Source organism: Helobdella robusta, assembly GCF_000326865.2.
Source record: "Helobdella robusta unplaced genomic scaffold HELROscaffold_34, whole genome shotgun sequence".
Taxonomy (NCBI): Eukaryota; Metazoa; Annelida; class Clitellata; order Rhynchobdellida; family Glossiphoniidae; genus Helobdella; species Helobdella robusta.
The window spans coordinates 1,888,439-1,960,527 of NW_008704659.1; the positions used below are offsets into that span (position 1 = coordinate 1,888,439).

General features: G+C 32.2%; 9 protein-coding genes across 9 annotated transcripts in view; 4 read left to right on the plus strand and 5 right to left on the minus strand.

The window, feature by feature from the left end:
• Positions 1 to 6,744: 6,744 nt before the first annotated feature.
• On the plus strand, positions 6,745 to 9,791 carry HELRODRAFT_192582 (hypothetical protein; the record flags this gene model as incomplete). The annotated part of the gene is made up of 6 exons (XM_009023101.1): positions 6,745 to 6,782; positions 7,037 to 7,257; positions 7,351 to 7,701; positions 7,805 to 8,023; positions 8,378 to 8,501; positions 8,612 to 9,791. The coding sequence occupies 6 exons, from the start codon at positions 6,745 to 6,747 to the stop codon at positions 9,165 to 9,167; spliced, it is 1,509 nt and encodes a 502-aa protein (XP_009021349.1). The 3' UTR covers positions 9,168 to 9,791.
• A 1,045-nt stretch (positions 9,792 to 10,836) lies between these two features.
• Positions 10,837 to 17,891, minus strand: HELRODRAFT_192583 (hypothetical protein). Its single transcript, XM_009023102.1, has 14 exons — positions 17,746 to 17,891; positions 17,255 to 17,391; positions 16,974 to 17,050; positions 16,503 to 16,625; positions 16,122 to 16,206; positions 15,516 to 15,601; positions 15,217 to 15,254; positions 14,844 to 14,993; positions 14,507 to 14,578; positions 14,039 to 14,158; positions 13,771 to 13,893; positions 13,126 to 13,303; positions 12,014 to 12,138; positions 10,837 to 11,946 (listed from the first exon to the last, which is right to left on the minus strand). The coding sequence occupies exons 1-14, from the start codon at positions 17,763 to 17,765 to the stop codon at positions 10,962 to 10,964; spliced, it is 2,319 nt and encodes a 772-aa protein (XP_009021350.1). The 5' UTR covers positions 17,766 to 17,891; the 3' UTR covers positions 10,837 to 10,961.
• A 777-nt stretch (positions 17,892 to 18,668) lies between these two features.
• Positions 18,669 to 19,707, minus strand: HELRODRAFT_175703 (hypothetical protein; the record flags this gene model as incomplete). Its single annotated transcript, XM_009023103.1, has 5 exons — positions 18,669 to 18,748; positions 18,843 to 18,918; positions 19,035 to 19,166; positions 19,237 to 19,373; positions 19,590 to 19,707. 5 exons carry the CDS (start codon positions 19,705 to 19,707, stop codon positions 18,669 to 18,671), a joined length of 543 nt encoding a protein of 180 aa, XP_009021351.1.
• A 581-nt stretch (positions 19,708 to 20,288) lies between these two features.
• On the minus strand, positions 20,289 to 21,029 carry HELRODRAFT_175704 (hypothetical protein; the record flags this gene model as incomplete). The annotated part of the gene is made up of 1 exon (XM_009023104.1): positions 20,289 to 21,029. One exon carries the CDS (start codon positions 21,027 to 21,029, stop codon positions 20,289 to 20,291), a length of 741 nt encoding a protein of 246 aa, XP_009021352.1.
• Positions 21,030 to 49,794: 28,765 nt separating this feature from the next.
• Positions 49,795 to 50,031, plus strand: HELRODRAFT_82807 (hypothetical protein; the record flags this gene model as incomplete). Its single annotated transcript, XM_009023105.1, has 1 exon — positions 49,795 to 50,031. A coding segment is annotated over one exon (237 nt), but the record flags the coding sequence as incomplete, so codon positions are not given.
• Positions 50,032 to 64,149: 14,118 nt separating this feature from the next.
• Positions 64,150 to 65,703, plus strand: HELRODRAFT_82735 (hypothetical protein; the record flags this gene model as incomplete). Its single annotated transcript, XM_009023106.1, has 6 exons — positions 64,150 to 64,200; positions 64,436 to 64,523; positions 64,759 to 64,858; positions 64,940 to 65,075; positions 65,228 to 65,357; positions 65,582 to 65,703. Coding segments are annotated over 6 exons (627 nt in total), but the record flags the coding sequence as incomplete, so codon positions are not given.
• A 2,787-nt stretch (positions 65,704 to 68,490) lies between these two features.
• Positions 68,491 to 69,548, minus strand: HELRODRAFT_175707 (hypothetical protein; the record flags this gene model as incomplete). The annotated part of the gene is made up of 3 exons (XM_009023107.1): positions 68,491 to 68,943; positions 69,030 to 69,101; positions 69,510 to 69,548. 3 exons carry the CDS (start codon positions 69,546 to 69,548, stop codon positions 68,491 to 68,493), a joined length of 564 nt encoding a protein of 187 aa, XP_009021355.1.
• A 301-nt stretch (positions 69,549 to 69,849) lies between these two features.
• On the plus strand, positions 69,850 to 71,345 carry HELRODRAFT_157357 (hypothetical protein; the record flags this gene model as incomplete). Its single annotated transcript, XM_009023108.1, has 5 exons — positions 69,850 to 69,852; positions 70,003 to 70,101; positions 70,555 to 70,641; positions 70,819 to 71,012; positions 71,267 to 71,345. The coding sequence occupies 5 exons, from the start codon at positions 69,850 to 69,852 to the stop codon at positions 71,343 to 71,345; spliced, it is 462 nt and encodes a 153-aa protein (XP_009021356.1).
• A 139-nt stretch (positions 71,346 to 71,484) lies between these two features.
• HELRODRAFT_175709 (hypothetical protein) overlaps positions 71,485 to 72,089 on the minus strand; it is a gene marked incomplete at both ends in the record, with an annotated part of 1,201 nt that continues 596 nt past the window's right edge. Inside the window, 2 exons of the mRNA XM_009023109.1 lie at positions 71,485 to 71,514; positions 71,600 to 72,089. The exon at positions 71,600 to 72,089 is cut by the window's right edge and continues 596 nt beyond it. Coding sequence (XP_009021357.1) covers positions 71,485 to 71,514; positions 71,600 to 72,089 — 520 coding nt within the window. The remainder of the gene's footprint in view (positions 71,515 to 71,599) is intronic.

Sequence of the window (72,089 nt, forward strand, 5' to 3'; positions counted from 1 at the left end):
CAATAATGTAATGATGATAGGAACAATGTAAGTGTATCGATAAGTAAGTTTTTAATCAACTTTTACATTGTTGTTATTAAGTAGTAGTAGTGGTAGCTGCACCTACTACTACTACTGCTGACAGCAACATCGACTTCTACTACAATTATTATTATAATAACTAGCCGTGGTACGATTAACTGTTACATTAAGCGATATGGAAATGAACATTAATAAAGTATAATAAACAACAACAGCAATAATAATAATAATAATAATAACAATGATAATAACAATAACAACAACAACACAAATAATGAAAATAATAGTAAAGATAATAAAAATAATAACAATAATGAACAGTTATAAGGGGCACAACATGTGAAATAGGAGACAGCCTTATAAAGCTACACCGCGTCAACCATAAACAACATTATCAGATATCATTAACCATAAATTCCCAACAAAACTTACACGCACGCACGCACGTACGCACGCACACACATACACACAGAAACAAACACTAACAAACACTTGTATTCTTGTTATTCTAACACACAACATATTTAATTGGTAAACTCGAACTAAATGAATGATAAATCACAAATAAACGCGCATACACATACACACACACACTACACATACACACACACACCACATACATACACCACACACACACACACCACACACACACACACCACACACAAATACACACACACCAACAGACAAACACACACACACATACGCACAAACACACACACACTAGACCTGTGTGTGAAAGTTTGTATCTAAATTAATCTGTTACAAACATTTAAATGTTATTTCAGGCATTTTGCGATAGATAAACTGTTTATAAAGACACGCACGCACACGCACACACACGCGCGCGCACACACACAGCAAGCTTACAATTCTTAAATTATTTATCTAAGAAATTTAATTGCGTATTTAATTTGACGAATGACAAAAGCCAATTTTGGCTTTACGAGACTTAATAATTACGATGATGATGTAATTAATAATGTTGATGATGATATAAAGATAGCGATGGCGCTGATGATGGTGATGGTGAAATAATAATAATAATAATAATAATGATAATAATAATAATAATAATAATAATAATAATGATAATAATAATAATAATGATGATGATAATAATAATGATGATGATAATAATGATAATGATGACGACAATGATGACGATGGGTTGTTGAAGTCGAATACAAATCCTTCCGAATCTGATTCCTTGATTAAAAATGGACCACCACCACCATCATCAGCAGCAGCAGCTATGAACTATAGCTGATGATGATGGTGGTGGTGGTGATGATGATGAGGATGGTGATGATGATGTCAGTTGAGGAGGAGAAGACAATGTTGTAAATATTTGAACGTGATAATTTGCTGAAATGTCGACAACTCATTCAAATGCATGTGTTTCGTTGTATGTCTGTAATGCGTTACATTTACATAATAGTACACTATATATTTATATACAAACTAATTCTATAATCTGTGTGTGTGTACGTGTGCGTGTGTACGTGTACGTGTGTGGTGTGTGCGTATGTGTGTCCGTGTATTCCAGATGATACTGATTTATTATTAATAAAGTAGCATTAGTGGATTACTTGCTATTCTCACACAAGCTGTCCACTTATACACAAATGCCATGTATCTCTCCATGTGTATGTGTGTATGTGTGTGTGTGTGTGTGAGAGAGAGAGAGAGAGAGTCTATGACATGTGTGTGTGTTTAGGTTTTTGTGTCTATATAAGTGGAATACTATTTAACCGTGTGCGTGCAAGTGCAAGTTTGTGCATGTGTTAATAGGTGTATTGTATGTGTGTGTGTGTATTGTATGTGTGTGTGTTTATATGCATGTTTTGTTACATTAAAATATATGTATATGTAGTTGTGTGTCTGTATATGTATATATATGAACACATGCAGAACACACAACTACTTATATTAAATATACAATATATATACATGAATATATGTGTGTGTGTTTATGTGTGTGTGTGTGCGTGTGTGTAAACATAACAAGCATTTCATATACTATGGTGTGTGTTTATACTAACTCGCACAATTGATTGTGTCTGTTTATTTAATTTAATATCTTTGTATGTATAAATATATGTGTATTTACATAATATACATGTGTATAAGTTTGTATATGTGTGTATATGTATGCATGTATACATGTTTGTATACAGATATATGTGTGTATATGTATGTATGTTTACATGTCTGTATACATATATATGTATGTATACATGTTCGTATACATATATATGTGTATATATGTATGTATGTATACATGTATGTATACATATATATGTGAACCTCGGGGTTGTCAACGTATATGTGTATATATGTATGTATACATGTTTGTATATGTATGTATTTTTGTATATATGTGTATGCCTGTATGTATGTATGTATGTATGTATATATATATATATATATATATATATATATATATATATATGGCCGGTACTTTAAGGACAATGAATTCAAACTCTTCTTTTAGCTTTTTGCTTGTCGGTTTGAACCTTCTATATGCGTGTGTAAAATGTGTTTGTATGTATAAGCGTTAATAATGTGGCAATGAGAGAATCATTTAATTGAATTTAGGATTTTTTTTAATAGAATGAAGTAAATTTAGATTAATTTGAAATAAATTTTAATTTGTTGTATTAAGAATTGTTTGAATGATTATGAATTGTGAATAAGAATTAATTTTATTTTTAATAATAAAAAAAATACGAAATTTTATTTAATCAAACGGACCAACTATATTTTATTTTATCAGTATAATAAAAAAATATATTAAATTAAAACTTAATTGATAATAATCATTAATTTCTAATTAATTATTAATTAACTGTATAAGACTAACACGAGAAAAATAACACATTTTATCATTTAATTATTTATTATTGAATAAACCCCTTTCTTTGTGATGGCCTGCAGCGAAACCCTCAACAAAAGTTGCAACAACAACAACAACAACAACAAAATTACATCAACAATGACGTCATCCACATTCTCCTCGTCATCATCGGTGATAACAAATTTATCAACGTACGTCGGTTGCATGATGTTGCTGCTGAGTATGTGTGGCAGCGGTCGCTACGTATCTGAGGCTGTTGCAGCAACCACATCTTTTAACGACCGTCGTATAGGTAGGTAACTTTGTCAAAATTTTACTTTAGAATTAAATTCTTGCCCATATGTTAAAATTTTGTATTTTTTTATTCTGATGAGTGATAACACATCAATTTTTTGTGACTACACATATATAAATTATTATAACATGAGTATGCACCGTTGAATTTTTTTTACACACATTTTAAGTTAATTTAATTAACTAATTAATTAACTAACTAACTAATTAATTAATTTATTGCTTCAATTTTATTCAATTCGAAACACAGTAGTAATTAAAATTAGTTAATCCTTGCCATCAGCAAAGTTCGATCAATCTAATCGCATAATTAACGTAATATAACGTCAGTTGAGTTGTAATTTTAGATAGATAAGATTGATTGATGGCCCCGATAAACATGGTCCAAATGGTGGAGGAGGGAGAGAGAAAAGGAGAAAGAGAAGAAGAGAATTAAGGAGAGAGAGGAAGAGACTGAGTTAAATTTATACTAGTTGAAGTCATAGTATGTATATTATAGTTTTCCCCGTATGCATATGTATAGCTAGTGTTATTGATATCAGGTTTCATATGGTCTTCTATTATTTTCAATTTAATGGCATAAATAATAGGATACATTATTTTTATTAAATATATTTATGTAATAAAAATACATAATGTATAAAAGTATAGCTAAATTGTGTAAAAGTATTTATAAATTAATATAAAATGAAGTGTGCGTGTGTGCGCGCGTGTGTATATATATATATATATATATATATATATATATATATATATTAGCAAAGACACCACACAATCAATTTAACTTAATCATATATACAATTATACAATTTCTAATTAGGTTTTGGTAAATTTTTAGCAAGATAATTTGACGTAAAAATCGTCTTTTTACGTTAGCTAAACACACACACCACACCACACAACACACAAATACACACACAACACACAAACAAACAGACAGACACAAATATGGCCGCAACAAGTAAATTTTAAAGACATCCTGTTGGTTTACGACATTTTCGTTAGCAACTAAATTGATGTCAGTCGGCGGAATTTACGTTCAGAGTCGTAATTTGTAATTAGTATTTATGCGGTTCTGGCTTGGGTATTTCTGAGGTCTGGGTATTTTCTACATCTTCTAATGGTATTTTTATTTTGTAATGTTTGTGTTTGCATGTGTGTTGTTTGTGTGTGTGTGTGTGAGAGAGAGAGTGAGAGAGAGAGAGAAGAGAAGGAGAGAGAGAAGGAGAGACAAACTGTATTTTACTATCTAAAATTCGTGTGTGTATGTGTGTTTAAATGTGTATACATATGTATGCGTATATATGTATATGTGATATGAATATAAATACTGATTTTCATACCACAGTACACATGTGATTGCGTAATAAAGTTCCAAATTTTGTCACCTTCGAACCATCTTAAATTGTCCTATTTTGCATGCAATCATCTTTACCTCATAATTCTATGTATGCATAACTATCTACGCCATCTAAACACACGTACACAAACACTCACACACGCACACACACATTAATCAATTTAAAGTTTGTCTTACCGACTTATATATATATATATATATATATATATATATATATATATATATAATGATACAATATCACTATATCTCATACACACAACATACGCCATGAGATGACACATTAGATTGGATACTATTTTAGATAACTATTGTACGTTTGAAACACCACTGAATCCGTTGAATAACATTAGTGCATTTTTGTATCTCGCCTACTGGAATTTATTCTCTGTATTTGCTATATTAATTACGTAACTTATAACAAAGGTATTGTATCTATGGCTAGCTTTCACACGGTATTTTCACACAAACATACGTAATAGTTTTGCGCGCACACACGCACACACAATGGATTTCTGGATGAAAACTGAAAAACGGTTTTCTCATAAATGAAGACTGTGTAACTGTGTTTTCCACTGTGTAACTTAATTAAGGAATGAAATATGCCTGAAAATAAGTTCTTCGAAAATTGTCTCGTATCCATTTCAACATTAGATCAGGATTATCCAACGGGTGTCTATGAAAGGAAAGGTTGTTTTCTTGACCTGTAGCTGCATTAGATCGAGGTACATCCACTTTGGCATCCGAATGCTGAAAATTTGTTTGCCATTTCAATTAATTCAATTAATTCAATAATAGTAATAACAGTAATTCAATTAATATAAAAATATGAATATTAAAAACTTAAATATTACACAAACAATTTAATAGTAAATGAAATGAGAAATAAGATGTATTTGTGTTATTTAGCGTCCATCGATAAGAGTAAGTGTATAGTGAAAGTAAAAATATTGTACAATATAGCAAGGAGGTTTTGGCTAATTTTTTGTTTTCTAAAGTGTTGTAAATTAACTTTGTAATGTTACAACTTTTTGTAGGCAGCGTTAGTTTTTTACTCGACTGACCCTTCGTTTTGCGTTTTGATATTTGATACGTTCGAACAAATTAATTTCCTCCATAAGCTTAGCTCGAAAACAGCTTATATTTTTTCTCTCTCTCTCTCTCTCTCTCTCACTCTCTTTCTATTACTTTTTTATCTCCATCCCTTTCTCCTTTCTCTGTTTTCATCTCTCTCTCTCTCTCTCTCTCTCTCCTCTCCCCTTTTTTCTCTCACCCACTTCACATTTGCATGTTTGCCCACATAAATTATATACCTATTATTTCTTATTATCATCCTTATTATTGTTATTATTATTTTTGTTATTATTATTATTATTATTATTATGATTTTTATTATTATTATGATTGTTATTATTATTATTTATGTTATAATTTCATATCGCTGCGCACATTTCTGAATAAACAAGTTGTTTGCGAGATAATGATCCCGTTCAGGATGCTGTAAATTATTATTATTATTATTATTGTTATTATTATTATTATTGTTATTGTTGTTGTTTTTAATTATTATTATCATTATAATTGAAATTATTGTGAATGGACATTACGAATGAATATTATGAATGAATTATAAAATTATATAATAATATATAAAAGTATGATTAAATATTTTTAATGTGTAAAATCATGCTGCTGGCTGAATGTGTGTGCGTGCGTGTTTATGTGTGTGTGTGCTTTGAATAGAAGAAACATTGAAACGTTCACACATATCGTCATTTTAAATTATCTTCAAACTATATCTTACTGTATTAACTATTTCCTCATAATTTGGTCATATGATAAACCATTGAATTTATTATTCAATCATAATATTACAGTTATATAAAAAAAATTTAGATCGGCTTTTTATTCGCAACCTTCTTGAAATTCTACATAAATACGGAAATATTGAAATATTTGACAACTTGCCAGAATCTCGGCGCGACTGTCTCAACATGCTAAAAATTTTCATAAATGAAATAGCGATTTATTTTATTCTTTACAATTCACGTATAAAAATAAACACATTAACAACACATACAACCATATACATAACCTTACAAACAAAGACACATACAAACAAACATACAAACAAACACTTACAAAGCGCCAAGTAAATAATATAATTTTTTGGTTAAATTTCAGAACTACATATTTGCGTCAGCGAAAACATCACATGCCCGAGAAACTCTCTCATAAGAATCGAGTAAACAAGTTTATTATTAATTTTCTAATTTTTCGTTATTTAATTTAATTTCCATTTATTCATATTCATAATATTCATAACCAACAACATATCAAATAAGTGAATAAAAGTTATGATGTTGAATATGCGGAGACCGAATAAAACTGTATGTCTTATATCTAATATATATATATATATATATATATATATATATATATATATATATATATATATATTAAAAAACATTGGCAAGAAAAACAATTTTAAACTTTTTTAAAACCAGAAAGGCCTACTACGGTCGATTCTTCTCGATAAGATGTAATGTGAACGATAAAAAAATCTGTGGCGTTGATGTTACAGAAGAAGCTGGAAAGATTTGCTCCGGTCGTCAGTCTTGCCAACTCGAACATTGGAATTCTCAATTCAATGCAAAATTCTACAAGGAAGCTCCATGCAGTGCCGAGTTTTCTAATAAAATCTCAGTGTCCTACACGTGCCTCAAATGTAAGTAGGAAGTTTTTTAAAGTTACCAACGCACCTTCGCTCGGTGCACGTAGCAATTTTAAATTGCAAAATGTTTTTCATTTGAATGTGCAGATTTAGTTTTTGAGAACGCCGCCTGCCTAGGAAGACCCATAGCAGTTCCTATGAAACAATCTGGCTACTTGTCAAACTTGGTTCAAGACGTGGGCCTAAGGAACTGTCCGTGGTTTTTCAACATTACAAAGTTACACCGGGTTACTTTTACACTGTGGGATTACGAAGCTGTCGGTGTTTCTCCTGCTAGAAATGGTTCTCCTGAGAAATTAATACTCGCCTACATGAACGACACTCCAATATGCAGAGAAGAAGAACGGAAGAGACAGCTGCATGTTGACGGCGGGAAAAGTCTTAGAATCTGGTTTGTGCCACAACAACAGGACACCTCTTACTTCATTCAATACGATAGTTAGTGGTTTTATAATTTACAAATTATATCTATAATGTTTGTATAAACAAGTGTGAATACTACGCACTATCTACAAATTTTATGATTGTGCTTTAATCTCAGTTTCAGAGTGCCAGCCTTATGAGACGCCATCTTTTGCGAGGCTTTTGTTCGACTCGGGCTTGAATATAACAGTTGAATGCCTCATTGGCGACCACTCCAGCTTGCATCTGACCTGCCACGATGGGGTTTGGACTTCACTGACGGAGGAAAACTGTACAATGGGGGCTGTCACCTCGGCCGTTCTTGCTGATGATAAAACTTCTCAAGGTAAATTTGCAGGTTCGTAGATTTTGAAACCCTACATTTTATTGTTTTCAATTTTCAATTAAGCAATTTTAAAATTAGTAAAAAAACGAATTGTTTAAACTATATTAAACACTTTTAAATATTATCGCATGTAGAGTAATTTAAGTATATATAAAAAATACGGCATTGGAGCGATATTGATTTGCAAACGATGGCTGCTAACCAGTAACAATGTTTCTGACTTTTGTTTTGAGTTCTGACTTAATATAACTACCATCATCATTTGCCCGCACGCCATAACTGCATGATACCATTATCATATCATTGAAGATATCATATCATTATCATATCATTGATGATATCATAAATGCTTGCAAATACATTCAGTTATGATCACAATCGTCATAGCTGTGGCCCTCATCATCTCAACAATTATCATCGTTGTCGGACTATACTGCTTGGAAGCCTGGCCATTTCGGCTAGTAATTTTTAAAAAAACATTTCGTCGCATGTCATGGACATTTTTTTTTATGGAACGTGATTTTTATTATTTTTATTAAATATCACTAGAAGGCGTGCACAGCATATTGACCAAACATTGTCTCCAACTCAAACATGCAGACACAAGCAAGCGATGGCATTCAAACCGCAGGAAGATAACCCATCATCGCAAAGTTTCTCGCAAGAGAAGTATTCGACGGGGCACCAGCCGTGCCTGCACCAATCATACAGCATGTGCGAATTGTACCCCATGCTTGCCAGCCATCCGGACAAGAAACTGCCTCAGATGCCGAGAGATTATGCCACGACCATGCAAATGAGGAAAATTGCCGGATGCTACCCCGAAACTGCTTGGTGCCCTGCTCACGGGCCTTACTACTCGACCAATCAGGTCCACTGCAATACAGTGGACCGCAAATACAGCACCTCCAATATTAAACGCAACATCTCATCGCAAGTTCGAAACTTTTCATCGTCGCAATTTCAACAAGAGAGTCCCCGTACGTACGACGTTCCCATGTCGCCATTTTATCACGAATTGGATCAGTTCACGTTCAAAAATAACTCTGAAGTGGTCCCCCATCACAACGCCATCAGCATTCCCTGCCCCACCGTCCCTGAGCAAAACGACCCCACGAACATCATACAGAATGCCTCATCGTTACTAACTCACTGAACAGTGCCTACTTTTTTCTTTTTCATTTGCTGCTCTGGTAACTTAAGCATATTTTTAAATTTGAAGATTTGTTTTACTAATATTTTTTTAACACTTTATATAAAAAAACATTCATTCTGATCAATGAGTGTACACTTGAATGTATGAATTTACAAATACAACTAGCGATAAATGCGTTAATTTTAATGCACATGTAGGTATAATTATGAAATATATTCAAGTGCCAAGTGTCTTTTAGTGCCAACACGCACGCATATGCACACATACGCAAACACATACACACGCATAGAAATATCAACACACACATACACACACCAGCATTGACACGAACATAAACAAATACACACAGGCCTGCTCTGTACAGGATGTTAATATTTATTTTGCTAGTTTTTATAATTACACTAATTAACTGGTCAAGTATTCAGCATGAACTTTGCGCGGCGCGCACTCCATTCCTATGTAAATAAATATGCTATAAATAATTTTAGTTAGCGCTTGTAAACGTCTTGTTAAGGTAATCTGTTTATAGTATAATGTAAATAAATTTTTATAATATAGTGTTAATCACTTTCAGCCTAGTTGTCTTAGTGTGGTTAAATTTATAATAAACTATTCAGCAAACTATTTACATGCCTTCGTGCAGTTAAAATATTTATCTCGAACGAGATAATCCAACGAAAAAAGCTTGCGTCTGAATTAAACAGCGCGACAGCAGATCATTATTTCGCAGTTATTTATCATAAGTGGGCGCCTAACAGCCACAGCCAGTCATTCCATTCATCTAATCTACGTACAAACACTCAATTATTTACGAATCGTGCACGCAAGCTCGTTAGCAATTATACTTGCAAACTAATCATTTCGCAAACAGACATCATCATCTCATCCTGGCTTCCTACCAGCATTTCTACCATACACCAGTTGCTGCTGTGTATGTGTGTGTAGCGGACTATATAATTATCCTTTACAATATTATGTTTCGTGTACTCTATATAATAATTATCCGCGTCTCATGTTCGCCGTGATGTTCGTGCGAGCGTTCGCATCTATCATCTGACGTTCGTACTGTAAGAAGTAATTAGTAGCGAACCGCACCACATCCACGTAAGTTTGAACATTTCAGAGCTGTCACGTCATCAAATTATGAGTAGTGATGCACCCTGGAGTCAGGTTGATGTCGCACGCTGAGTAAGATTAATTAATGCTTCGAGTGGATTCGGTTCAAGGACATAGTCATTGAGAAGAGTTTGTAACCAAAAATTTAAAATGAACCTCTTCTTGTGTTATATTAATAGAAGCATTATTATTGTACGATAACGATAGGACCATTTGTTTTCTGTTTTAAAAGCGATTATCAATCATAAACATCAACCGAAACTTCAAACCAGCCGATTGCACAAAGATGACTGAAGATGAAAATAAACGTGCCAACCGAGACAAATTTATGCACCCAATCTTTAAAATGGAGACATCTCAAACGTCAATGCACTCAGTAAATGAAGCCATTTTTAAATGTAATATTTCCTGCGCGCTCGCACACTTCCACGTTTTTTTTTTATTCTACTTCTACTGCTAAAAAAAACTACGTTTGTATCGTTTAACGCCACGCATCATTACGCATGAGAGTGCGGCTAACGCAACGAAAACATATGTCCACTCAACAAAAAATTTCATATTTGTCGCCTAAATATTGAAAACTTTTACGAGGTCAGAAAGAACTTTTTATTTAACAAACTGGGTGTAACTGAAAAAAAAAGATCAATAAATTGATTTAAAATAATTAACGAAAGGTATTTATTGCTTTGGTCGATTCAACTTTTGCTTTGATTTCAATTCTTTTAAAAATGATTCCATCTCTTCCAAACTCTCACCCGGAATATTTTCAGCGTTATTTTCAGCTTTATTCAAGCCAGTTGCACTCTTATTCTCTGCAGGCGCGTTTAGTCTTTTTGAATCATGTATGGCATCACCTCCGGCATAATTTTTGTAAGTTAATTTTTTCTTTATATGGTCATCGGTATACTGTTTCGATTTTCCATACACTTCCTTCCTTTGCTCATAGTTCCTACCAAGTTTTGCTTCAGTTCTGAATTTTTCTGATAAGTTGTTGAGGCGTTTTGAATTGTATTCAGAATCGTAATGAGATGGTTTGGAATCGCTGTACGATTTACTGCTTTTATTCCTGAAGAGTTGCTCATGCTTAGTGTCAAGTTTGTTCCGGTCGTAGTAAGTTTTGTGGTAATTGCTCTGGTGTTCGTATGATGTTTTGGAATGGAGCGATTTTTTACTAGATGATTTATCAAATTTCTGTGACGATTTCGTAATTGTTTTCACGTCAGATTCACCGGATGATGAAGATGATGATGTTGACGATTTTAATCTCTTTGTCTTCTGGTTCGACTTTGATTTCACCACTTCACTACGGTTAGAAACGTTTGAATTTTTCGACGCATCGTCAGTTGAAGCTAATATTTTACGTTCCTCACTACTTCCATCCTCATCATTATCATCTGACGAAGATGACGACGTAGATGATGATGATGATGAAGATGAAGACGATGACGAGCTAGACGACGATGATCCACTGTTATCATCATCGGATGATGAAGTTCTCTTACTCATTCTTCTCCTCTTCAAGGATTTACCAGCTTTCTTCGCCTCACTCGGAGGCAGCTGTGGTCCGAAAACTTCTCCAGCATCGTCATCACTAAGCAGAACTGGAGAATAATACTTGACGGCAGGCAAGTATTTGCTGCTAGACGCCGACTTCGATTGAACCCTAAAAAATTAAAATGTTGTATCAAACAATTCGATTTACAAATTACTCAACCTCTGAAATAGTTTACCTGGATCCACTCTGTGAATACCTCCGATGCTTTCGCTCATCATTATTGCCGTAACCACCGCTGCCACCACCACCACCACAGCTAGGACCCTCATCTAAACTTTTATTTGAATGGTGGAGAACTTTCTAAGTGTAATCAATATTAATTATTATTTTTAATAATATATTTAAATTATGAAAACGGAAATCATTGATTAGCATTTATATTTTGAGGTGTTGGAACAAAAAAAAGAACAAAAAGCAATGGCAACCAAACCATATGAAAAAAGTAGCAATAGTAGCAGCAGGAGTAGTAGTAGTATTAGCAGCAGTAGTAGTAGTAGTAGCAGCAGCAGCAGCAACAACAGTAGTGACAATATGATAAAAGTTAACCATCACAATTATCATCATCATCAGTGTTATACCATTGCCAACATCCAGTGACGAAATGATTTTCATCATCACCATTAATGATATCATTATTACAACCATCACCATCATTGTTGTTGTTGTTGTCGTTGTTGTTGTCATCGTCGTCGTCGTGTTCGGTTTGATGGACACATGTGAAGAAAAGTTACAACAGTGTGTAGATTGATTGATAGATAGATAGATAGATAGATAGATAAACAGACAGACAGATAGATAGATAGATAGATAGATAGATAGATAGATAGATAGATAGATAGATAGATAGATAGATAGATAGATAGATAGATAGATAGATAGATAGATAAACAGACAGACAGATAGATAGATAGATAGATAGATAGATAGATAGATAGATAGATAGATAGATAGATAGATAGATAGATAGATAGATAGATAGATAGATAGATAGATAGATAGATAGATAGATAGATAGATAGATAGATAGATAAACAGACAGATAGATAGATAGATAGATAGATAGATAGATAGATAGATAGATAGATAGATAGATAGATAGATAGATAGATAGATAGATAGATAGATAGATAGATAGATAGATAGATAGATAGATAGACAGACAGAGACAGATAAACATTTATACTTAAAAAATAAAAACCTTAAATAACGATTAACAATAATATTAACAAAATCATAATTAGTTATTTTTAATAATGATAACAATATTAAATTAAACCAAAGACAAACCCTGTTATTTGCAGTTGTGATCAATTTATTGATCTCATCTTCAACATCCTCTTCTTCCTCTTCCTCCTCTTCAATATCACCATCTCTATTATTATAATTTACCCTCACCTTTTTGTTAACATCTCTCGCCCTCTTCAACAGATCAATCGCCTGGTGCGTTTTGTCCTCTGATATCAAACTGAATGAATGAGTGATTGAATGATGGATTAAACGAATGATGGATGAATAAATTAATGAAGGATAGGTTGGAAGACAGATGGATAAATTGATGGATTGAGAGATAGATGAACAAATGAGAAATGGACGGATGGATGAGATAGATTAAAAGAGAGAGTTGATTGATTGATCGATTGAAACATTGAATGAAAGGTGGAGGGATACAAAAAGAAAATTACTGATAAATGAATACAAAACGATTGATTCATAAAAATGGATGAATTAATTAATACTAGATTAGACCATAGACAAATACTTATAATGTGAACTGATGATGACACATATTTTCAACATACGAACAAAAATAATCTCAATCTTCTAGCAAACTAGAAATGATCTACAAATGCTTAATCATCAAAATACGCCCATTCTCTCTCTCTCTCTCTCTCTCTCTCTCTCTCCCACACACACACACACACACGTACGAACTTCTTAGCAAAGCTGATGAGCACGGTGCGCAAATATTTGTTGGCGTTTCTGTGATGTTGGTCCACAATCAATGCCTTGTCAAAATCTTCTATGGCTTTTTTGTAGTTTCCAATGTTTCCTTGGCTTAATAAAACAATAAAAATAAATAATAATAATAATACTAATAGGAATAATAAAACATTGTAATACTAAAAAAAAGAAACAATTACAAAGGTGGACAAACAAAAAACCCAAAATGAAACAAAAGAAAATAGTCATGAAAACATACAGCGCTCCTCTCACAACAAGTCCCTCGACGTTATCCGGGTCAATTTCTAGGGCCCTATTCAGCACTTGCATGGCTTCAATGTTCTGCTCCGCCTTCACGTACGTTACGGCCGTCGTTATACTGTTACGACGGTGGATAAAGGATGATATCAAAGGCGATGATGGTTATGTGATGCTGTGACTATATTCCAATGAGGATGACTGTTAATGATGATGTATGATGAAGTGATGATGATGAAGTGATGATGGTGAGGTGATGATGAAGACAATGTCGTGATGATGGCGGTTTGATTGAAGATTTTGATGATGTTTAAGATGCACGTCTAAATATATATCAACATCACCACCAACGTCATCATCGATATCATGAAAATCATCATCATCCTCACTAAAATCATCATAGATTGCACCACCATCGTTATCATCATCGTTACGTCATCGCCACGTCATCTTCACCAAAAACTCTTACTTCTTCATAGCAAGCTTATATGACTGCTTCTTTCTCAAATAATCGCCATAAGAATCTTCAGGATATTGAACTCTGGATTAATGAATTTATGAATTAATTATAAAATAACCATTAACCAATAAACCACCAAATAATTAATTTAATTTAATTAGAAAATAATTTAAAAACGATAATCTGCTTTAGTAACATGGATAACAATAGCAAACCAAATATTAACAGTCGGAAAAATCTAAAAAATCTCATAATAAAATCCAGCATCGCTCACACTACACTCATTTTCACCACCATCATCCTACTCATCATCACCAACATCAACATCATCTCAATAATCACTAACTTGAAAAGCCCCCTCATCAAAGATGGTCGACACTTGAGGCCACTCAGCCCAAACATGATTCCAAGATTCGAGATGTTCGATGGGTTTTCATATTCCAGAGAACTTTTCATGATGTCATTGTACGCCTGGCCTTCGTATTTCAGGGTTCGACTGTTTAGGTTGAGAATAAGGATTAGAGATAGGCAAAAAAACAGGGATGTGCAAATATTATGATTTTATTAACATGTTAAAAATAGGCAGTATGTATTTTCAAGTTTATGTTAGGACTAAGTTAGACAACCACCATAAATATCACCATAAAATCTATCGCCGTCATCATCATCATCAAATTGATCATCATCATCACCATCATCATCAGCACCACACAACCAACCTGTAATATAATGATATTTCCTCATCTGATAATATTCCCTTTTTATATGATAAAAAAATTAAACACAGTAAGTAGTAAATGAAATGTGAATGTCAGAACATTAATTCATTTATTTATTCTTTCATTTGTTCATCGTCCTCCCATTCATTTATTTATTCATTTACTTGTCCATTCATTCATTCATTTATTCATTCATTCATCCATTCATTCATTCATCCATCCATTTATGCATACATTCATTCGTTCATTCATTAATTCACTCACTCATAAAGAAGATACATGAAACCGGAAGAACTAACCAATTTGATAGATCTCAGAGATGATGTGAGATGATGATGTTGTAGGGAAACAGTTATTTTATCTAAGTTCACTTTTATCACCACAGCTGGAGTGTTTGGAAAAAAAGAGAGGATTTATGTAATTGAGTGACGTAGGAATGAAGCCAAGCATGGTGAAGTATTAGTATGGTTTTGTTCTAAATTTTGAAAAAATTAATTAAAAAAAATAAAAAAAACCTCAAAAAACCAAACTACTAAAAATAGGAGCATGACAACATTAATATAAACATTGATATCACAACAATCAATCAATCAATCTTCGTTTTGCATCCAGAGACCCGGTTTCCCAAGGTAGGACGTATCACAATGTAGATATCACAACAACAACAACAACAACAACAACAACTACTACTACTACTATTACATCACACAACATCAACGTCATAAATGACATTAACAAGAACAAAAATTACACCAAAAAACATCATAAATAACATTACTGCAACTAAACATCACATACAAAACAAAAACAACAACTCTATCTATTACAAAACAAAAACAACAACCACATCTATAACACTAACAACACAACATTACGTTACAGTAAAAATCTATCAGTCCCCATACCTCTTACAACATCCTTAATGGCAAACTGCTCCAGAACGTCATCGTGGTGTCGATGTTTCTCAATTTCTCGACTCGGACAAAAGGCCTTTTGATGATAATAATAATTAATAAAAGACCAATAATAGCAACAATAAGTAATATAATTAATAATAAATAATAATAAAAAAATAATAAGTAATAATAATTTGGTTATAAATTTTTTAAAACAAGATATCTATATATATATATATATATGCATATTCCTAATTTTTTTAAAAACATTTGAACAACTGATTAAAGTGAATTAAACAAAAAAATTAACTAAAATTAAACAGAAAAATGATACAAAAATAATAATTTTAAATATATCATCATTAATAAAAATCATGAAAATTGCATTACAGATAGTTTCAAATCGTGAAGACTCCTAGCTTTGCCAACGTCAACGGCCAACAGATTCATGTAGAAGCCGACATCAATTACTGATGTTATGACACCAGTAAGCACATTCCCTTTCTCCACATTCTACAAAGAAAAATGACATTAATGACATGACATTATCCAATGTGATTAAGAGTTTTTAGAAATGGGTGGTGTAATGGTTGAAGCGCATGGTTATGCTGTTGCACTGACCGGGTTCGAATGCAAAGAGATTCCTGCATATTACATGCGATGTATGTGATGCTTTGGATTTATGAATATTCACATGTTGTGTTGTGTGTGTAATGTTGATTGCGTTGGAAATTGAAAGTTGTCAAAAACAACTGGATTGCATTGTAAATACGCCTAGACTCTAGAGAGAAAGTAAAAGTAGCACCTGGTAATGTCATTTTAAAAAATCAGGTTATTTTTCATTCAAATTAAATTAGTAACCTTATAAAAATGATCAATTCTCGACGTTTTTGGGACATCCATGAAAACTTCTAAAGGAGGTACATTGGTGAAGTTTTCTGGGAAAAGATTTTTTATATGAATTTTTGACATGTACTGATACAAAAATTAATAAAATGCAATAATCTGTAATCAGCATAATCACATAATCATAATCTAATATACTAATAGTGTAATACCATAACAATTTAAAAAAATATTATAAAATTAATATAACTAATATTCATTAAATTTATATAATAATATAATTTTAATTATCTGACCATTAGAATTGATGTCCAGTAGTTTATGATGGTAGATGCCAGAACCAGCCACACAGTCACTCAGATCAACCTCTGAAAACAGCATGTCCCTCTTTTTCATAGTGAATTCTTGCAGTCGCCGACTGAACTCATCACTTCTTAAACAATTTGTAATCAGATTTATATTAATACTAATATTAATTTATATTAATATCTATATTAAATAATGTTTATAAAAATATAAATTCTTGTAAACATTATTATTATTTAAACATCTAATCTAATCACTAACTAATCTAACTTGCTTTTTAAATGTGGTATTTTATTATAATTATTTCATAGTTTGTTAGGTTAAGTCGTTAAGATTTCAGATTTACAGACTCGTTTATTTATTTACGTTTATTAATCATAACTGATGTATTATACCACTTTACGGATTTAGCAAGAATTTAGTTAGTTAGTTAATAAATAATAGGAAAACTAAAAAAACAGCAGTCAACATCAAAACTAACAGGTCATCGTCGTCTGGCATATTCCGGCAGTTAGCAATTCAAAAATTTATCAAATAAATCTTTTTATGCACAAAACAAAAATGTCACAACAAATGCAACTTCTCGGATGAAATTTAAAATCTCTAACCCAGCAACCAACTATGTCGCCATCATTTTATTCTATATATATTATATATATACATATAAATACACGGTTTCCATCATACTAGTTTCATATTACTTTATGGAAAGACAAAATAAATTTTTAAACTAAAAATTATTTAAACTCGATTTTTTTGTAGAGCAACTTTTTGCTTACGATGTCAAGGTATCAAATATATTAAAATAACTAAAAGCAAACGTCGTGATCATTGAAGAAACAACTTATTAAAAGGTAGATTAAATCGATGAATTTTAAGGACATTGTAATATTAATGACAAATTTAATACGACTATCGCACAAGACTTATCGCACAATACCCATCCGGTTTTGAAATAATGAAATGGGAAAAATTAAAAATTTGCAATGTTTATATCAAAACATATATTGAATGGACAGTGATATAGGAGAAAACTGCTCGAGTATGAGTTACAATGACGGGATTCGAATGCAGAGAAATCTTCATCTATCATATGGTAAAATAGTATAATGCTTTTATAACGCCATATCCGTACACACGCTGTTAAACATTTTGAAGTGCCATTGAAGTTAAACATGCATTTTAATTATATACATACATGGATGCATTGCATACGTAACATTTGGCATAGTGATGACAATTTCATCTGACGACACTGATGTTTTCAACAATCATATTAATAGATATAGTGTACAAGATTTTAGAAAAATAATTCTCTTTATAATAAAAATTTATGATTCACTAAAGTTTAACGTTAAAAAAATGAGCAAAAGTCAAAACAGGGATAAAAGAAATCAATGAAATTCAAATGCCATATTCATCGTCTTCTCTTTTCCTCTTGAATGCTGAAGGCTGGTTTGCATTGCTCAGCAATGAAAATGACGCTATATAAAAATATTTAAATCAATTAATCATTAGACGTACAACATTTATTAGAATTCTAAAACATTTTTCTAGAAAAAATCATGTTAAACTTACCTGTCATGTTGTTCTGTGCATTCAGCGATGTTGTATTGAACTTTGGCAAGTTGGGGTTATTTTTATTTACAAAAGTCTGTCAAAATAATTTTTTATTTATATTTATTAATAAATAATAATTATATTATTAATAAATTATTAAGTTAATTCATTCATTAAAATGACTAAATAAACTGAATATTTAATGTTTACTCTTTTAACAGCGACAAGCTGATAATTAGGATTAGTCAAGCAGTATCTGTCTTGAGGAAGTTTGGGGCCACTGAATGGCTTGACTGGAGGAAGAGGAATTGAATTCTTTGTTCTCGCCAGCTCTAGCAGCAACTGTAATTAAATTATAAGTTCATGAAATGAATATATATGGAAAAAAATAAAAAAATTCAATAAAAATTACTTCTCTTGGGGGAGGGTTTGTCAGTGAAGTTTCCAGTTTCATCTGAGCAGCTATCCTCAAATCATCACTGTCTACGCTCTTTTTGCCAAAGTGATTAGCAAACATTTTGGCATCATCAAGCATTTCCGTGACATAACCTTTCAATAATTAATTAATAAATATTTATTAATTAAATCTAACTAACTAAAAAAAATGAAATATAAAATAATCAAACAAGAAAAATTATAAATAAACTATAAAATAAAACTAAAAAGTTTAAAAAAAAATATAGACAGAGTACTTGTAATATTGTGAACAACACAAATAGTAAATTAAATTAAATTATAAATTAATAAATAAATAGAAATACTCACGGTAAGTAAACTCAACTAGTTGATTAACAACCCCAGGTTCGTAATCAGTGATGCCCATGTCTTTCATGATATTCATCATCATTTGAAAATCTCTTGAAACTGTCTTGTTTGAAGTCATTTTGAGAATTTTGCGTTAAATTTTGAACAATTTAATTAATTAAAACAACGGCGAACTTTCACAATCTCAATCGTAAACAATCAAATCTACCCACAAACTATGAGCGATAAAAACAAACAAAGATAAATAATTTTAATTTATTTTCATTACATCGATATGGAATCTTTATCAATTATGCACACATTATATCCATGATTAACACAACACATATATAGCCGTAAACTCATCAGAATAACAAAGATTGATTTTACATAAGTGTATTTTTAATGCATGCTTTGCAATGTACATATTTTACATCTTATAAATAATTCAAGTAAAGGAATTTTTATTTACTCGAAGCAGTGATATAACGATGAAATTAATAATGAAGATACTGAATATTAGATCAACATTTAACGTTTCTGTCTAGAAAATAGAAAAAGATAAACTAACTATAATGTACATTGATCGATCATGCCCTGGAAATTTAAACGCGATTTTTTATATCCATGGATTTTAAGTAGAAAGTATTAAAAGGTATGAAGAATTAAGTTTAGGGATTATACTTCGTTATGCGTTTGAAGGAACTGATTACACAAATTTTATTTATTTTTCTTATTTTTAACCGCCTTTGTTCCTTTTTTAAGATTTTTCTTGTTTTCAATATTTGATTCAGAAGTTTCAATAACGGGTTTATCAACCTTGGGTTCTGAAATGAGAGAAAGCAGAGACTGAGTGAGATTCAACTGTGGAAAGATATTCATACATGGTACTTTGATGTTCCTTTTCTCGGCCGCAACTACAGTAGGCTCATTCTTCTCCGCTTTTTCTTCATTGGCTACCTTTTTCTTTTTTTTATCTTGTTGTTTGCTCTTATCTGGTTTGACCTCATCAGGTTTTTCTTGAGTTTTCTTACCTTTTTTGTCTGTTGTTTTGATTAAATCATCGCTTTTATCAAAAGTTACAATATTCGGAAGAGCAATTCTTCTCGGCAAAAAGTGCGGTGACCAAAAATTTCTCACCACGTGTTCTAATGATGTTTCGTCATACTGAGCCCACAACTCCATCTGTTTCCTATTCCATCTTTCGTTTAAAACATCGGCATACATTGGCACCAGCTGTGATATGTATATATCTTTTTTGCAGTCTATTATGCCAGGTATAGGAGGTATTCTTCCTTCAAGTGGATGTTCTAGCTGGTACTTCATCCTGTTCCAGGCATTGGAAACTTGCGTGGACCACACGAATTCTATTGTTTCTTGGTCTGTTTCTGGCTCCGAAATTTGTCTTTTACTTTTGAGAGGTTGTTTGGTCTTAGAAATTTTGTATTTAGATTTCGGCATACTGATTAAATTATCAGACGGTTTGCGTACTGTTATTCACATGATGGTTGTTAAAGAATTAAAAAGTAAATTAGATTGTTCAGATTACTTAGACGAGTTAGGTAAAAACAGCGAAAAAGCTAATATTGCATAACTTTAATGTTAATTCTACAACTTTATATAATTTCTAGATTTAAATGATGATTGCTCAGAACAATAACATAAACATAAACAATAACATAAACAATAACATAAACAAACACGACAGAGCGATGGTCAGCAAACAAACGACGTCCGTTTATTTTTCATTGTCTTATGTTCGATGTAATATGGTCTGGGTATTTTTATTCACATTTTCATTTTATGTATCAAGTCCACATTAATATTTTTCTGCTTGTTGCCATGGTAGTAAAAAGTCCAAAAAATCTTCATAGAACCATTCATCTTTCTCGTGATTTATTTCCATTTAAATGCATTTTTGATGTTTTAATATCATACAAATAAAAAAGTTCAAAGATCATCACAACTTATTTTGCAGACACGCATGTCTTAAAGATGTAGGAAGCCCACATGCAACAGATTTGTGAGCGTTATTCGACGACCTTAACACACAAAAATATATCGGTCGAATAATTTTAGGTTTTTGGCATCGTGCCAAGTCGGTTACGTGCGTTACGTAAGTTTTGTTCTCCTCCTCCCTTGAGTGTCGCGTGTGTAGGTGGATTGGAATGAGAGCGCCACTATTTATGCTTCTTCCATCTGCGTTTGTGTGTGCGTGTTTGTGTGCGTACGTGCGTGTGTGCGTACGTGTGTTTGTGCGTGTCTGTGTGCGTGCGTTCCTGCGTGCGTACGTGTGTACGTATGTGCATGTGTGCGCGCGTCTTTTTTCGTACAATTCGATTTAATAGGTATATACAACAGTATTAAAGTAATAAGATGTTTAATGTTTATTGCACACACAAACAACCACACCCAACATGCATACATTCAAACAACATCTTTCTTTTAATATTACTTATTCTTGTCTATCTTGATTTTCTTCTTACCTCTGTAATCAATTTCCTTCTTTGTTCTTAATAATTCTACTTCTAACTCCTCTACTCTAACTTTTGGGGTACCTCAGGGTTCTATCATAGGCCCTTTTCTGTTTATACTCTATACTTCTGAACTACCGCGTATTTATTAATAATTTTTCTTTCACTAGTCAATTATAAGCTGATAATTCTTAAATTTATACTTCATTTCCTCCATCTAATCTCAATAGTGTTCTTCATAATCTATCTCTATGTCTTTCTTCAATTATCGCTTGGTCTGATTCTATGTGTCTTATGCTTAATCCTTCTAAGTTTGAATTGATTTGTTTTAATAAATCTAAACACTCTATTACTATTTCTCCTATTATCTTACCTGACTCTAAAACTCTTGACTTTTCTTATAAGTTTCATAGTCTAGGCTTTATCTTTGATTCTAGCATGTCTCTTTCTTCCCAGATTAATAGTGTTGCTAGAAGCTCTTACTTTCATCTACGTAGAATGAAAAACTTTCGCCTTTTTTGACAATCCTACTCTTCTCCTTCTTGTTAAGTCTTTAGTTTTATCTAGGATTGATTGTTTTGATTATTTTAACTCGCTCTTCTATGGTCTCACTGATTCTACACTCTATCCTTTAAGTAAAGCTTTTAACTCTGCTGCTCGTTTAGTTGCTCGTGCCCATATCTTTTCTCATATATCTCCATATCTTGTTCTCTTGCATTGGCTGCCTGTAAAATATTTTTAAAATTTGCACATTTATGTATAAGTCTCAATTTAAATTTGTTCCTAAATACTTATCAGATATATTAATTGAACCTAAACCCCCCGGTTTACGATCGTCTTCTTGTTCTCGCATCTTTTTAATTTGTGTTAAACATTCTTTAGCTAAATCTGCGTTAATTTTTTTAACCCCTTTCCCCGGAAGTTTCTATTTCCTTCTTTTTCACCAACGAAGTTCAGAGCGGATCTCAAGACCCTGTTTTTAAAATTCAGTGAGCAGTGCTTATGAACATCGCGCATTACAAATAAATTGATTGATTGATTGACTGAACATCTACAGCAAATTTTTTTAGCACCGAAAATATGCACCTATGCTTTCATTCATTCGTTCATTCGATAGTTTTGTTTTCAAAAAATTGGAAGAATTCCTATTATCATTATTATTATTTTATTTTACTTATATTATTTTCTTCTACCATATTACAGAGCGAGAATTTCAACTGAGCATCATCGAGCTGCACTTATAAAAAATGTAGGTCGCAAAATGAACGCGTAACCGTTATGCAATTAGTTGCATGAATGTAAATGTTTGTGTAAATGTTTGTGTAAATGTTTGTGTGTGCGTGTGCGTGTGACAGTGCGTGTGACAGCGAGTGTGTGCGTGAATGTGTGTATGCGTGCTTGTTGTCTAGAGTACGAAAACATGTTTGTACGTTCGCACGTTTTGATATTTTTCAAATTGCATACTCTTATTTTCAGATGAGTTGATCACATATAAATCATGTGCGTAGGTTAGATAGATATCATGTAAATGTTACTAAAACCTGGCATAAACAACTACATTATCATAATACCAATAATTATAATAATAATTATTATTATATATTACTTTATATTACGAATAATTAAACTTGAATAAACATTTATTATGCCATTCAAAACATGTAGGTAATGTTTTTTAGACTACTTTATCACTAACCAAACAAACAGCAACAACATTAAGTCAGTGTTTATTTATTTGTTCGTCTATTCTATATTTATCTTTTATTTGTGTTGCATGGTAATGACGAGCACCAGCAAACAACATACACTGGATCAATGAATTTAGTTAAAAATACCTTAAAAAATATTGACAGGATAATCGTCTGGTTTAACAATTTTAACTGCCTCTCTTGAGTAATTGACTTATTAGCGTCGAAGACTTCATTAATTAACTTTGCTCCAATTTATTCTACAAAGTCCGGGCTACATTTTAATTGCGACTTATTATTACTATTATTATTATTACTATTATTGTTATTATTATTACTATTATTATATAGGCCATTTGTTCTGATTTGTCTGGCCGAACGATGAGTGGGGCATATGAGGTTTAAAATAGACCGAGTGTGTCATTGATTTTTCGTATGCGTTCAACAGACTCCACGCAAAATTTTTAAAATTTTCATGTCGGGTTAGTTTAAACATTGTTCGTGAGACATTTAAATTGATCTATTGTTTTATTATTATGGTTTTTGTTGATAATATTAATTATAATTATTATTATTGTTATTATTTATTATTATTATTATCTATTGTTATTATTGTTAGGTGTTAATGAAAAATTCGCCATTCATCTTTGTTTACGGTATAAAAACTTACAAATCCTAACCTGAGTCCTTGGGGTTGAAGTGAATAAACAACTATTAATACTTGTTTAGATCCAACGGTAATGGTTTTTTAATTGTTGTGTATGTGTGTGTGTGGTGTGTGTGTGTGTGTTGTTGATAAGCAATAGTGAAATAAAACAACAGTTGAAAAGTTTTATAAATCTATCAGTAACTGTGTTAATTGTGTTAATTGAGTTCATTTTTGATCTAAACTCTCCTTCTCTCTCTCTCAACACGTGTGTGATGTTTTTTTTTTACGTTGGAACGTTATTTAATTAAATGTTATATCCTTTTATGTAACATTCGCGCCGAGTTTATTATTATTATTATTATTGTTTGTAACCTATTTTCTCGTGTCATTATTTCCCGGATGTTTAAATGATGAAATTATGTCACTGCTGTAGGCATGTGACTATGATGATGATGATGTTGATGATGATGATGATGATGTTGATGATGATTATGTTGATGATGATGATGATGATGATGATTATGTTGATGATGATGATGATGATGTTGATGACGTTGATGATGATGATAACGTTGTTGACGGTATTGAAGGAAAATTCGATGATGAACAAGACGACGATACGACGATGATGATGAAAATAATGTGGCAGTGACTTAATAGCAATCACACATACACACACCAGACGCTCAAACTCACTCACACACATACATGCAGAAAGAGAGAGAGAGAGAGAGAGAGAGAGAGCGCGCGCGCCTGTTGTTACGGAAAACATATTACTGTTATAGTGCGATTATAATGATGATGATGATGATGATTGAAGCAAAAGGCGGTCGCTAATTAATTATAATGATGACGATGATGGTGGCGATGATGACGGCGATGATGATAGTGTGGGCGATGATAATAATGATAATGAAGATGGTTATAACGTTAACAATGAAGATGATAATGAAAACGAGAAAATGATAATGATGATAATATTAATAGTGACGACAGTGATGATGAGATGATGCAACTGATGATTTTAGCTACAACTAAGTCGATAAAAAACAAGATGATGGTAATAAGGATGATAAAAAGGTTATGATGATGACGACGACGACGACGATGACGATGATGACGACAGTAGTGGTTGTAGTTGTTGTTGCAGTGTTGTTGCCTGATGTTGGCAGATATCGGAAAGGGCAGATATCGTCAGTTTCCACCCAGACATCGCCATCCTGCAAGACGGAAGAGTTGATGTAGTGGAGTTGGCAGTAGAGTCGCGAGACAAATTTAATTCAACCTAGAGACTTCAAACAATTTTATTTATTTTTTATTTATATTTATTTATTTATTTAAAGGATAACCAAAAAAGATAAACTTGTGGATAGGCTACCCTTAACTAAGAATTCCAACTGTAAACGTAACAGAAATGTCAAATAAATACATACACACAAATTCTTACTTTAAATGTAACAGAAATGTCAAATAAATACATATATACAATCGAAATATTAAGTTGAGGAGAAAATAATGCAGGTTAGGTTCAACTTCTTGGAGATATATCAACAGATTTTTAGGAAATTATTTATGGCTACCACTGAATGTTATATACCATTAACTAATAATAGTTTTGATTTTTCAAAAAAAAAACAACGAAAAAGCAGTGACATCAAACAAACAAACAAACAAACAAACAAACAAACAAACAAACAAACAAACAAACAAACAAACAAACAAACAAACAAACAAACAAACAAACAAACAAACAAACAAACAAACAAACAAACAAACAAACAAACAAACAAACAAACAAACAAACAAACAAACAAACAAACAAACAAACAAACAAACAAACAAACAAACAAACAAACAAACAAACAAACAAACAAACAAACAAACAAACAAACAAACAAACAAACAAACAAACAAACAAACAAACAAACAAACAAACAAACAAACAAACAAACAAACAAACAAACAAACAAACAAACAAACAAACAAACAAACAAACATACATACATACATACATACATACGCCCGGACGGATACATTTGCCCGGACGGATGCACACTAATACCTTGGAGAGCCGGTAGATGTCTGGCGTGGCATGTGACGGTCCCTGGCACCCTTGCCGAACGATAGTTGTCGCAATATTAAAGCCGGTGATTCGACATGTTTTCAACTGTTTACATGTTATAACTCGTGCCGACAAATTGCACTGCGGCCATTTTTTTAATGCCTTGTATATGCCTGCGTAATGTGTACTTTAATGTGCGCCTATATCCAAATACATATTTACGGACGTGCGTGCGTGTGTTTGTGTATGTGTGCTATCATCACACGTGCACATATAAACACATACACGAAGACATTTCAATTACTTTATAAATTTAAAAAGTTTTTCAATTTAACTTTTTGGCGAAATAAAATAGTACGAATACAAAAATTTTTGAAACGTTGATGATAAACTAATTAATTATTCCTGGTGTCCTTATTATGTTTTGTTTACTAGTGTTTGCTTTTTAGAGAGTTTGATAGTTAAAACTTAAAAAACAGCGTTAGACAATAGGCATAGTTGACTGTTATGAACCTCTAGATCAGGGGTGGGCAAACTACGGCCCGCGAAGCTATTTTATGCGGCCCGCGAAGTCTTCTTCGCCAAAAAACGTCGTCAGCCACAAATCTTAAAAAAATTCCCCCCCCGGGGTCGAGAAAGTTTGCTATTTAAGTACATATACGGCCCTTCACAGGTAAAGTAGTTCTTAATACGGCCCTCACAGCAAAAAGTTTGCCGACCCTTGCTCTAGATAAATTATTATTAGACTATGAACAAGTATATATACATAATTAATGCCTTGTTTCACAGTCTCAAACAAAACATTCCCTCATCTTCATATCTAAGCGTCATAAATATTATTTTTTTTTGTTATTGTAATTTATTGTAATTTATTATTATTATGTATAATTATTTTTTAATATTTATTTTCATTTCATTTACGTTCTAGAAATTTCTTGATATTGAAAACATACAAGATACAGCCATGACACTCGTGTAGGCATAAATAAGTTAGTTAATTAGTCCTATTCTCTCTCTCTCTCTCTCTCTCTCTCTCTCTCTCTCTCTCTCTCTCTCTCTCTCTAAAAAGATAAGATAAAACAATGCTGCTCAAAAACAACTGTCGCATCTGTTTATATAAACAAAACACAAGCTGAAAATTCTAAAACGGGAACAACGGCGACATCAACTACTAACTACAGCCACCACAACTTCTACTACCTACTACCACTACTTCAACTGCCTGTTACCACTACTTCAACTGCCACTGCTTCAGCTACCAGCCACTACTTCAACTACCAGCTATAACTATTTCAGCTACCTACCACTACTGCATAAACCTAGATACTTCTCATAAGCCGCGTCCCTTCACTTGTCTGCTTTATTAAACATGCACCTATTATTATCATCAGTAGCTTGCGTATTAATTAATTACTTAACAAGAAAGCTATCAGCATGTATTAAGACATTATTGGGAAGTTTTGGGTTTGACTTCTTTGTTGTATCACTTCTACACTTCTGTGTGTGTGTGTTTGTGTGTGTGTGAGTGTAATATGTTCTAACCTTGCTATTGTTTAATTATTTCTTAGAGTGAATGAAAAAAAGTTTGTCTGGTGTTAATGTAATAGTGCAGGGTTATTTTTAGATTTTCACCGAAAACTATTAACTCGTAACGACCGTCTCAATTAAGAGATAGTGGCTAATTTTGTAAGTTTTGTACAGGCCGGTTAATTGAATGATTTAAACACCAAAAAAAACAATTATTTATACATATGAAACGCTAATGAGTTGTAACAAATTATAGATGAAAATATTTAACAATATCCATTAATATCGAGTTTGCCAACTTTAACATTTACAATGTAACTAAAGTGTTTGTGTTTGTTTTATATCTACGCTAATATAAAATCCACTTCCATCTATTGATATTTGATGACTCATCGACATGTTGTTTAAAAATATGTTTAGCAAAAGATTAAATGTTTTGGTGTATCGAACAGTTTTTTTTGATCTGAGTGATAAAATTCGAAACTGATTTGTTTCCAGTAAATGTTGATTGGCTCGTTGTATATTTTATACTTCATAGATAATATGAGGGAGAAAAATGGTAGCAGTGCCACAAAACGCCAGCCACCTACGCATCTTATCGCATTATTTTCAACATCTATTCAACTCATGATGATAAAAACACATTTTGACAATATGCCCACACGGCACGACTTCTTCGTCATTTTACCTTTTTTTTATCGATTGTAACTGTAACAAATGACAAAATTGTACATGTAACTGAATGTATGTGTGTGTTTGGAAGAAGACGTATGTTCATGTACGTGTGTACGTGTGTGTGTGCGTGTGCGTGTGTGTGTGTGTGTGTGTGTAGTGGTACACTATGGTACGTGTACAGCAGTGTACATACATGTCGATAATAATGTCATGGACAGCTGGCACAAATATTTTTCGGCGTCATAGTTTATATTTTAGGTACGCTTACAAATGTCGTGTGGCATGTTTACGATAGGAACGTATGACATTATCATTAGTAGTAAATATGTTAATAGCACATGATCACCGTGGAACATATGCTACAATTGTTTATTCACAATATATCTTTTAATCTTTTAAAAATGTTTACGTTGAATTCGGAGGAATCTTTGTCTGAAATAGTAAAATGATAATGAAATGATTAAATCGAGGAATGTAATTGCAGTCCAAATGCGCTTTTTCATTGCGATATCTTCGATATATTTTTGTAATTTTTCAACTTAATTTTTAGTGAACAAAAAAGGAACGTGCCATCAATTTCTCAATTTTTTTCGAATTTTTATTTGAAACCATCAATGTGTATGTGTGTGTGTGTGTGTGTGTGTGTGTGTGTGTGTGTGTGTGTGTGTGTGTGTGTGTGTGATGGCGAACGGCGAACGATAATGTGATAATGTCGAAGAAATTATTTTAAAACGGCGAAATCATAATGTCAAAGAAATTATTTTAAAAGAATGCCTAGAAACAGGTAGAACATGTCTGTCCAACTCTGAATGTTATTTATTATTTGTGATGGTGTAATGAGTGAATGCAAACCGGAAAAAACCTTGAAAAAATGTTATAGGCGTTTGTTAAAATTTGTCAACATTCAACATTTGTTAACATACAAAAAATTTTACTTAATCCATGGATGGGCAAACTACGGCCCGCGGGCCTCATGCGGCCCGCGAAGCTTTTTTATACGGCCCGCCCGGCCTTGTTCGCCTAAAAAAGGTCGTCAGTTAAACATTATGACCAAAAAAGAAGCCACAAATCTTAAAAAAATTTTCACACGGCTCGTAAAAATTTGCTATTTAAGTACATATGCGGCCCTTCAAAGGTAAAATAGTTCTCAATGCGGCCCTCACAGCAAAACTTTGCCCACCCCTGATATAATCCTAGACCGTAAACTTAAAAAAGTTTACCCCTTCTGATTTTGTTTAAAGAAATAAAAAAAAGCAAGGTAGAATTTTATATTAGTGTTAAAGACAATCTTTATTGCTTAGCATGTTTAATTGTTTAGCAAGGCATTGAACCTCAATGATTTTTAAACATTCCCAATCTGACATTATAAAATTTATCTTTATTGAGAAAATACATTGCGATATACTTTATGCATGTAAGTGTCTGTATGCGGGCGTGTGTCAACATCAACAAAAACATCAAAACGCAAGCATCAATATCAAAAATCCTAGAACAGTATATGACACTGGAATCTGCAAAGCTGATGGTGAAGAGAGACACAAGAACACGGCAAATTCACGAAGAGAATGGGTGTCAATGAGTTGTCTTAACGATAGGAGAAAAATAAATTGGCCAAATTAAGTTTTTTTTTTAAGAATCAGAACACTCAAAACATTGAAACATACACCTGAACATACACCAAGCCAACTTATTTTGAGATCTATTAGAAAAGTGGACCGAACTATAAAATTGGACCAACTCGACGGAAAAATTGCACGCGGCACTTATAAGTAGTACGTGTAGTTGAGAGTTCCTGTGGTATTCTAGTAAGCATGTAACAGGTATTCAAGTGGCTATTTCAACAGAAGAATGCGTATTTGAGATAGCCTTTGAGTGTTTTATTTGGTATTACACTGGCAGGTATTTCTGTTATGTGTTTTATCCATGTCTCTTTTTTTTACACGTATCGTTGAACTTCCAGAGCGATTTCTGTTATGATTATCACTGATTGATTGATGTTATTATTAAATTTTTGTTGTTATTATTTTTTCGCTTATTTTTAAAATATTAATGAAAATTCCGGTAACATAAGTTTATTTTTTAACGAACTTGCCGCTAATGTTTTGCTATAACTGCCTTCTAAACTATTTGACACTTTTATTACTATTGTTATAACATGCCGGTACTACATAATATGTTATTTTGTTTATTATTTTATATTATTATTTTATATTATTATTATTGTTGTTATTATTATTTTATATTGTTATTATTTAATTTTTTTTTCTATTTTGTGTAATTATTTTTATTACTGCAATAAGGAATAAATTTATTTCAATCTTTAAAACATACCTGATAACACGTATCAATTAAATGATGGTCGGTCGGTTTCGATTTCTAAGTATGTATGTATGCATGTGTGTGTGTTTATGTCAGTGTCTGTGTGTGTTTTTCTTTATTGTTTCTTGTTATTTCACATTTTTTCCATGAGTAATGTTAGCTAAGTCCAAAAAGCCTGAATGATTCAATCAAAATTTAAATTAATCAAAAATTTCCGATAAAATGTAACGGAATGAAGTCTAACTAGGAAGTACTGTTTTAAATTACTGAATTGATGACATATACAGTTATGTCACGTTCTTATGTTGTTTGCGTCATTACTTTATCCCCATTTTGACGCAAGTCAGTGTATAATAGGCTAAGTTTGTTGTTTGTACACATACACACGTACACGTACATACACACATTAACTCGCACACTAACGCCCCCCTCATAAGTGATTTTGGTGTAGATTTTTACAAGTTCAGCATCGTCCATGTTTGTCTAATTCCCAATAAAACATCATACACAGTAAAAAAACGTATTGAGTTAATTGGAAATCGATAAATAAAAGTTATAAATATTTTACCGAATTTAAAATAATAATATTATTAATTCAAAATATTGAGAAAAAAAAACAGACAAACATAAAAAATAATCTTTATAACAATAGGAATGTTTTTGTAAATAATGGAACATACATGCGTTTCCTGGCAAAATCTTCCGTCAACATAATTCAGTTTTTTTGTAATTTTTATCGTCACCATCAGCATCTTTGTCATTATCAATTATATTGTCAGCCATCTTCACCATTATTGTTAGTATTATCATCATCATCATCATTGTTGGTATTATCATCTTTGTCGTCGTCATCGTCACCCACTATTAAAAATAATAACACTGATAAATAATAATTGCTATTTATTTTTGTTGTCACTAAAATTATTTTTATGACTATTGTTATTATTATGATAGTATGTCAAAAAATGCATGTGCTACCTTATTTAATTAACACAATTTTTGGCAGTTTCACGCACCGTCAAAATTTTACTTACTTGCTTAGCATTTTAATCATACGTTTGTTTAAATCATTTCACAAGAAAGTGATTGAAATATCTGGTGATAATAACTATAACACTGCTACTACAACTACTGCTCCTACTACTACTGCTACTACTACTACTACTACTACTGCTACTACTACTACTGCTACTGCTACTACTACTACTACCCCTGCTACTACTACTATTACGGCTACTGCTACTACCACTACTACAACTGCTGCTACTACTACTACTGCTGCTACTACTATTACTATCACTATCACCATCACCACCACCACCGATCACCACCACCACCACCACTACTACTACTACTATTAATAATAACAACAATAGTATTAATAATAGCATAGGATAAAAAACATTAAAACACTGGCTAATAAATCTATCAAGACCGACTATCAATCAATCAATTAACCAACCAATAACTCAATCAACCAACCAACCAATTATCAATCAATCAATCAATCAAACCAATCAAATTTATCTAAATCAATCAATTAACCAACCAACTAAAAACTCAATCAATCAACGAACCAAACTACAATAAATTAACCAACCAATTATCAATCAATCAAACCAATCAAATCTATCTAAATTTCCAATGAAATTATAACCACCCATAAAACTCGGTTTATGGGTGATCTTAACTACGTATTGTAAATAAAATTAAATCGAATAAACAATACATAACATACTTGATGGCTATGATACACACACATACACGCACGCACACACACACATACACGCACGCACACACACACATACACGCACGCACACACATACATTGGCACAAGCATGTATAGTATACCTTATGATGTTTTGCAATAGGTCATAGATCCAAATTTAGATTAATTAATCACTTAATCACATAAATCCATTAAAGAACGTAGGAAAAAATAACCACAATGATGGTGGTGATGATTATGGTGATGATGGTGGTGATGATTATGATGATGGTGGTGATTATGATGATGGTGGTGATGATTATGATGATGATGGTGATGGTGGTGATGATTATTATTTCAGTTTCATCATAGGTAGCCAAACGGCAACCCCCGATCTCGGGGAAAATGTCGTCTAAACGTGTGTTGTTGTTGTTGTTGGTGATGATCATAGGTAGCCAAACGGCAACCCCCGATCTCGGGGAAAATGTCGTAAAAAAAAACGTATTTAATTAATAATAATAATAATAATTATTATTATTATTATTTTTACAGTAGATTAATTATTTAATAATAATAATAATTATAATGGTTATTATAACTATTATTATTGTTATTATTATTGTCATCATTATACCACTGACAATATTGATACGCATTAGGCAGTTTTACATGTACTCTGCTAGTAGGAAGTTGATTCTTTGGAGTTCATTGCTCTCCCTCTCCCTCTCTCTTTTCCTCTCTCTCTCTCTTTCTCTCTCTCTCTCTCTATATATATATAAATATATTCATGTATGTGTGTGCATGTGTGTGCGTGTGTATTTTAAGATGTTTGTGTTTGCATAGCACATATACCGAATAGTAATGGTGTTTGTCGAATCAATGTAAATTTTTTTTAAATTGAAGCGAGGAAAATCATTATGATATTACAATGTTACATTAGAGATTAAACAATGCAAATTGCATTACAGTGTACACATTACATTACAGTCACATTACAAATTACATTACAAGTTACACGTCATATTACAAGTTACACATAACATTGCAAGTTACACATTACTCTGCAGATTACATTGAATGAAAGATGGCACAAAATTATACATTAGGGTTAGGTTATTCAGGTTACATTAGAAATAAGCATTACATTTATTATAGTATTATACAAAACACACCCAAAATCCGTAGCATCCAAGAAGATATTGGCAAATATTTACTTTGATACATTGCTATCATTTATCTAAGATATCATAGATGATACTTCCTATTCAAGAATTCAAAACAGGGCGATAGAAATACACCCGCACACGCACAATAAAGAGAAAGATAGAGACAGAGAGAGACAGAGAGAAAGAGAGACAGAGAGAAAGAAAGAGAAAGAGACAGAGACAGAAGAGAAAGAAGTTGAAAAAAACGAAAAAAGAGAGAGCAAAGAGAGAGCAAAATCTAATCCGGTCACTCACACGCATTCATACAAACTCAAGCATATACATACATACATACATACATACATACATACATACATACATACATACATACATACATACATACATACATACATACATACATACATACATACATACATACATACATACATGCATACATGCATACATACATATATACATGCATACATGCATTGTACATACATACATACATATATACATACATACATGCATTGTACATACATACAGACCGGCTAAAATATTCAAAATCAGGCCCAGTTCTAAAAACTAAATTCATTTTTTCATCTTCATCAAAAATAATTTATCCAAAAAAATCCGGACCAGAATGATTTTTTCGCTAATACATTTGTATGCTGCGCAAATAAGAGCTTGCTCATGTATTCAGAACTTACAATATGCACGTTCATGTATGCACGTACAAAGACTGATACAATCACACACAAACATGCACACATACAATTACATACACACACAGACAAATATACACACACGTAAATATACATACATATATAAACTTATATACTTATATACGCGTATATATACATACATACAGATACGCGTTTAATACGCGTGCGTAAACATACACAAACACTCGCATTTGCATGTAATTTGTATTTGAGTTTTTGCCTGCCTCACGTAAGTCAATACAACATAAACACACACGTACATACACACATAAACACACACACGTACATACACACATGCACACACACACACACACACACACACATACAAACATTGACGATTTAATCAAAACATTATAAACTGGAAATTTTTCTTGTGACAATTTTCTAAGCAAATAAAGATTGTAAAAAATGAATGAAATATAACGTTTTTTTGTGGCATTGTAATCGACTTCTTCTTCTTCTACTTCTACTACTGCTACTACTACTGCTACTACTACTACGACTACTACTACTATAACTACTACCATTACTACTACTGCTACTACTACTACTAATGATAAATACGAAACAATATATTAAATGATACTAATGATAAAGACGATACAAACAATGACGACGATAATGACGATGATACTAACGATTATTATATCATACATTTTTGACTAACCATCATACTATCATCATTTAACCTTATTCAATTCTATTGCTTGGATGTCATACATATTTTGACTATATAACCAATTCAGACGTTTATGTCAAATGTATGTTATATATAAATATGTATGTATACTATATATATATATATATATATACATGTGTGTGTGTGTGTGTGTGACTTATTTAAAAGAAATATAAGGACGGGGTTAATATTTCAAATAGTTTTCACGTAGTGTTACGGAGGTTAGTTCGAAAAGTGATTGGCGATGAAAATTAATTATAAAATTTGTCATAATTGCCATAAATATTTTCAGACTAGTTATAATTATTATTAGTACCAATTAATAATATGATAGTTAAGTGATAGTTAATATGATACGACAGGTTTTAATTGATTGATTGATTGATTAGATAATTAGATTAATTAAATTTGGTAACTGTAATATTGTTTCGTATTTAATTTAATTTAATTTTGTAATGTAATGATATGATTAAGACAATGTTGACTGGACGTGCTCTCTCTCTACCAATCCATCTCTTCTATATTTCTAATTAACAGGTAATTTAATTAATTGGCTAATTAACTAATTTATTTGTTATTTATATTATTAATGAATTGATTAATTAAATTATCAATATACATATATTTTTATCGTTTGTTGTTTTTTGTCAAATGTATTGCTATTATTATTGATAATTAGGCTATTTATGAATTGCATAAACACACACATACACACGCACACACACATACATACACACGCACGCACACACACGTACGTAAATACATCAATTTATCTTTCCTTTACAGAAAAAAATTATCGTAAAATGAAAAACAACACAAAAAAGAAATAAAATAATTTTCTAACACAGGAAACAAAACAAATGCAAGGACGAAAAAACAAACGAACGAACGAACAAAAAAAACACACACAAACAAATAACACACACGAACGAACAAACAAGCACATACGCAAACAAACATGCACATACACAAACAAACAACTGAGTATATTAATGAGTTATCTTATAATTTCGTGCATGTATAAAATTAAGGAACAATAATATCGGGACTGATATATGCATATGCGATATATGCAATAAATTGTTCAGTGCATTCACTTTGTCCACTCAAACAAATTCCTGTATTCGTTTCTTTGTCAAAGAAACGAATACAAGAATTTGTTTGAATGGACAAAGTGAATGCACTGAACAATTTAAAGACAGCACAATAAAATCATTTGTAAACCGGGCATTCACACACTCTTCCGATATTGAAAATCGCGACGCTGAATTAAAGAGAGTCACTAACCTGCTTGTAAACAATGGATATAAGACTTACTCTATTGAAAAGATTGTTAAAGGCAAATTACTACACAGCAATAACCTTCCAAGTACCAACAATCAAGATAACGACATCATCTTGTATTACAGAAATCACATGTCAACAGCATACAAGGTAGATGAAGCTCTTCTTAAACATATCATCAATAAAAATGTCACATCAACCACCCAAATAGTAAAGTCAAACTCCGAATTTATTACAACAATAAAAAGACCTATCACCTAATACTGAAAAACAACTGCAGTCCTAGAGATAACTCTGAGTTAAAGCGTAATCACGTAATATATGAATTTAATTGCCCCTTTGACGGCTGTGCACGTCAACATGACTCATATATCGGGATTACTACTACCTCACTGACTAGAAGGCTTACGATACATAAACAGAGTGGTGCTATCAAATCTCATTTGGACTCAACACACTCAATCACAATTAGCCGTGAAATCCTCGACAGCAACACCAAAGTAATATACCAGAACAGCAATACACGCATCTTAAAATTGCAGAAGCAGTCCTAATCGACATCAATAAACCAAAAATAAATATACAACAAAAAATGACAACCTCACTTCCATCCCGGCGCTTAACCAACAACGAAAACAAAGAAGTAATAAAAACTAGCATCGTAAATAGTGACAAAGAAGAATATGATGCTATCGATGAAGAAAAGGAGACCAAAGAAGATGACCAGCCAATTAAGAAACCTGACACCTAATTCGCATCAAAGTTCAATTTTACAACACCAAAGTTAATTTTTACAACGTCAAAGTTCATCTTAACAAAGTCAATATTTCCCTATATATACAGCAAGGAGCACTGATGATGATTCATTCGGAATCGAAATATGGCCTTATTTGCAGCATGAATTCGAAAAATAAGTTTATTTTAAATTTTAATAAACTAAACGTTCACCAAAAAACTTTAGTGAGAAAAATCGAAAATACGAACTACAAACATATTAACGCCAAACGTTCGGTAGAATTTATAGAATATTTTAAAAATTATGGTCTATTACCAACACATATGTATATATAAATGTAAGATGTATGAAAATGTGTACATATTGACAAAGAAACGAACGTATTTTTGTTTCTAGGTTAATTATGTAAGCGCTAAAAATGTTTTTAGACGAAGTGTGCTGTGATGTAAGAAAGAGATGATGACGTAAGAGAGAGATGATGATGAAAAGAAAGAGGAATGAAGAGAGAGAAAAAAGAGCGTATAAGGTGAGGTATTGCATAGAGGAAAGAGAGAGAGAGAGAGAGAGAGGGAAAGAGAGAAAAATAAATGAATGGTAAAAAAGAGAGTAAACGAAAGAAAGAAAGATAGATGAAAAGTTAAAGTAGGTAGGTGGGTAGGTGATTGTGTTTTGTGATTGTATTTTTAGAGATTAATAAGCGAGTGCATTGCTAAAGATTCTACACTACTGCCCATCGCTATACTTTTATTGTTTTATATTACTATTTCCCACTTTTATTGTTTTATATTACTATTTCCGTCGCTGCTGTTATAGTGTTACTTTACTGCTGTTGTTACTACTACTGCTACTACAGCTGCTGCTGCTATTACTACCGCTACTACTACTACTACTACTGTTGCTACTGCTACCACTACTGCTACTGTTGCTAATGCTACTACTACTACTGTTGCTACCACTACTATTGTTGCTACTACTACTTCTGCTACTACTACCACTGTTACTACTACTACTATTACTACTACTACTACTACTACTACTGCTGCTACTATTACTACCGCTCTAACTAAACCTACCGCTTGTGCTTCTACTAACTTGACTGCTACTACAACTTTTACTAGTACTGCTACTACTTGAACTGCTACTAATAGTACTGCCAACATAGTAGCCACTGCAACAGAGGGGGTGTGCTGGATATTGAAGACGAGAGTAAGAACAAAATAATTGAATAATTGTGCATTACGTTAATTTTGTCATGAATTATAAATTTACTTAAAAATTGTGTTAGAATGAACAATTTGTGAACGGTGGCCTGCGACACAAGAATTTTGTTTTCTTTTAGCTTTGGTCTCCTAATCATTACCTAATTATTATTAATTTGGATTGATTGAATAAAATTTGATTTGATTTGAATAATGGTTGAAACAGTAGGGTCAATATTAATATTGGTAATGATAATAATAATAATAATATTATTATTATTACTACTACTACTACTAATTTGTTACAGTAATATGCCGAATGAGTGGATGAATGAACGAACGAGTGAATGAATGGATGAATGAACGAACGAATGCATGAATGAATAAACAAACGAACGAATGAATAAATTGATGAATGAAAGTATGAATGGCTGGTTTGGTGAGTAGATAGACGGATGGATGAACCGGATTACCAGAATTCACCTAATTCATTTGACTTTATTCGCGTATGTTGTACAAACGTCAATAAATATTTCGTATATTCGATAATTAAATTGTGCATTATATATATATATATATATATATATATATATATAAATGTGTGTGTGTGTATGTGTGTGAGAAAGAGTGTGTGCGTGTATGTATGTATGTGTGTGTACATGTATCTAACAAAAATAATTTATATAAATATTTAGGTGTATAAAAAAATATATGTAACGCTTATAAATACTTGAACGTTATTCATCATTATATAACATAGAAAAGTTATAATAAAAATAACAATAATAATAATAATAACAATAATAATGCAGCAATAAAATTAATTCCAGGCATAAAAATAGCAAAAACAACATAGGTACACAGTACTGAAGAGCTAACAATAGAAGAAGGATTACTTATATAGCATTGTATAACGTGTAAAAGGCTACAGAGCAATGCATATTCATATAGCAGGTATAATCCAGCACTCGCATGTAACAATCAATAAATTACCCATTGCGTAATCGAATGCTCGCTTGATAGCGGCTTGCTTATGTAACCATTCACTAACCAGCCAACCATTCAGTAATTTGTTGTACGCACTTATACACACACAGGCGCGTACATATACTCGCGACGTACACATACACGCACGTGAACAAACGTAAACTCGCAATGGTGTACGTTTTTGTACGTACGGCTGACCTGGTTTTATTTTATTGATACCTGTTTGTTTGTTCGGCTGGTTGCTTGGTTTTTTGCATGTTTGTATGTTTGCTTAAGGTTATATGATTATACGCGCGTGCCCGATTGCAGATACGCGTGTATTAGTGCAACTAAGTGCGTGGTTCATACAACGGGCTTATCGTATTAAGTTTGTGTGCATGTTTGTGTACAACATTGCTTGGGCTAGTTTATATTCAATTGCAAGCTCTTTTTGTTGTTATTTATTTTATTTTGAATAATTAATAGATATTATTGTGTAGGTGATTTCAAGTGTCTATTGTTATTTATATTTTCATAAGAAGCCTGCTTTTGTAGTATAATACAAAGGAGAACAATGCCTGTTTGTGACGTCTTTGCCCAATTACCTGCTACACGGTTGCATTTCAAGATACTGTGGTATTTGGTACCATTAATACTGAGGAATGAATGAATGAATGAATGAATGAATGAATGAATGAATGAATGAATGAATGAATGAATGAATGGATGAATGAAAGATATGATTGAAAACATGGATGAATAAATGATCGAGTGCATGAATAAGTGAACGAATAAATAACTAGTGAGTGAATGAATGAGGCCATAAACAAGTTAAATGAATGAATGTTTAAGTAAATTTATTAAGTCCTTGCTAAATAATTGAATGAACGAATGAGTGGATGGATGGATGGATGGATGAATGAATGGACGGATGAACAAATAGATAAATAGATGGATGTATAAACGGACGATAAGCTGGATGAATGAAATGAAAAAATAAACAGTTGGATAAATAAAATGTGAAAAGAAAATGTGTAAAAATAAAAATAAAAATTGAGTAGTCGATGAATCAGTGAACGATTGTTTGAAAGGACAAAGCAATGAGATGAAATAAAAAATGAATGAATGAATGAACGAATGAACGAATAAACGAATGAACGAATGAACGGGCAAGTAAATGAACAAATAAACGAAAAGCTAAAAAAATTTACGAATATAAGATTAATAATGGAACAAAATATGAATATTTGAAGAAATGAATTTTTAGATGAATAAATGAATGAAGGTGTGAATGAATAAATAAACACATCATAACGTTTTTTTTATTTATTCTTTATAATGCATTGTGAGATTATTGTTCCAGGAGAGTTTTAATGCACGCAGGCACACGCTACCACCACCACCACGGCATATTACACAGACCATAATCTCTTTTAAAATTTGTATACGAACCACGCCATATAGCAAAACATTAAAGGTGTGCACAACTGCACATCCCTGGAGTTGTTTGACCCAGCCAGGCAGGTAACCATGGTTAAGTAGGTATTTACTCGCGCACCATCGAACGAATTGCTTGACCTACTTTCCGTGTTCATTGCGTTTATGTTTGCGCCTTTATTGCTCTTAGTATTTTTATTTAGTTCGTGAGTGTATAAGTATAACTTTGCGTATGTATCTGTATGTTTGTGTGTATAAATGCATTCCAGTTTATATTTATGTGTTTTTGAAGGTATGTTTGTGTTTATGATCGCGTGCGCGCGCGCGTGTGTGTGTGCTGTGTGCGTGTGAGTATGTGTGCGTGTTGATATGTCATGCGTTTGATGGACTATTTTTTTGGTAAATGTCACAATTTCCTCGTTTTTCATTACGTTAATGGGGATTTATTTATTCAACGAAAAGAATTTATCTCCAAAAGGTGAATATTAAGATTTGTAGGTTAATGATTTTGGACGTGATTATGTGTGTGACGATGATGTTGGTGATGGTTCATGTAAGAATGATGATGATGACGATAATTAGGGCGATGTCGATTATGATTATGATGATTTAGAATGATAATGATGATAATAATAGAATCCGGTTTTAGACTACACCCAACCCAGTTCCATATTTTTAGACGGATCAATTGACACTGTTTTTCCATAACAAAAATTATTTTTCTGTTTATTTTTCATTTTTCGACATTTTTCATCATTTTCGCAACTAATCGTTGAGATCGTTTATTTTAATTGCTGCCAAGTGCTGCTACTACTGCTACACATTCTTAAGGATTGCAATGATTTTCAAATACATAACAGTAAAAGTAGTCGTAGTAGTAAAAGCTGCAGCAGTAGTAGTAACAGGTGGTGGTAGTAGTAGAAGTAGTAGTAGTAGTAGTAGTAGTAGTAGTAGTAGTAGTAGTAGTAGTAGTAGTAGTAGTAGTGGTGGTAGTAGTAGTAGAAGTAGTAGTAGTAGTAGTAGTAGTAGTAGTAGCAGTAGTAGTAGTAGTAGTAGTAGCAGTAGAGGTAGCAGCAGGGCAAACGAATCTGTACCAAACACAATAGCAAAAATGAAATTTGAGCTGGATAAAGAGAATGGTGACCTAGTTTTAAAATATTTAATTGTGGCATCGCATGCACCGCTGGCAGCTTCTCTTTCGTTTATGGTCATTTGTTTGCTTGCTTTTTGTTTTGTTTAGTTTTTTTGTCTTTGTCTTTTTTTGTTATTGTTTGTTTGTCTTTTTTGTTTGTCTTTGTTTGTCTTTGTTTGTTTGTTCATCTTTTTTGTTTGCTGGTTCGCTTATGTTTGTTTATTTATTTTATATTTGTTTGTTTATGTTTTATTGTTTTCGTTTCTATGTTTGTTTCTATGTTTGTCTGTTTTTGAATGTTCGTAGAACGCACTCCGCTCAAACAAAATTTTGAGAAAGTTTAAAACAAATTTTTATTGATCTTGTCAAAAAACAAGAATGTTAATAATAATAGTAATAAATTAACAAAAACAACAACAACAATAATAATAATAACAATAACAACAACACAAACAATAGCAAAATCAATAAATAGATCACGTGTAACAGCAAAAACAATATAACAAAAAACAACAATAGCAGACAAACAAACAAGCAAACTTACAAACAATCAAGCAAACAAACAAAGTCATGGATATAAGAACTTACAATATGTTACATGAAATGAACCAGCAAAAACATGATATCATTTATAACATAACAACAATAACATCTGAAACGACAACAACAAACAACAACAACAACAACATAATAATAATAATAAAATGATGAGACAATGGGTACATACGCAACAATGCACCCGACAAAAATCATATCAGCATAATAATAACAATAACAACAATAACGATAATAAAAATAATAATAGCAATAACAACAACAACAATAATAATAATAGCAATAACAACAATAATAATAATACTTTTGGCGCCGAGGAAAAAATACACATTTTAGTATAAAAGACGATATCAATTGTTAATGACAAACGTCTATTTTATTTAAAACTGGAAATAAGATCTATCTAAACAACAACGCTGGCGCCAGCGACAACACTACATTTAAAACCGCAACGAAATAACACATTTCCTTTTCGACTGTGATAGATTTTGAGGATATAATAATAATAATAACTAAATAATTATAAAAAATGAAAAAACAAAATAAAACAAAAATTAGGAAAAAAATATTAAAATTACTGGCACATTATGGCACCATCTTGGGAGCTGCGCAGTGCCGTTAAAATCTTCATTGAAAAAAAATAACACATTTAGTAACTCCAACCAAAACCACGTGAATAACAAATGAACGCATAACAACGTTAACATTAACCGCCAAAAACAATGCCAACAACACAGACAACAACAAGTCCATACAACAATAAACAACAACTTCACTAACAACGAAACAAACATACATACATACAAACATACATACATACAAACATACATACATACAAACATACATACATACAAACATTCATACAAAAAACAACAACAAACAAACAGAAACAACAAAAAGTTAATCGAAAACAGCAAGGCCAATAACAACTACATCTAAATTTAATTCAAGGTCCCGACTGTTGCTCTTATTTTAAACTTCCATACCCCTTTACACGTACATACATACATTCATACATACATACATACATACATACATACATACATACATACATACATACATACATACATACATACATACATACATACATACATACATACATACATACATGCATACATAAATAGCCCCATGGATTCAGGTTTGTTGATTGTTTGCGAAGGGAGGATCCATGTCACGGGGGGTTAATCATTTACCTTCGTGATCTCTTTAAACACAAAAGGATAGCTTTGCCGGAATTATTAAAATTTGAGGCAATTGTGGTTATATTGACAGTAGGCAAAGTTATTGTTGTACTATTTGCCATTTATCGACCAGGATCGCAGTTGGTTTCTAAAGCATTTTTTCAAGAATTGACCAGTATCTTGGAGAACATAATGTTATTGAGTGATCATGTAATATTATTAGGTGATTTGAACGTGCATGTCGAAAGAAATGATGATGTTAATGCCAAGATATTATCGAATGTGTTTGACATGTTTTCAATGCAAAATGTTATAAAAGAACCTACACATATGCATGGTGGAACGTTGGACTTGGTGGTACCAGTAATAAATATGCCTGTTACTCGTGTTAGGGTATATCCTAGTGGTGTCATTTCTGATCACAGTTTGGTTTCATTTTGTTTGCCAATAGTTTGTTCCCCTGTGTTAAAGGTTAAAAAGACTGTACGGGCATGGAAGCGTGTGGATGAAAATCATTTTCTTACCTTGATTAATGGATCTCCGATAAGTGGTGCTTGTAATGACGATGATGTAGATAGAGCAGCGGAGCTCTTCAACAATGAAATGATGAAAATTGCTAATACTGTTGTGCCTCTTCATGTTGTTGAAACAAGAATGGTTCCAACTGCACCATGGTTTGATAGTGACTGTAGAGGAATTAAACGTGATTGTCGAAGGTATGAACGCAAATATATGAAAAATAAATGCATGGTTAATAGGCAGAACTGGATTGGCCTAATGAATATGAAACAAGAGCATTTTGCAGAAAAAAGAGAATCATATTGGAACAATTTAGTTAACACTAACGCTAACAACCCTAAACAGTTATGGCGAGTTTTAAACAAGGTTTTATGTAACAAAAATACTAACACGGTTGATGTAGCAAACAATAAAATTGCTGCCAGTGAATTTGCAGAGTTTTTCAGGAAAAAGATTGAAAACATTAAAAAAACCATAGCAGGGCATGGCGTACCTTCTTTCAGTTGTAAGGTTAAAGAACATCAGTATTCTCGAATTTTTTTGAGTGCTCAAGTGATGATGTTAAGGCAGTTATTTTGAAAGCCCCTACGACAACATGTATGCTAAATCCCATCCCGACGAGTCTTTTCAAAAAACACATTGAACTGTTTTTGCGTACTTGACGGATTTGATCAATATGTGTTTGAAAACTGGAAGTTATCCAATGATTTTTAAAAAAGCAATTGTTACACCGCTATTGAAGCAACCATCGTCCGATGCAAATGAGTTGAAGAGTTTTCGTCCTGTGTCAAATTTGTCGTTTATAGCAAAGATTGTTGAAAGGGTGGTTACAAGACAGCTTCTGCAATACTTGGATGAAAATAATCTTCCGTGCTTTCAGTCTGGGTACAGAAGATTCCACTCTACGGAAACGGCACTATTAAAGCTGTTGTCAACGTTATTTCAGGCATCAGATTCAAAGCAAGTGACATTGTTAGCTTTACTTGATATGAGTGCTGCCTTTGATTGTGTGGATCCCAATATACTTGTTCAAAGAATGTCGGCAAGCTATGGAATTTCAGGCACTGTGCTAAGATTTTTCAAGTCGTACTTAAATGACAGATCACAGCGGATATTATTTGGTAATGAATATTCGGATGAAGAAAAAATGTTAACTGGCGTCCCTCAGGGATCGGTGTTGGGGCCATTTCTCTTCTTCTTGTATACTGCTGATGTGTTTGACATGATGGAGAATCATAAGATGGAGTGTTATGCGTATGCAGATGATATTCAATTAGTGTCATGTGCTCCTGTTGAAAAGTTTGATGATTTAGCTGAAGGACTGAAAGATGCGTTGGCTGCAGTAAATATTTGGATGTCACAAAGTGGAATAAAATTGAACAAAGATAAAACCAAGTTAGTGCCAATTGGTACATGGCAGCAAACATCATAAATTCATCGAGATGTATTAGAAATGGATGATGCCATTGTTAAATTTGAAAGATCATCCACAATTCTGGGCTTCACACTTGATGCTAATCTGACCATGCGGGATCATATACGGGGTGTCGTAAAGTCATGTTGTTTTCCTCTACGTCAGTTGCAGCGCATTAAGAGATTCGTCAGCAAGCCCGCTTTGATGGCATTAGTTCATTCATTTGTCCACTCACGTTTGGACTACTGCAACAGCCTACTGTATGGTGTTTCAGCGAATGAAATTGCACTGTTGCAATCTGTACAGAATAGAGCAGCTAAAGTAGTAATGGGTGGACGAAAGTATGATCACGTGACTCCATTGATTAAGGATTTGCACTGGTTGGTAATTGAAAAGAGGATTGTTTTTAAAATTTGCTTATTAATGTTCAAGTGTTTAAATGGTTTGGCACCACGATATCTGACGGAGATGTTTACACTCAAAGATATGACTGCTCAGAATTTTGTCTTGAGATCAAACGATCAGAATTACTTGACAGATCGGGTGTCAAAATTGAAGATTGGGTCTCGTAACTTTGCTGTATGTGGTACGAAAATATGGAACAGTCTTCCATGCATCATTCGTCGACCAGGGATGTCACTGTTGCAGTCTAGGAGAGAATTGAAAACACACCTGTTTTGAAGATTAATTGAAGTTGTGAATAGTAAGTTGCTTTTGTTGTTTATGAATGTAGCTTATCGATAACGGAACATTCATTTGTTTTATGCTGTTTTTTTTATTTACCTTTTAAATATATAATTGAGTTGTCGAGTACGTAATGTATGGGGGTGTTTTATGATGGGATGTGCTTACGTTGAATGTGTTTTGGATGTGATGAGATGTGTGTGTTTCGTGTGTTTCTAATAATTTGAATCGATTTATAATTATTGTGCTGGTGGCTGGGTATTTGTCTGTTAGTTGTTCTGAATTATATGTTATCGTGCATCTTCTTAGCGTAATTGTGTGTGATTGGTGTGGATAAAGTGTGGATGAATGTATCTATGATTTGGTTTAAAATGGTTGCTGTTTGGTTCTTAATGGTTGTTACATTACTTTGAGTGATTGGGTATGGTCGAGAGTATATGTTTGCATCTATATATGAATTTAAAGGATTTATCTGTTTTGTTTTAGTTCTTTTTACAATGTATACTTATGTTTATTTTCGAAATATTTATGCTTTTGTTTGATTACTTAAATGGACAAAAATTTTTTTTTTGGTTATGTTGGATAGCGACTTTGGGTAGTTCTATAAAAGTCACTTTGGGTAGTTCTATAAAAGTCGTTATACAAGTTTTCTTATAATAATAATAATAATAATAATAATAATAATAATAATACATACATACATACATACATACATGCATGCATGCATGCATGCATGCATACATACATACATACATACATACATACATGCATACATACATACATACATACATACATACATACATACATACATACATACATACATACATACATACATACATACATACATACACACACACACACACACACACACACACACACACACACACACACACACACACATACATACATACATACTTAATGTTTGACTGTTTAGTGTCATTCATCATGTTTTGGTTTTAACATAGATACATACATACATGCATGCATGCATGCATGCATACTTATATATATATACATTTCTTCATACATACCTACATACATATTTACAAACATACATACTTATATACATAGATATATTGTACATTACAAACATACATACACACATATCACTATTTGCACTTTCTTAATTCACACACATTCCTCACCTACATACGTATGTTGGTTTGGCTGAAAGATGTTTTAAAATAACTATACTTGTTTGTATATGTGTATGTCTGCACATATATGTCTATGTGTGTCTACATATGTGTAGGTATGTATGTGTGTCTGTTTGTCTGTATGTGTGTTTGTGTATGTGTGTTTGTGTAGGTGTGTTTGTGTAGGTTTGTTCATTTATTCCTGAAATTGCGTAAGCTTCAAATAAGTGCAGTGTACGTATGCGTATGCGTGTGTGCCTAAGCGTATGTGTTGTATTTTCAAGGCCTTTCATGAACACAAGATGTGATAAGATGATTGCGATGTTGTTGTTGGTGAAGATGCTGTTGATGAGACAGAGAGAGATAGCAAAAAAGATGGAAAGAAGATAAAGACGAGAGAGAGAGAGAGAGAGAGAGAGAGAGAGAGAGAGAGAGAGAGATCATTGAAGCAAACAGATGAATCAGACTTCTATATGAAGTTTGACGTGTTTCGCTTGGTTTGGTATTATACAACGCATAGTTATAACAAACAACATTCTCCAGTCAACGTTATTAGTACTTCTGTTTAGTCCTCTATGTACGTTGTGCTGTCCTCCTACCTGTCTGAGTGACTGCTACGCCATCTTTTGCAACGGAAATGTTGAATTATAAAAGCAGAATGAAACATTTCTAAACCGTAGATTTACGTCGTTCGTTGCGTGACACGTTCGTTAAGCAGTCAAGCTATTAATAGAAGTGGAATTTCCCGTTAATATTATGGAAACTAAATTGTCTGGGCTTGTGTGTTCGCATGTATCGATGGGTCTGTCTTTTTGTGTATGTGTTTATATCTTTAGTAAGTTTTGTCGGTAATCATATGTTTGTGTGAGTGTGTTTGGTATAATTGCGTTTGCATGTGCATTTTAATATCGTTTAATTTGTTTTATGTAGGTATTTATGTCTGTGTATGTTTATTTGATGTGTTTGTTAATATGTAGGTTTATAGGTTTGTGTGTGTGTGTATGTAGGTGCATGTGTGTGTAGTGTGTGTGTGTGTGTAGTGTGTGTGTGTGTGTGTGTGCATGTGCGTGTTGTGTATGGTGTATGTGTGTTTACTCTGTGTATATGTTTGTGTGTGGTGCTTGTGTATGTGTGTTTACTCCTCATCGAAGCTCTTATATAACATTATAATAAAAGTCACAATAACAAAATTACCCATTCAGATGAATGTGCGTCTGCCAGGAGTGCTTGGCGAACCAGACTATAATTAATTGAGTCATCTTGAAAAAAAATTAATTATCATAATTACTGACTAGGCTAATTAATATTGATAATAATAATAATAATAGAATTAATAATTATTAGTATTATTATTAATTTTACGCACGACGCATAGATGGAGTTAATAAGTTAAGGATGGGTGAAAATGAATAAGACAAAAATATCTTTAGTAATAACAATTTATTATCATTGTTATTATTTTATTGTTATTTTTACTATTATAACTATATTACTAATAACAGATAATAATAATAATAAAATAATAATAATAAAATAATAATGATAAATTAATAATAATTTAAATATTTTCTTCTAACCCGCAGTCGTAATTATATAACAGGCCTGTCGTCCCGTGAAAATATTAAAAACCAAAAAAAGCCGAACCATCGTCATAGTTGTCTTCGTCATCATCACTGTCATCAGGTGCATTATCAGCAATCATCGTCGTCATCTTTATCCTTATCGGTGGGAGCAACGTCATTGTTGACGTCATCTTTCATCATCGTCGTCGTCGTCAGCATTTTCTGTATCATATTCTATCATTTTCATTATCATTTTCATCACCATTAGTGAGAGAAACATCATTTTCATCATCATCGTCGTCGTCGTCATCATCATCGTCATTATGTTACATAAGCTACTTACTTAATAGTGTGAAATATCGTTACGTGCATCGAGTGTATTTAATCTGCCGCTGAGTGGAGTACATATTAAATAACATACGTTTGGGAATGTTGAACCAACCGCTCGGATGAATAAACAACCGAATAATAATTTCTAACAAATTATTATTATAATATTAATTATGAAAATGTAAACTGTTTAATGTAATAATAATAATAATAATAATAATAATAATAATAATAATGATAACAATAGTTATTGATATCTGGCTGGTTTGTTGTAATATAATAATAACGTAATAATTCAAAATAGTTATATTAAAAACAAGCAAATATTGTTTATTAATTTAGCGACAAGTCAGATAAAAATTGTTAAATAAATCAAAGACGAATTTATAGTACTAAGAAAAATTTAGTTTGATTGTAAATTTGTGAAAATGATGATGACCGAGATGAAGTCGGTGACGAGACGACACAGAGAATTCATTCCAGATCATAAGAAGGATAAAGAATATTGGATGAAGCGCCAGAAGAATAATGCGGCCGCCAAAAAATCGCGCGAAAAACGCCGCCTTAATGACGTGGTACTGACAAATCAGATCGTCCAACTCACAAACGAGAACAAGCGCCTCAAAGTCGAATTGCAAGCCATCAAACAACGATTTGGCCTTTCCATTTCATCGCCTTACTCCATCGAACTCCAGTGCCGTAACGATTATGAAGACGAAAGTCTCGTCTACTCGACCGACAAAATCGTCTCATCGTCGTCGATGGAATACTACAGCAACGAATCGGTCAGCGATCGGTCGAATTCGCCTCTGCCATCAATCACAGAAATTCACGATCAGATGCTCCCAAACTACATTCCAGGAAGCAAGTTGTCTCCGTGCAATTCTCCGGGTAGAGACAACGCGAGGAAGGTGACCTCAAGTAAAATCGGTGTCAGTGACTCCGATGATGAGTCGCCTACAAGCGGTTTTCAGAAAAGTCGTTTTGTAAACGGCAGAATTGTGAGTTCTGACAAAATTGATCCTGAAAACGCGTTTTGTAAAGTTCAGTACACGGAAGAAAAAGCGGAGATCAAGTTGTTCCAAGATTCTCAACGTTTCAATCAATATCAACAGCAACTGATGTTATTGCAGCAGCAGCAGCAATCTCAGGAACACCAACGTTTAAAACAACTTTCATTTCAACAACAACAACAACATCAGTTAATACAGCAACAGCAGCAACATCAAAACCAGCTACGCCAACAACAGATTCAACAACATTTGCAGCAGCAACAACAACAACAGCAACAACTGCAACTTCGTCAGCCGTTCGTTCGCGGTACAGTTCCATCCTTAGTCAGCATACCACAATTTCATCAGCACGTGTTTCAGCAACCACCACTGATTAAAAACAACACTGGCAGCGTATCAGCATTGGATAGCATTCAAAAGTTTTCCAGAACATTCGGCCAGTTGCCTTCGAGAAATGTTGTAGAGCCGATCGATCCGAGAACGTATCTCTCGGACGGATCTGACGATGAAACTGAAGTACCTTCTTCAAAATCAGGCACCACCAAAGAGCAACAACCAATGAATCTTTCAAGCAAAAAAGAATCAAACAACAAAGTAAATATGAACGATGGTCTTGCTCCAAGGACATTACCAAATGTCGCTAAGAATTCAACTGGTCTATCGTACGAAAAGTTTTTAGAGCTAACTAAAAATAAAGACCCCGATAACTCTGCTGTAAGGGTTAAGAACGTGAAGACAATCGACCCAATACCGCAGCTTATATCCATTGAACATGTTTCCTTCTTGAAGCCACACAACATTCCCACAAACAATAACGACAGATCTAATTTCAACAACAAACATAATGAGATGAAAAGCAACAGCAATAACACTTGTCTCACGAACAATATCGATCACAGCAGCAACCACAGGAGTGCAGATAATCAAAAAAATAGCAATAAAGACATGCGAAACAACGACGAAAACGATCTTTTAAACAAGCAAGTGAGGGGGGGCGTGCCTCTAAAAGTATGGCACAAGATTGCACACCACTCCGATAGGATGACATAAACTTTTAATTTGTATGAAACGTACAAATTTCAAATTAACTATATCTTCAGTGTCAATTGTTTGAATTTTATTAGCATTGAAATTTGATATAAAGATTATTTACAGCAAATTTTTTTGCTAAAAATTGGTGATTTTTAATTAGAAATAATAAACTACTGGTTGTTCGTTACTTTACAGACCGCTCATAAGTTACCTGCACCACTGAGTCATTTTTTGTTCGTTTTTTTCCCCTGCTCACTTCATATTTCGATTTCACGCTGTATATATTCATTTGGAACAATTGTAACTACTAGTGGATGCGTTATTTTAATAGAAATTGTTAACATAACTTTTACATACATATGAATGTTTGTTGTATATTTTATCTTAATACATTTTATTCCTTGAAAATTTTGCCTAATTAATGTTTTATAATAAGACATTCGGTTATGTATTTATAATCTGCTTCATAATCTAATCCGCCAGACAAAGTAATAATTTTTAAATAGCGCAAATAATACTACCTCATAACATTAAATTTAATAATTATATTATATTAAATATAATAATTTCACATAATGAGAGTGATTTTTCTCGATGAATATCGGTTAGATAAATAAATTTAAATAAAATTAGTTTAAATTAAATATTCCATTATATATACATACATATATGTGATTAAATTTGATTTAAACATTTCTTCGCCATTACTACCTCTACTGAAAAATAAGCAAATAATAATAATAATAATAACAATAACAACAATAATAACATAATAGTAATAACGATAATAGTTTTTTCTTGAACTTTTGTTGCGTTTGTTTAGTTGTCTGTGTGTCTTTATTTATTTATCTATTTAATTTTTTTTTCATTTCGTGCATGGTCCGTGCAGTCAGTTTTTTGATTCTAATATATATTAAATTAATTTCTAGCGTTTGTTTGTTAATAAATTAAATAATTCAATTATGTTTATCATTTTTTAATTAATTATTTAATAATTTTATTTTATTACACCTTGTTGAAATTTGGCAATGAAAAACCAATGTGTGTTTTTACAATACAGCCAATATGCTATATTGTTAGGTTTTTTTTATTCTATTATTGTTATTTATTATGTTACTATAATAAAATATATAGCATATTTTTAAATGCGTACACATACACGCGTACGAATACGTATAAATACACACTGGTATTTATACGTAGTTCGAATTAAAATTTAGATGCATTGTACATATTCGTAACACGTGATGTGACGTATTTAACTTTAAATCTCAAAACTGACAACATACGTATATATTTTATTTAATTTTTGCCGTAAAAATTGATTTGTTTGAAAAATTGTAGGTTTCAATTTCATTCATCAGTGTCTTAACTATTGAAGTTTTTTCTTTGTCCATAATATCCTTGCGCACATTCGCATATATATTTTTTTGCGTATGTATGTGTGTATGTGTGCGTGTGCGTGTGTGTGTGTGTGCGTATGCGTGTGTATTACGTATGTATTGCATAAAGTTTTGAAATGTAATTTATTCCATTTATTCTTTTTTTTTTATTATGTGAATATATTGAAAAAAATAACTTTGTTTTTTTTTGGTACACGAAAATCAGAAAATATGGAAAAATAGTAATTCTTTAATCCCGTAACTTCAAAGTCGGTTCGTCTTTTTAGCTTTTCAGATATAAACAACCTGATGTCGCCGTTTCAGAAATATAGTAACTTGAATTGATCGTAAAGCCATTATTATGTATAACTGAAGAAACACCATAGTTCGATTATTATGGAAATTCGGTTGCTGTTTGCCTTCTTTGCGTTGGACAATTTTGAATCATATATTCTAGTTGGATAAGCTTTTGTCATCTGTCAACTTAACCAAGGATTTAACAAATCAAAGTTTTTGCAATGGAATGTTACCATAGGAGTTAAACTATAGTACAAGTATGAGGTTCAATAGTACAAATATCCAGTCTAAAATACTTTATTCGTTATTTTTATATCATTAAAAGTAAAATCAAAAAGTTTTATGTTGTTCAGAATTAATGAAAATTGGTTGTAAAAAACAACCAGTTAACATTCTCTGTCCTTCAGTATTTGTAAAACAATAATAGTACATTTTTAAACTTTTCTAGCTCCAAGTGCCAGCTCACTGACATCAAAGTATGTTTAATTGTTAAAAAGGCTTAAGGTTCATGTGTTTTTAGTAAACCAGATCTTTTTTAAAGTCTGATAAAGAAAAAACTCCCAAAATTGAACGCATTACTCTTTCGAGTGTGAAATTGCGGTACAAATTTCATTAAGTTGTATGTTATTGTTATTATACTATCATTATTTTGTATAAATGTCTAAACATTCCAAGGTATTTTACTTCATCTTTTATTGATATTAGTATTAGTATAGCTCGGTGATTAATGAAAAATGAATCACAGTGTGTTTAAAAATAGCCAACTGTTTAAGCCTGAATGCGCCAATTAGATGAACCCGGGATAAAACGTTCATGAAAACATGGATGCTACAGAAGTCAACTTTATTAAAAAAAACAAAACGCGATCGATTTTAGCGGAGAATATTAAGTTGGATCATTACGTTAATAAAATAATTTAGTGTTCGTGAGATTGACGAGGTGGGTTTCGCTCGATGCCATCATGAAACAATTCGATCATCTGCTTCAGATGGCCCACAGTGACACCGAGGACGTCTATGAGACTTCCGAACCAGGATCGATCCAACTGGCCGTCGTTTCGGATACATTGGGAGATACTGAAGCCTACGAGAAGACGATTCACAGCGGTCATTTTATGGTTAGTCACGTCCACGACGAGTTAGCGACGGAACAGTACAAAGAGCCAGAAGAATTGCTGCTTGGTCATTGTCAAGGAGGAGATGGAGGGCAGGAGAGAGTAGAAGCAGTTAGCAACGAAAACAGCAGCAAAGTGGCATCTGCTATTGATTCTTCACTCTCAAAATTATTCAAATGCATGTCCATTTATGAGAAACTAGCTAGGTTAATATTTTTTTTGTTTTGAGTTTTTTATATTATTGCTGAGATACAAAAATTTAAAAAAATAATTAAAAATTACAAAAATTAACTAACATGGAAACTGATTAAGTATGGAAAATTAAATTGTTGTTTATTGAACGTTTTTTAATTTTGATATAGAAAATAGAATAACTTATTTGTTCATTTATTAAATTCTTCTGCTACAGTTTTAAGGCATTTTAGCATTGATAGGCTATCTTTATTTTATATCTTTATTCTTTGTAGGGAATACCAAATTCCAGAAGAAATGCACTTAATTTTTTTTAACTGAAAACCTAGTAAGCCTAATATCATATACATTAAGAATCTTAATGTATATGATATTAACATTAAAGAAATAAACATTTTCAACAACATCTAATTGTCCCACTTTTTGTTCATTAAATTATCATATAATCAGTGTCATTTGTTTAATGAATAATTGGTTTAAAAAATATTTTATTGATGTTTCACTAAACTTTAAATTCTTTTTTGATTTTCAGTGGTACCTTCTCATCACCGAAATGGAAAAATTTCAAAGGAATTAAATTTCGACTGAAGGAGAAAATTAGACTGAATAACATCATATGGAGGGAATGGCATTTGCAATGTAATTCTTTGTTATTCTATATTTTTAATTATAACATTTGCTTATTTGAATAAAAGTATTAAATTTTATTTGATTTAAAATTAATTGAAGTTTAATTGGTTTGAGGTATTATTTGCGAGAATATATATATATATATATATTTCAAATTTCAATATAAATCAAAAATGATTATTGTAAATTAATTTTTAATTAACTCTCGGCATATTAACATATGTGTTAGTCTATTTGTTCCACACATTGGATAGAAATTTGTTTGAATTTGAACCAAGTAACTGCAACACTAGACCCAGTCATATTACTCATTACACCAACATCCACAAAGATCTATTCATCTTTTATTCTTCAATTTAAATGCATAAGATATATTTTTTTAAAAAGAGAACTTTTTCAAGTCAAAGAATTTTGATTTATTCATTTTGAAGTTATATCTTTCTCAATTTATGAAAGAATATATTTACTTTAAAAATAATTAATGTAAAAGTAAATGTGTAAATTTTCCATTGATGTTTCACAGACGTTAAAGACATGAAGCCCATAGTCTGCCATTTCTCATCCCCGCTGGCTGATCATACCAATGAGGAGGTAAGGATTGAGAAAATAATTCTTTCTTTCCTTTCTTCCTTTATTTTTTTCTATCTATTTATTTAATCATTCTTTCATTCATTCATTCATTTATTAATCTATTTATGCAAACAATTTTTTATTATTCATTCATTCAATAATTCATTCATTCAATCATTCATTTATTTATTCATTTCTTCAAAAACATTTAATTACTATATGCTGGGCCATTTTTTATCTATTCATTAATATATTATGTTAGATTTGACATTTGGTGAGTCTGTCTGTCTGTCTGCTGTATTAAATGAATTGCTTTTATCTTCTACTAACATCTCCTTCTGCATAGAAATCAGCAGCCATTGAGAGAATGAAGTGGAAGAGGCACCTAAAATCGATAACCAACGACTATAAAAAGTGGAAACACTACCACAGTAGCAAAATTTCAGAAAAGCACATCACTACTGACTACCTGGGGGATGTAAGTTTACTAATTTTCTTTACTAACTAGTTTTAGATCAGTTATATTTTAGTAGCTTGCATCAAACATGTTATAATTTTATGACATGCACTGGCTGATGATTTGTTTACACATTTTTGTTTACTTATTTTAAGAACTGAACTCAATGTTTTATTCATTAGCAGTTTGTTTTTAGGTGAATTTTTACAACCATCTGCATGTTTGTTCATTTAGTTTTCTTATTTGTCTCTGGCTTGAGCTGCATTGTAGTGAATTGCTTTATTTAGTTTATTAATTATTTTACTGTTTCTTTTTTTTTACCTTATTTACTAGTTGCCATTCAATCATTTTATCTGTAGTTCATTAATTCATGTATCATAGTTTATATAATGCAGTAATTTATTCAGCTACTCATTCAAGTATCTATTTAGAATCATCCTGTCAGCAAACCAACCATTCATTTATCCAAAAAACAATCTTCCAACCAACACAACCGCCAATCATTCAGATATGTAATTAAATATGTAGAAAAACCCTAACTCACTGACCAACCAATCACTCACCATCTTCAGTCCCTGCCCTATTGTGAGATCAGACAAAGGACGAGTGAGAACAACTCGAAGAGACTGACGAGTCTCGGGGGCCTCATCCCTATCTCCATCTTCAACAACCCACCTAATCCACAGCACATCATCAGCAATGACTTTGATATATCTGACGTTCTCTACTCTACGGGGTTCCTCATTGATGGGGCTAGCAATCTGAAGGAGATGCAGGCGTTTGCTGATGATAACTTCGTCGATTTCATAGGAGATAGTTGCTTCGATGATATCATGGATACTGTTGATATGTTTACCAGATGTGTGTGGACATATTTCTAAGCTATCATTTGTGGTTTTGCTGCTAATTTTGCTTTGATGGTGTCATAGATACCGTTGTTGTGTTTAACAGATGTGTGTAAATATATTTTTTAACAATTATGTCTGATTTTGTTATTAATGTATGTTATTTGTTCACTAGATGTTTGTATATTTTGTCCTTAGTAAGTTCGTTGTGGTTTGGTTAATAATAATGCATGTACGTAAGTGATAGTTAAGATGTTGTTAGGCATACAAGTTTTTTTTCAAATGTTGTTAGTTAATCATACCTGTATAACTAACTGTTTCTAAAGTTACAAACAAACAAACCAACCAAACAATCCTTAAATTATAAACAAACAAACCAACCAAACAATACAAACAGCTTCTGAATTAGCACCGTCTGTTAGCAAATCTAATCAGACCTCATTTTTTGGTCTGACTCAAGCACAAGAGCCTGTCAATGTTAGTTAAGTTCGTTTAGGGTGACTGCTTTTTATCTATCTATCTATTTATATGTTTACCTTTTGTTTTGTGTTAATATATTTTGTATTTTAAATTATTGTTTCTAGAAAATTTAGTTAAATAAAACCAAAAGATTGATGGTTGGATTAATTTTAAAATAAGTTTTAATTGTTAGTCTGTAGAGATTTTACAATTCATTTCATTACATTTATTTAAAACTATTAAATATTTTCCCAGTAGCTATTGTAATTACTGTTGCTGTGTTATTTGCCCAATGAATCATGGATCGAAATGGTTTAAAAGTGAACTAAAGTTGAATTATTTTATTTTCGCCTTGCCTTGTTGGCAGGTCTTCAATGAATCAGTGGAAGTGGGCCAACGACAACAGCAGCTTCAGTCCAACCAGTCATTGAATGCTGCAATAGACAACATCAGCGCCGACGACAATAATACTTTTGTTGCTGCCCAACTCAACTACAACAACAGTGCTAACAATTTGTTGGCCAATGAAAATGTTGTTGTTAACCAAAACGACAACCAACACAGCAGTAACATTATCATTCAAGTTCAACAGCAACAACAACAACAACAACAACAACAGTCCAATGACATAAACCTTGCTGTTAATCCAATAGTTAGTTTCAGCTTATCTCCAAACGTTGATGATCAACAAATGTTGCCATATTATTTTGGCAACAAAAACAACAACAATGATAACAAAAGTGGTACTGTCGGTAACAATGTTTTCACTTTTTCAAATGTTGCCGGTTATGGTAACGCTGATAATGTTGTTGATCATTTACAGCAACAACAACAACGGTTTCAGCAACAACAAATTCAGCAGCAACAGCTGCAACAACAATTTCAAGAAGAACAATTGCAACAACAACAGTTTCAACAGCAACAGCAGATTCAACAACAATTGCAGCAACAATTACAACAACATTTGCAACAACTTCAACAACAACAAAAGTTGCAGCAACAAGAGCAATTTTGTCAACAACCTCTACCACAAATTCAACAGCAGCAGCAGCAACAACAACATATGCAAGAACATGACATAAAAACTGTTGAGTTTGACATTGGTAGTTTTTTTTCACAGACAGACACTGCATCAGTTGCAGCAACCAGTGATCAGAACAAAGTCACCAACGTGCTTTATTTAAACATTGCTACAGATAATAGCCTAGTCAGCCAACAACAGCAACAAATTCTACCTCTGCAGCAAGCACAGCAGCCTCAACTGCAGCTCATACCCCTACAACAAACACAACTTCTACAGATGAACCAGCAGCAGCAAGCATCTCAATTATTATACATAACTGCTGATGAAAATATCATCAACAATAATAACACTAACAGTAATGTTGATGTCAATGAGAAGAACAATTTTATACACCTCATCAACAATGGTGGCACAGTTGACAGCAGTGCAGTTAATGTCGATGTTAATAACATTTTTGGCAGCAACAATGTTACTAACAATAGCATGAACAACAACATTAACAGCGGCAATATCAACAACAACACTGGTAACAACATCTTTCCCAACCCGTCTACAATGCAGAAAGTTTGTCCGATGCCTTTATTGCACAGCTTGTTGCAAGAACCTCGACAACGAACACATCAGCAGAAGATGATGCCAAGCAGTTGCAAGCCACAGCAGCATCGCAGGCAGCCTCCATTTCAAATGCTCAACATCAAAAAACTACAGCAGCAACATTTGAGGCGACAGCAGCAACAAAAACAGCAACAACAACAGCAACAGATAAAACAACAACAGTTAGAACAACAACAACAACGTGCATTGCAACAATTAGCAATAAAGCAGAACATGCAGCAGCCACAAAGATGCATTCTAATGCAACCGACACAACAACAACATTTGATTGCTCAATCACATCAACAGCAACAACAACAGCCACTGGTATTTAAATTCATCTCAATCCTTCCATCAGAAGATAGCATCATACCTGAAAGCGTTAATGTTAACAGCACTCTCAACAACAATGGCAACAACAACATTAATAACAACATAATTAGCATTAATAACATCAATGGCAATAGTATAAACAACAAGAACAACAACGCCAGTTCTGATGACATTAGTGACAACTGTAACACTTTTAACAACTTTGAACTGGTGTCAAATTTTGGCAGCAAAAGTTTAGGTAAATAAATTGTTAATATCTCTTTAGATTTTGTCAGATTTAATATTTAAATATATATGTATGTTTATATTGTGTGTATGTGTATATATGTATGTGTATGTGTGTATGTATGTACATCTGAATATATCATGAATGTTTTGACTATTCTAGTATCTACTAATGATATAATACCGATATTACCTGATAGTTTTGCTCTGATAACACAACAGTTGAACAAGATAGTTTAGATAAGATAAAAAAGATATATATATATATATATATATATATATATATACATACATATATCTTTTTCAATTTGATAGCATAATTTATTTGAATAATATTTCTAAATAAATATATCCAACATAAATAATTATGTACAAATATGACCAACATATGTGCTAATATGGATATGTGATTTTTATTATTTTCTGTATTTTTCTCTTCTCGCACTAAGGCTCCATACACGAAGGATCAATGAACGAAGGCATGAATCAACTTCATTCATCCACGGACTGCATGCACGGCAAACGAGCGACTAATTTCAGAGTACCTCAGGTTAGATTTTTTCATTTTCGCCCTCTTTCTAGAAGAGAGAGAGAGAGAAAGAGAGAGAGAGAGATGAAATTTTGAAAGAACATTTATCATTCAATGGATAAATAGCTAATACTTTTTGAAAATTTAGTCTTAAAGGTTAAATAAACATCATTCATTCAACTAAACAAAAAAACACATACAGCCAAGGACCTGGTTGTCTTGAAATTGGTTCCAATGTAATTAATGTTAAGTTGTGAATTTATATATGTATTTGAATTTATATATTATTAAGTATGAACACTGACAGATGTGAATGGCGTCGAGGGGTATTTCGGTTTCATCAGGTAGCCAAACGGCAACCCCCGATCTCGGGGAAAATGTCGTCTAAACGTGTGTTGTTGTAAGTATGAACACTGAACAGCTGTATATTTGAGTGCTCTAAGTTTAAGTGTTCATTTTGTTGATCATTTGTATAACTGCACTGGTCTGTATGGCATGATTTTATACAATTGGTCAATAAAATCATATTGAATATGTAAATAAAAGATTTACTGTTGAGTTGTTGAAGGTTTGTTAGTTTACTTCTTGCTTGTTTTTTTTTGTGATGTACATATCTGAGGGAAGGGAAGGATTTTATGTAACCTAGATGTGTGTGTGCGTGTATGTGTATATTTGTGTTTCTCTCTCTCTCTCTCTCCCTCCCTCTCTCTCTCTCTCTCTCTCTCTCTCTCTCTCTCTCTCTCTCTCTCTCTCTCTCTCTCTCTAACAGTTAATATTATTTAATCTTTTGTTGTTATGACAAATTTAGATTATTATTTTCTAATTACTTTTAAAAAAATTTGCTGACTCATTATGCTCGGAGACAAAAAAAAATCATATGAATCTTTGTATGTATTCCGTTTGTGTGTGTATGAGTATATATGTGTATATGTGTGTGCATATGTGTGCGTGCGTGTTTTAGTTGAATATTCTTTTGTTCTAATGGTAGTAGATTTATAATGAATGTTTGGCTTGAAAGATGTAAGGCTATAGTTAGTTTGATATTTAATTAATTCTTAATTATATAACTATTTATTCATTTATTGTAATTTATTAGCAATAATTAGTTTCGATCGAATTATAATAATTATTATTATTTTAATTATGGAAATGTAATTACTCCAGAGCCAACACCAGAACAAATCAGCTGGTAAACAAGCGATGCCATCTGCTGCCTTCATAACCATCCAGCCGAAACAGACTGCAACGTCAGCTGCAACGACGTCATCAACTACGTCATCGCTATTATCATCCTCATCGTTACTGCAGTCATCATTAAAAATTTCACCCTCATCATCTCAGAACACCAAAAGAGCATTACTGCCATCGTCTTCATCGTCACCGTCGTCGTTATCATCTGCTCTTTATAAACATCATCATCAGCAACAGCAGCAACTGACGTCATCGTCAATGTCATCAACTACAGTTACGTTTTGTGATAAGCTCTGTGATTTCAAGACACCTACCTTTGGAGCAGGTCTAGTTTCTTCGTCTCTTCAAATTTAAATTTTTGAGGATAATTTTTATTAAACATAACTCTTCCACTATTTCATTCAAGTTTGTTTTCAAAATGTTGTCATGAACTTTTTCATGTGATGTTATGATGGATTGTAAATAAATAAATAAATAGATGAATGAATGAGCTATGGTTGTCGTCAATGTTGATGTCATTTTTAATGTAAATTATTCAGTTTACAAACCATCGTCGTCCATATTGAAAGACTGCAATGATCATGACAGCAGCAACAACAACAACTACATTAATAAGATAAGCAATATCAACAACATCAATAACAACATCAACAACAGCAACAACAATAATGGTAGCAAAAGACGCCGACTCAGATCTGATAGTAGGCTAACTTTCTCATTTTTTTTTTACAATTCTTTCTGTGACACTGTGTATGTATTATGCAATCTTTTTTTCCATTGATAACTTATACAGTAGAAATTTGTTGTAGCCTAGTCGTAACTTACATCGTAAAATCGTAACGTATCTGAGATACGCTTAGACCAGCATGAGAATGTTTGAAACCTTATAAACAAAAAACTTTTTGATACCATCCTTAACTCAATTATATTCAACAAATCAAAGTGGCATTTTTTTTCAACTGACTGAAGTTTTGGTACTTCTTGTTGAAAATAAGCTATATTTGCCTATGTTATATTCCCTACAAAAGGCATGTAAAAATGTTTTAAACGTTCGAGTTTTATAACAAAGGGTACTTTGTAACTGAGTTTGAAATAACGAAGTTTTACTGTATTACAATTTCAAATTTTTTATATTTTTTTGGTTTTATTGATTTTTTAAAATCTCTTCCTATATTTCAAATACAAATTTTAGAAACTAAGACGGCAGCCAGTCAAGTACCACTACCACCAGCACCACCACCATCATCGTCGCCTCTTAAAAGTTACCTCTCAAAAACTAAACCACCACCACCACAATCGTTGCTATCATTTTCACCACCATCGTCATCATCATCACAATCTATCCCATCGTCGTCGTCGTCGTCATCAGTGTCACTGACGTCATTGTCATCATCGGCATTTGATAGGATGATAGCAGGCAATAATTCATTGAATGCAATATTCCAGGCTATAAATCCTATGTACTTGTTTGACAACAACAGCAACAACAATAACAACAACAATAGTAATAATAATAATTACTGCAATAAAAGCAATAACAATACCAACGTTATTTACAATTTCAATAATAATAATAATAATAATAATAATAATAATATCAATACTGATAATAATATTAGTAATAATGTTAGTTTCATATCTTGTTCAGACGCTGAAAATATTAATAAGGTTATTATCGTTATTACGTTCGTACCGTCATTATTATTATTACATTATTATTATTATTATCGTTATTATCATTATCGTTATTATTATTATTATCATCATTTATTAACAAATTAATAGACTCTGTAATTGGGTCGACCTGTGCCATATATTGGGATAGGAATACTTCATAACCAATTTGAATACAAAACCGTTTTGCACTTGTCCTATTTATTACATTTTATTAATTATTTTATTTTTATTTAATTATTTTATTAATTACTATTTATTATTATTATTATTACATTTTTAATTACTTTTATTTTCTTTCATTTTAACGACTTTGGCCGAAATAGAAGAGTTTCCATTGTATTATTATTATTATTATTTTATTATTAAAAATCTCAGCACGTGGAGCATGAAAGCACTTTTGGTGATAGCTCAGCTCATGGTGGATATTCCTTGCCATGTTAGTAGTACTTAGTGCTTCAGTTGTGTTTTTTTTTCTATGGTAAAAACATTCTCTATGGCTCTTACTGTTTTTTTACCTTCATTATTTCATGCAGCGCGCTAGTTGTGTATATCATTCCTGAGATTTCGAAATAATATAATATTATTAATAATTAATAATAATAATAATATATAATAGTAAAAATAATTATTGATAATAGTGATTGTTAACAGTAATAATAATAATATTAATAATAATGATGATGATGATGACGATGACAGATTCAGCTGAAAATTCCAGGACTTCTAGTGCTTGGAGCAACTTTTCATCTGATGTAAATTGATAAATAAATTATTCTTTAACTATTTATGGTCATATATAATGATTATTTTAATTATATATTGTTTTTATTATTATTAATATTAATATAGTATTTCAGTATTATATATATTTATGAGTTATTTAAATTCAAATGGAATTAGGACAATTTGTCATCTGGTGCAGTGAAGTTGATGGATAGGTCTAGACACGCCAGCAATGAGTCTAACTGCTCTTACACTGATGATGTTAGTAATTTTGAATGTCTGTCTGTCTATGTCTATAAGTTTGTGTGCATTTGTCTGTGTGTGTGTGTTGGTATTTGTTTGCGTTTGACTAAGCTGATGACGAGGTTAGTGATAATAACGTTTATTTACATATTATCTTGACGAAACTCATAGTAACCTTGGTTGCAGACCCTGACTGACCCTAAGGTAAAGTAAAGTACAAAAACTTCTGACAATTTTTTAGCATCAGGTACAGAGTCTAAAGAATTTGAGGAGGAAATCTCACGTCACATACGAGCAGAAAAGAAGATTTAGCATCAGGGTATGTGATGTCTCTTCATATTATACAATTATTTGGTGGCGAAATGGCGTAATGGTTACGGTGTTATCTGATCCTGCTGTAGCAGGGATCTGGTTCGAATGCGAAGAGATCTCAGACTGTCACATCTCTGTGTTTTGGCTATTAATTCATGTGTTTACATTATATGATTTATTGTTCGTAATTATTAATTACATTATTTTTTTTTATTCAATGTTTGATATTCTTTAACTTGCAGTGTGGGCTTGACACCTTGAACCTTCTGACCCCTAATATTAGCGAGTCACATGGAGGGAGAGTCAGTAAGGCCACTACTCTACATAAAGGTATTTCATTTTTATGTTATCATCAAAGTTTTCATCACTCTCATCATCCTCACAATCATCAGCATCATCATTATCAGCATTATCACCGTTGTTTTTGTCGTCGTCGTCGTCGTCATCATCATCGTTGTCACTTATGTAATCATTTAGACGCTCTCTTGATTTATGCATCGTCGTAATCATCGCCATCGTTTTCATCATCACATCATCACCACTTTTATCACCATTTTCACCACAGCTGTTGAGTTTGTGAGGAAGTTGAAGTCAGAGAGACAGGACCACCAGGACGCCATTGATCAGCTGAGGTTGGAGGTTCAAATGCACGAGAAAGCTATCAGGTTGTCATGATGATTATAAAAGTGGAGAAGATGTGACGATGACAGTGAAGATGACGGTGGTTTGTATTATTGTGGTTGCAGGTGTGTCCACTCACAGCTACCAGCAACGGGCCTTCCCACGTCAGCTATGGTCGCCAGGTCAAAGGTCAACCTTACCAAAGACATGTTCTACGATTTCGTCGATCGAAGATCTCGAGACAATTGGAAGTTCAAAATTGTGGGTTTTTTGTTTATTGCCTAATTCTTGTGGTTAAAACTTTATAACCAAAATATGTTTCAGTGTTTTACTTCAGCATGTATACAGAGAAAGAATTACGATAACAAAGCAGGAAAACCATTAACATTATAATTATTATTATCTATGTTCAGTTTGGTTTGCTAGCTGAACCATTGTTCTCTTCGTATGATGAAGTTGTTTGCACTGTGAACGAAGAACTGTTCAACAAGTCTGTTCACAAATGGCTGAGTGAACATTGTTCGTTAACTGCTCTTAGACCAAGTATGGCTTTCTGGAGTTTTTCATTTACATGTTATTTTGTTTGTTTGTTTTGTTGCTATTGTTTACTTTGTTTGTAAATTCATCTTTTTTGTTCATTTCATTAAAAACTTTATAATATGCAAATAAATAAAATTTTTAAATTAATTAATTAATTACTTGATAATTAATTAATTGATAATTAAATGAAATAACTACACCACCACCACTACCATCATTGCAAACAGTCCTGTCGAATTCCTTGAGAAAGTTATGCACCAGCACTTGCATCCTGACGGACCCTGCCCTCTTCCAACGACAGATCATCAGTGAGATCAACTCATCAAACAACAACAACAACAATAAATAAATAAATAATTATCATTCATCATCCTTCTTAGACGAGAGAGAGTAGGGGAGAGAGAGAGAGAGAGAGAGAGAGAGAGAGAGAGAGAGAATTAACATTAATATAAAGTTATGTATATATTCGATAGATTTATTCTTTAACTGACTGTTCTATCGATGCTAATAGATAACAATATCAGTGCTTCTTGAATAACTACTAAAAAATGTTTGTGTGTTTGTTTGTTCGTTCGTTTGTTTGTTTGTTTGTGTGTGTATATATGTGTGTATGTATGTATGTATAGTGTGTATATGTATGCGTATTTGTAAAGACAAACGTTAAGTTTATATTCATGTGTATGTGTTATTATAAATATTCGTGTCAAAATGTGCTGGAAAAATTTTTGGTTATATTTCACTTATTTTTATTTTATTTATTTATTTATCTATTATTATTTAAAGGACTTATTATTATTTATTATTATTATCATTTTAGGTATGATAATAAATAAATAAATAAACTTTACATTCCAAATTCACCGTAATATTATAAGCCGTATCTTTATAATAAAGACGTGCGTGTGTGTGTGAGGGGGGGGGGTGTGGCGTGCGTGTACGTACGGAAGTGTACATTTTTAATTTAATATTTCAATTTAAGTTTTAATCATTACAAATATTTTTTATTCCCTAATGCATTTGGTGGAAGTCTTATTCGAAGGTTCATCTGTTTCCATTTTATACAACTCAAGATTATTATTATTATTATTATTATTACTACTACTACATTTTTATTTTATTATTGCTTTTTTGAGGAAATATTCACCTCAATATGCTAATTACTTATTAAAGATTAATTCTGTACACATATAGGTAATGGAAATATCTCAGAAAAAACGTTACATGTTTTTCTGTCTGTGTATCTTAACTAATGTATATAGTACATGTTTTGGCTGGCTTATGCACGTGAATGGATGTGTGTGTGTGTGTGTGTGTGTGTGTGTTTGTGTGTGTTAACAAAAATGTTTGTAATTTATTTATGTATGTATATGCAATGATTTAGCTTTTTTCTTCACAAATTTCTTATCTTAAAAGTATTTTTTAGTTAAAGAGTGATTTATTTGCAAGTTTATATAGAACTTCGTTTAAAAATTCATTACATCAACTTTTAAAAAACTATTTGTATGTCTTATTTTAGTGAAATTATCAATTAGAAACTGCATCTATGGTTACTATACTATGCTTATTCTATAGATTAGATACTAACATGGATACTAGCATGATACAGCGCTTTATCTATGTATATCTACGACTTATTAACGATATAAATTTATAGGTAGTTGGCTGATATAACTTTTGTCACTTTGTTTGTATGATTAATGTTATTGCCGTTGCTGTCTGCAAATTGTTTCTTGGATTTAAGTGTGTATGTTTGTTTGTGCGTGTGTGTGTATTTGTGCTTGTGTGTGTATTTATGCGTGTGTGTGTGGGCTGACTATTGTGAGCATGTTAATACGTCTATGTGTATATCACAACTTAAGTGTACTCATATTATGAAGGGTCATCGCGATGATACTATATCATTTTCGACATGTTTTTTCCCGTTGTGGTAGACAGATAGATACAAAGTTTATTATTAAAATGACGCGGGCTTTTAGATGGATAATTCTCTCAATATGGATAGAATTGCGTCTGAATTGTTTGAAAATTTCAATTTAAGATTTTAAAAGGAAAATAATTTGAAAACTCTTTTTCTCCTAAAACCACACACTCGCGTAATTGTGTTTATCTCTATTTTCATAAGAAATACACACACACACACACACACACATATATATATATATATATATATATATATATATATATATATATATATATATGGGAATCATATTCTCTCTCTCCTCCATATTGCATTTATTACTTATATTTATTATTACGAATCACACTGTAATCTGTATTTACAATAATATTATTATAATAATAATAAAATTATTATTAAATAAAAACATCATAATTTCGTTAAGAGCTTACTTTCTTGAAGCAATGTTTTTTCGTTTTTGATTTTATAATTTTTCGTGTTTTTTTTTCTTATTGAACTATTTCTTTTTGTCATGCTAGCTGTAGCGTTCGTCACAATCATTGATTTATATTTCTACACGCATATGCTAGGATAGAAGGGAACACTGTAGCATGATAACTTGGAGGGTCCATAGTGAATAAAGTCTTCCTCTGATCCAACTCCACCATCCTTCTTAATCATTTTAATAAAAAAGAAAAATAAGAGAAAAGTTGTCGCAGAAACACCATCCTTACAAGTATTGTACTTGAGACACTTTCTCAAACCAATAAAGCTTTACGCTATTTAGCCTTTCTTCCTTCCTATTTCTGATTTACTGATTTTAATTCTGTTGTTGATAGCTATACTCGAAATTGTACAGTAATTTATACCAGGAGAGAAAAATAACAAATTTTATTGGATAAATTAATTCACATTTTAGTCATTTGTTAATGTTGTTGTGCTGGAATAATTTTCCACTCATTTTTTTTTCAATTCAATTCTTGACTTTCATTTTTGTGTCTTCGTCTTTTTGAATGATTAAATTGTATATATATACATGTATCATGAAGGAAACTCGTTATATTTTAATGATCGTATTTCTTCAATTCAAACCTGATAAACACAAAATAATGAATTTGCATTATCGAGGCAGTTCGCGTATGAATGATACAGCGTAGTGTATTTTAAGTAACTGAAACTGAAAATTACGAACTAAGGTTAGAATATAAGCAGTTTATTATAAAGAAACACATTTTCGTTTTAAGGTTTCACATCACCAAAGACTTCGGTCGGTAATTCTGCTGGAATGATGGTCTTTGAATTTCTTGAAGTTAACGTATTTCCGGTTAAAGTGTTAGATAGGGTCGGCGTGGTTTTTGTGAAGTCATCATCGAACATGTTGAAACCGTTGATCATCGTTGCAATAGATGACAAAGTTTTTGTACTTCTGATGGTGGCTTTCCTCTTCAGTTTCTTTTTCATAATTGAAAGTTTTCTCACCCTGTAGGCCCTCCACCAATTTTGTATTTTCGCAGCTGCAAGGTTTCGTCGGATCTGGATCAAGTGACCATTCTTCTCCGATCTAAAATCTCGTTCTCTTTCTGTCAGAATCATGTCGAATGTGGCTTTTGATGATTTGTACCTTTTCTCAACGTCGATGAATATTTCTACTTTTTCTCGCCGATAGATTTTTTTCGTGGTCTCGATTTCCGTCTAAAATGATTGAACGTAATTTTTTTAAAAGTAATAATAAGCAGCATAAAAATAATGAGTTAAATATCTCGCCAAGAAGTACGAACCCATAGTTCAGACATTTTCTCTCCGTATTTTTTTCTTACCAATTCTAATTCTTCTATCAGAAAACGCTTTCTCTGTGATTAAGGTTTAGTTGCATTATTATGAATATAATTTTTCTGAAAATTTTTATTCTTTATAATACTAAACAAAACGAAATATTATATTATTTTATTTACAGCAGATTTGTATATGCTGACTTATGTATGATGTTACGGTCTAATAAATATGTCATAATCCTGATGCTTCTTATACATTTTTTAGTTTTTTTGACGTTTAAACGATGAATGTCATGTTTGTATGTAAATTTTAATCATGAATGGATGACAATGACAAAATTAGTCAATGAGACGGCATTATGTATAATGACGCTAATCAGCTAACTGGTCATCATTAGATTAGCGTGCTATAGTTCAGTTCCTATACTGAAATTTCATGAGATTAACGAACAGATATGAAATAAATGATCAAATGAAACTACTCACGTGTACAAGTTTTTTTTCGTTTTTCCAATGTTTAGCCATGGATTTATTCAATAACTTATTAAAGTGACTTTGTTTGAATTGCTCTGCGGCTGTTTCAAAATCCTCTATTTCTGTCTCTCTTAATGTTGCATGCAAGCACTCATTTCTTGTTTTCCAATCTTCATGTTCGTGTTCTTTATTTCTACCTTCGAATCTCAATAAACGAATCTCATCTTCAACTTCACTAGTCTGTAATACAAAATATTTTCAAACAAAGAACCCGAATTTAAAAATGCACCCACAAGTCATAGACGGTACGAAATAACAACATCCGGTCCTTTTTTTGCAAACATTAGCGACAATGGTTGGTGGAAATTTAATCTGTTTGCATCTTTTTAAATTTTATTCCAAAATTGGTGTTTCTAATTACATTTTCTATACAAATTTATGTAACTGCAAGAATGTTACTAAAAAATTAAATGTGGTTTCAATATGTTTGAAAATTCTTTTTCAGTCGTTGGTACTGCCCGAACGTTTTCAGCACATTCTTCGTGTTATGAACACGAATATCGATGGAAAAAGAAAAGTCCCATTCGCTTTGACCGCCATCAAGGTTAGCACAAACAAAAATGTTTTACTTGAAAATTTTAAAGTTTGTGTGAATCGCTAGTGAAAACGCTTTTTCTAATCAATTCTCACCTGAAGCCATAAATAAACAAAGAACCACTCTCAAACTTTTGATGTATCCGGTGTCGATTATCGTTTTTAAAAATTCAATCAAAACGTTTTATTAATGATAGTAAGACCTTATTGTTCATGTGTCACTTGTGCCAAATTCGAGAAAATGAGTTCAGTTGGCTAATGTTTAGTCTTTTAGTCACGTACGACTTGCTATTTTTTACCTTTTTTTAACTAAGTTATTACAGCAAGGTGAAACAGTCATTGTGTTGAGCATATTAGTGTAAGCCATTTTAACTATGGCATTCATTAGATGCTGAATAAGCTATATCTTGAGTGTAAAATGTAAATGAAAAATCTGCAATTAATAATAAAATATTTTTCGCAGGGAGTTGGTCGTCGTTATGCTCACGTTGTCTGCAAGAAAGCCAACGTCGATGTAACAAAAAGAGCAGGAGAACTTACTGAGGAAGAGGTAAGTGAAGATGGTGATGATTGATTTTGGTTTTCATCGTTCATTTTGTTCCTCAAAATGTAGCTTTTATAATTTTTAGAAAATAATTTTGTTGATAAAAATAAATTTATGTTATGAATACAACATAAGGTAATGCCACATTTATGTTACAGGACTTTTTTCATTAATTTTATAAAGGTTGAGAAGTTGGTGACGATAATGGGCAACCCTCGCCAGTACAAAATCCCGGATTGGTTTTTGAATAGACAAAAGGACATTAAAGATGGCAAATACTCGCAGGCCATGTCCAACATTTTGGACAGTAAGATTCGTGAGGATCTTGAAAGATTAAAGAAGATAAGAGCACACAGAGGATTGAGACATTTCTGGGGGTTTGCTACATTCTTACACTTCAATTTTTTAGCAATACTGATTTTAATGTCAATGCATAACATTGATTTGGTTCTAAAAATTGTGTACAACTCTGCAGCTCATTAGTGTTTTATTTTGTTTCAAAACATTTTTGTGAAAAAATGAAATTTAATAAAATGTCATTAAACTTGATATTTTAATTAAATTTTTATAAATATATTTAATAAATATATTTCTATCTTTTTGAAATCTGAACGGTAAATAAATATTCTAGTTTGAGAGTGAGAGGTCAACACACAAAGACAACAGGCAGAAGAGGAAGAACAGTTGGTGTGTCAAAGAAGAAGGCATAAACATTGTGCTATTGTCATGTTTAGAAGCATTGATACATGTAACTTGTATGACAATGTCACTTTGTTAATATTAATAAATGAATAAATTTCCGACAATTGTTTGTTTATTATTTATAAAAAAAACTTTATAGGTTTGTTATTATGCTTGGACTAACTCGTGAACAACTTTCTAAGTTATTGTTCACCACATCAAAAGGTCAATAGATTACTGACGGAATAATGAAACAAAAAATTTTGATTAGAAAAACGATTACCTTTTTCAGTGAATCATCTATAACTTGTTTCCTCAACTTCAATAAGAGTTCTACGATGGTGCGATAGTTTGATAGTCGGTTATTCACTGATTTGTAGTATAGATCTCTGATGAAGTGTTGTTGAGGGTCTAGATTCAGTTTCTCCTGGAGTAAGTCCTTTAGATTTCCAAGACTTGTTAAAAGCTGTTTGGCCTTTTTCGATTCAAATGAAGATAGGAAGCAAAGTAGAAATGGTTGGGTTTTTATCTCACGAAGAATGTTGTTGCAGAGCTGTTGGAGCTCTGCATTCGACATGCCATAATGCCTCAGTATAAGGTTCAATTCTTTAAAGTCGATTGTGGTGTAATTGGCCCTGGCAGAGCAGGGTAGGTTGGAGTAGATACTTTCTGGCAGGTTTTTGGGTAGGTCTGTGAATTTGTCATAGTTTTTCAGTAGTTTTGGTGGTATGAAGTCTTTAACGTCTTGAGTTTTATAGTCTTTTTCTTCAGAC

Excerpts from the sequence above, each read along its gene's own strand:
- HELRODRAFT_192583 (XM_009023102.1), bottom strand. The coding sequence starts at position 17,765 with ATGCCAGACGACGATGACCT. Across the intron at positions 14,159-14,506 it reads TATAAGCTTGCTATGAAGAA|TATAACGACGGCCGTAACGT; the intron begins GTAAGAGTTTTT and ends CCGTCGTAACAG. Across the intron at positions 11,947-12,013 it reads TATTCACAGAGTGGATCCAG|GGTTCAATCGAAGTCGGCGT; the intron begins GTAAACTATTTC and ends TTAATTTTTTAG.